This window comes from Periophthalmus magnuspinnatus, chromosome 16 (assembly GCF_009829125.3).
Source record: "Periophthalmus magnuspinnatus isolate fPerMag1 chromosome 16, fPerMag1.2.pri, whole genome shotgun sequence".
Taxonomy (NCBI): Eukaryota; Metazoa; Chordata; class Actinopteri; order Gobiiformes; family Gobiidae; genus Periophthalmus; species Periophthalmus magnuspinnatus.
Window position 1 is genome coordinate 2,577,877 of NC_047141.1, and position 71,503 is coordinate 2,649,379.

The 71,503-nt window shown below is 41.4% G+C and overlaps 5 protein-coding genes across 6 annotated transcripts in view; 2 read left to right on the top strand and 3 right to left on the bottom strand.

Moving 5' to 3' along the window:
* Positions 1-5,378: 5,378 nt before the first annotated feature.
* LOC129456933 (zinc finger protein 501-like) lies at positions 5,379-10,505 on the bottom strand. The gene is made up of 2 exons (XM_055227998.1): positions 10,204-10,505; positions 5,379-7,748 (listed from the first exon to the last, which is right to left on the bottom strand). Exons 1-2 carry the CDS (start codon positions 10,426-10,428, stop codon positions 6,699-6,701), a joined length of 1,275 nt encoding a protein of 424 aa, XP_055083973.1. The 5' UTR covers positions 10,429-10,505; the 3' UTR covers positions 5,379-6,698.
* A 9,749-nt stretch (positions 10,506-20,254) lies between these two features.
* Positions 20,255-30,738, bottom strand: LOC117383589 (zinc finger protein 135-like). Of its 2 annotated transcripts, XR_008649003.1 has the most exons (4): positions 30,375-30,738; positions 25,974-26,444; positions 20,834-22,582; positions 20,436-20,669 (listed from the first exon to the last, which is right to left on the bottom strand). XR_008649003.1 is itself a non-coding variant. In XM_055227939.1 (3 exons), the coding sequence occupies exons 1-3, from the start codon at positions 30,597-30,599 to the stop codon at positions 21,023-21,025; spliced, it is 2,256 nt and encodes a 751-aa protein (XP_055083914.1). In that variant the 5' UTR covers positions 30,600-30,738; the 3' UTR covers positions 20,255-21,022. The 2 variants fall into 2 exon arrangements, 1 of the variants encoding a protein (XP_055083914.1); XM_055227939.1 differs by having other exon boundaries at positions 20,255-22,582.
* Positions 30,739-38,851: 8,113 nt separating this feature from the next.
* Positions 38,852-47,998, bottom strand: LOC129456930 (zinc finger protein Xfin-like). Its single transcript, XM_055227991.1, has 3 exons — positions 47,706-47,998; positions 46,226-46,705; positions 38,852-41,732 (listed from the first exon to the last, which is right to left on the bottom strand). The coding sequence occupies exons 1-3, from the start codon at positions 47,928-47,930 to the stop codon at positions 41,058-41,060; spliced, it is 1,380 nt and encodes a 459-aa protein (XP_055083966.1). The 5' UTR covers positions 47,931-47,998; the 3' UTR covers positions 38,852-41,057.
* A 7,697-nt stretch (positions 47,999-55,695) lies between these two features.
* Positions 55,696-65,814, top strand: LOC129456931 (gastrula zinc finger protein XlCGF57.1-like). Its single transcript, XM_055227992.1, has 2 exons — positions 55,696-55,978; positions 64,117-65,814. The coding sequence occupies exons 1-2, from the start codon at positions 55,754-55,756 to the stop codon at positions 65,257-65,259; spliced, it is 1,368 nt and encodes a 455-aa protein (XP_055083967.1). The 5' UTR covers positions 55,696-55,753; the 3' UTR covers positions 65,260-65,814.
* A 1,587-nt stretch (positions 65,815-67,401) lies between these two features.
* Positions 67,402-71,503, top strand: part of LOC129456916 (zinc finger protein 250-like) — a 7,261-nt gene continuing 3,159 nt past the window's right edge. Inside the window, exons 1-2 of the mRNA XM_055227954.1 lie at positions 67,402-67,684; positions 70,324-70,803. Of these exons, the coding sequence (XP_055083929.1) occupies positions 67,460-67,684; positions 70,324-70,803 (705 nt within the window). The 5' untranslated portion in view covers positions 67,402-67,459. The remainder of the gene's footprint in view (positions 67,685-70,323; positions 70,804-71,503) is intronic.

Consider the following 71,503-nt stretch of genomic DNA (forward strand, 5'->3'; position numbering starts at 1 on the left):
TGTGGACTCTCTTTTTTGTTCCCTATCTGTCCAGCCCTGGTAGTGACACCATAGTGAGGACAGAACAGTGATATTATGAAATCACACGTTACTATGTTGAAATGACGTGATGATAAAAACGTGATGGGAGGGAGCACTGAAATGACCGTGTCAGTGCGGTGGGCTGTGGTCCTCCACATCCAAACTCGAGGCTGAGTGAACTCGACTCGGAGCTAGATTTGAATGTGCCAAACCAACATGACCTTTCTCTTCTCCAGCGTTGGGACGCACCTTGTGTGTCTGCAGCCGTGTGCACTGCATTTATTACCCTTGACTTTCCACTGTATCTCTGTCCAGCCAGAACCACACGCTCTGACAAAACTTTACAAAAACGAATGGACCTGGAAGCATATCCTGTCACCCCAACCGCAGCTGCGATTACCAGGCAGATAAACTAATCAGACCTTTAGAAGCTAGAAGCTCCAATGTTCTAACGTTGTTCCCTCATCAAAAACATGCCTCAAGACACATTTTGAAATACGATATAAGAAACAATAAAGTTGAAACTAATTTACGCAACTCACGCAAAAACCCTACAGTAGGAAGATGGAATCAGCTTGATAGGTTGAGTTTTTGCTCTCTTCCTGCCTGTCTCCTGGAATCATATCTATGCTACATTCAATCACATTTTTTCCTGCACAGTATACAAACGCAACTTGCACAATGTGTAAAGGTACAAAACAAATGAACTTTCCACTGAGGCCTTGCTAAAGTACATTTCCAATACAATTGTGTTGGAAACAACACACACTCAGACATGAATCAGTCTATTGCTAAGTTGGACTTGTCATTACATGGCAAAATTAATGTCATTCAACATATTGATGAGATTGCTGCATCTTGTGACTCCATTGTGACTCCGACTCGAAGGTACACATCTCGGCGCTGGGGGACGAGGTGACACTGAGAGTGAGAGTGGTTGAGTTAGCTAAATCCAGTGCAGAATTGGCGGCCAAAGTTATAGATCTTGAAAGCCATTCGAGACGAGATATTATTCACCTGTTGAACCTGAGGGAGACTGTGGAAGGGGCAAACCCTACTGCAGTTTTTGAAAAGTTCATCCAGACACTTCTGCAGCTTGGTCTGCACTGATCTCAATAAGTGGAATTTTTGGTTTAGCATTCCCTGCAGTTTTGTCCTTTAAAATGAATAATGTCGCACATATGTGCGGTGGTGGTGAGTGTTTAACTGACTTTTATACTCTTTGATGTTCCTTCTTGTAAAATTTTAATGTATTTATCATTTAAATCGCCTTAAAACATAATTAAACAGGGAAGTTGTACTTAATGTGGTGGTTATTGTGTTTTGTTGTAATGCCCTTCATACAGATGTAGTTTTAAACACTCTTTGTGTGATGACCAGGGAGGAGTGATGTGTGTAGGTTTGGTATACCACTCATTTGAAAATATTAACTTTTAATGTAGGGGGTCTAAATAATCCAGTAAAACGAGTATTTTAAATGACCTTGATAGTCCATGTGTCCGATTACTTCATGAGATTCAATTAGTTAAACGTGGTATAAACACAGGTTGGCAAGACACAAATCATTCTCTAGAGTTTATTATTTGTTTACTTCTAAGAATTTCTTTCCAAACATTTCCAAAGTTACTCGCAAACCATCCTCTCTTTCTGATCACATGGCTTTAATTGCTTATGCCTCTTTAACATCGTGCCCTCCATGCACTCTTCATTGACGCTTCAATACTACTTTTCTGTGTAATGACAGTTTTAAAGAGCAGTTTGTGTCTGAGCTAAAAGAATTTGTTAGTTTTAATTTAAGCTCTGAGGACGATCCCTGAATTTTGTGGGATGTGGTTACAGTACAGTACAGTACAATACAACTCGCTATGCTTCCTGTGTAAAGAACTCCAGAATGTCCAGACTGCATGTGTTACAGAGGAAACTTAATGTTTTTGACAACCTATTGCAGCAATGTTATGATGATGTTATGATGATGACATCGCTCTTCAACTTGATCAAAAAAGAGATTAACAATATTCTTAAACACCGTGCTGAATTTTAAATTCATAAAACTAGACAGTATTACTACTTTAATGGAGCCAAACCAAGCCATCTACCTGCTCTTAGGCTTAGAGCTGATGTGTTATTCTTGGATATTTCCTGTTAGGGATACCTGTGGACAGATTTTAGTGGAGCCATTAGATGTAAATGCAGTTTTTTACTCATTTTATTCTAAATTATATACCTCCGAGCTGCCACATGATGAACAAACATGTAATAACTTTCTTAAATTTGCACATTTACTTAAGTTGGCTGAGGATGAGCTGCATAAACTAAACTGCCCTATTACTTTGACTGAGCTTAAAGATGCTCTTTCAGATATGTGCAAAGGTAAATCTCCTGATCTTGATGGGATACCTCATGAGTTTTATGCAACTTTTTGGGACCAAATTGGACCTTTAATGTTGGCCATTGTTCAAACCGCTGTAGAGGCCACATCTCTTTTGAGAGATGTTAAAATTGCAATGGTTTCATTATTGCCTTAAAAAGATAAGGATCCCCCAGAATGTCCCAGTTACAGGCCCCTATCCCTTCTTAATGCCGACATAAAGATTTGGTATTGCAGTCTGGCTTTCTGCAGAAAAAGTGTGTGGTGTTGTAGTAAAATGTAACTTGTATTACACTATCTTTAATAATGAAGGAATACTCTGCTCTGTGGAACAATCTCAATGTACACATTGGTATGACTGAGGTGTACATTCCTTTGGTGATATTTTTGGTGATAAGGGGCTTCTTTCATTTGAAGATCTGTCCATTCAGTTTAATTTGCAGCATTTTAGTTTTTTTCTTTTTTACCTCAAGTTGAGAACAGCCATGAAAACATATGGGGTACCATGGCAGACTCCACTCCAGGTTCATTCTTTGCTGAAATTTGTGGATGGTGGTGTTTTCAAAGGGTAATTTCTAAACTCTATAATCATATTCTAGAAAAGACTTATGTTCCATTCCAAATGGATCTTGGACACTTCAACATGAAGTGCAGAACGCACCCAAATTGTACATTATGTCATACAAACTCATTAGCATTAACTACTTCTACATGATTTGGGAATGTTCAGGTGTTTTTAACTTTTGGAAGGTGATGAGCAACAGCCTATCTCTTTTACAATGGTAAGGCAATGCAAGGCAAATTTATTTGTATAGCACAATTTGTACACCAAATAATTCAAAGTGCTTTATAGAATAAGAAAGACATTAAAATCACACAGATCAAAGCATAAATAATCACAAATAATCATCATAAAATTAAATTTAACATTAAAACAGAAGAGTGCAGAATATAGACCTTTCAGTCATATGCACAGCTAAACAGAACAGTTTTGAGCCTGGATTTAAACATTGTCAGAGTAGAGGCCTGTCTCACATCTTCATGGCACTAACATTTTGGAGATGTACTTTGGTGCTAGGCCATGGAGAGACTTATACACAAGCAGAGCTGCTTTAAAGTCTATTCTTTGAGCTACAGGAGCCAGAGACCTGAGCACAGGATGTACATGCTCATACTTCCTGGTTCTAGCCAGGACCCGAGCAGCAGTGTTCTGGATGTACTGTTCTGTCTTAAGGCTCGTTTGGAGAGGCCAGTGAGCAGGACGTTACAGTCGTCTAACCTACTGGAGACAAATGCATGGATAAGTCTCTCTCTAAGTCTGGCTTTGACAGTTTACCTTTGATTTTTGCAATGTTTTTAGGTGGTAAAAAGCTGCAGGTGTTATTGATTTGATGTGGCTGTTAAAGTTCAAGTCTGAGTCCATTATTACCCCTAGATTTCTAGCCTGATTTGAAGGTTTTGGGGAGAGAGACTGGAGTTGACTGCTGACACTTTCTCTATGTTTCTCTGGCCAAAGATGATGACTTCAGTCTTGCCAGCGTTTAGATGGAGAAAGATGTTTTGCATCCACACACTGATCTGTTGGATGCAGTGGCAGAGGGAATCCACTGGTCCATATTCACCTGCTGCAGTGAGACATAGATCTGAGTGTCATCTGCAGAGTTGTGGTAGGACACATTATTGCTGTGTATTAACTGGCCACAGCAGCATGTAGCGATTGAACAACAGGGGTCCCAGGATTGAACTTTGGGGCACCCAACAGGTCAGGGACATTTTATCTGAGATACATTTTTCAATTTACACAAAGTACTCCCTGTCTTCTACATAGGACCTGAACCAGTTTAGTGCCGTATCAGAGATGCCCTCCCAGTCCTCTAGTCTCTGTAAGAGGATTCCATGATCCACAGTGTCAAAGGCAGCACTCAGATCTAACAGGATCAAGACTGAGACTTTGCCTGAATCAGTGTTCAAGCGGATGTCATTTGTCACCTTGATAAGAGCAGTCTCAGTGCTGTGGTGGGGTCTAAAACCAGACTGGAAAACATCAAAGGAGTTGTTCATTTCGAGAAACTTAATAAGCTGTTGGTAAGCAACTTTTTCAAGGACTTTCCCTAGAAATGGCAGATTTGAGATTGGCCGGTAATTGTTCAATATCGTGGCATCAAGACTGCTCTTCTTTAGGAGAGGCTTGATAACCGCAGATAACTATCTTGTAATGTTCCTTGCTCACCTGTGGTTTTGATTCTTAATGACATGTCTCTGCTTGGCTTGAGCAGAGAGCAAGAAAAGGTTTTTCAGACTTGGCCTAACAGCTGCAAAAAAATAAAATAAAAAGGTTGCAGTCAGATGGAAACCCCCTCATTCCTTATTTCATCGCCAGTGGGTACTGTCATTTATTGATATTGCTTATTTTGCTCTTTCGCATGCTTAATGCGAAAGAGAAAACAATATACAAAAAGCCACAGAGTGGGTAAGTCATATTGTAACAGTCCTTCATATTTATGTATATAACTTAGTGTTTGTTCATGTGACACATGAGCAAACAATTTTAATAATGTTCCACTTGACCCTAATAGGTTGCACACTCAGCCATCAGCGCTCTGCCACAGCCACGTTTTCAAGATCTCCAGTAAGATAAGAAATGAACTAAAATACAGAAATGAAAAGCAACATTTGACATCTTTATTAATGTATTAGAATAAGAAGAGTCCCAGATGAGCAATTAGCCCCTTGTGGATGTCAGTTCACTTTGTGTACTTTTTATTTTATGTAATTTAAATTTTATGCAATGTATTGTAAGAATTTCATTTTAATATTTATTTTATTGTATTTCCTTTTGTGACAGTTATCACGGGTTGTCAAAGAAAGAATAAACTCTGTTTTGTCTACCTTGTGCTCACATGAAATCCTTGAGGGTGCTACACATATTGCTATCAAAGTTTGTAAGTGTAATGCAGTATGTACTGATGTGCACAAATCCTTTTATTTTAAAGCAAGTTTATTTGTATAGCACAATTCGTACGCAAGGAAATTCAAAGTACTTTACAGAATAAAAAAGACATTAAAATCACAATACAACAAATCCAAACACAAATAATAATCACAAATAATCATCATAAAATGAAAATTACAGGAGAAAAGTGTAGAATAAAACCCTTTCAGTCATATGCACAGCTAAAAAAAATGTTTTGAGCCTGGATTTAAACATTGTCAAAGTAGATGCCTGTCTCACATCTTCAGGAAGACTGTTCCAGGTTTTATATGCAGAAAACTGCTGATTCCCCTGGTTTAGTCCTGGCTCTGGAGGAGGAGGCCAGTCCCTGAAGTCCTCAGAGTGTGAGACGGTTCATGTGGTGCTAACCTGTGGCAGATGTACTTTGGTGCTGGTCCATGGAAAGACTTGTACACAAACAAAGCAGCTTTAAAGTCAGGGACATTTTATCTGAGACACATTTTACAATTTCAACAAAAAAACTCCCTGTTTCCTAGATAGGACTTGAACCAGTTTAAAGCAGTACTACAGATGCCCTCCCAGTGCTCTAGTCTCTGTAAGAGGATCCCATGATCAACAGTGTCAAAAGCAGCACTCAGATCTAACAGGATCAAGACTGAGACTTTACTTGCATCAGTGTTCAGGCAGATGTCATTTGTCACCTTAAGAAGGGCAGTCTCAGTGCTGTGGTGGGGTCTAAAACCTGACTGGAAAACATCAAAGGAGTTGTCTGTGTAATCCTTCAGCCATCCACATCTGCTCTATAGTAAAAGCTGAAATTAAATCTGTCAACTGGACAAAACGTTTTAGGAATGAAGATATTTTGCTGCTCATCCAAGCTGCTTCTTCAGTTCTCGTCACATTGCTGCTGGACATTGCCTTACATCTATCTGAAGGGAGGACTACACTAAAACTGTAAACATCTACTTAGCCTGGGACCTATTTAGCATAATCATTTAGCCTAAATGAGTTGATTCTGTGTCTTTCTAGACTAGCAAGCTCCATTGTTCACTTTGTTTCCCTTGCTTGCTTTGGGTCAGAGGAAGGAGCTATAAATAGGAAATAAATGATGTCTGGGGCCCCCATTCCTGTTCAAGGAAGGATTCTCCTTCCTTACAAAAATTGCTTCTTTAACTCCCCTCTCAAACCATTTCTTTTCTCTGGCTAATCTTTGTATCTCACTATCTTCAGTACTGATATTAGCCAGAGAAAAGCTGACTCGCCCTCCTTGCACATTCGTGCTGGGGCCTTTATGAAGCAGCAGACTCCAAAACAGAATTCTCTTTAAAACATCTCATGAACACAACCAACTGGCCTTCAGTCACTTTCTGTTCTGTGAGTTTTCATGTGCATCTTCAAATTAGAGCTTTGTGAAAACCCTTTATCACAAATGGAACAACTGTAAGGTCGTTCACCGGTGTGCGTTCTCTCATGTTCACGTAGATGAGACTTTGTAGCAAATGTCTTCTCACATGTTGTGCAGTTGTAAGGTCGTTCACCAGTGTGTATCTTTAAATGTTCATGTAGATTGGCCTTTTGAGAAAATGTTTTCTCACATATTGAACAACTGAATGGTTTATCTCCTGTGTGCACTCTCATATGTGCATCTAGATTACACTTCATGGTAAATGTTTTCTCACATCTTGAACAACTGTAAGGTCGTTCACCGGTGTGTATCTTTAAATGTTCATGTAGATTGGCCTTTTGAGAAAATGTTTTCTCACATATTGAACAGTTGTAAGGTCGTTCACCGGTGTGTATCTTTACATGTTTATGTAGATTGGCCTTGTGATGAAATGTTTTCTCACATGTTGAACAGCTGTAAGGTCGTACACCAGCGTGTACCTTTGCATGTACATCTCGATTGGCCTTTGTTGTAAATGTTTTCTCACATGTTGAACAGCTGAATGGTTTCTCTCCTGTGTGCACTCGAATGTGTCTTTGTAATTTCCACACAGTCTGAAACCTCTTCTGACACGCATAACACTGGTGTTTTTTCTTGTCAGCTCCTTGGACTGTTCCTGACATGTCTCCATAGTTCACAGTGGCACTGGTCTCAGGTCTATTCCCCAAATACATGTCTGCACCAGAGTTTGGTGCAGCAGTGCTTCTGGCTCTGATCTGGACTTGGTTGCAGTGGTCTCCATCAGCCTCTGTCTCCATCTGTGCAGCTGAAAAGCTGATTGGAGCTCTCCAGTCTTCATCATTGTCAGAGGAGTGCTCCGTGTGTCCCTCAGTCTCCGAGTGTAAATGTGGCTCTGTGCTGATGTCCTCTCCCTGTGTTTCCCCTCTGTGTCTATGTTGAAGCAGTGAGGACTCTTCTGTCTTCACACAGACAGCACTGGACTCTGGGACGCCCACTGGGAGCTGGGGTGGAGATCAAACACACAAATATTAATATTCATATTTTGACTCAAAACAATGATCAGAACATTTCTTGATTTCAATCAGAAAAGTGCTAAATGTGTCTGTCATTTTCTTGGTTGAGGTTTGTTAGAAAAATTGTTATACATTTATCAATTTCAAGATGAGAACAAACATCCTCCAGATGAAGGATCGCTCCGACCAGAGGATATCAAGTCACTAACTGGCCCTTAACACATATTCTGTGTATTAGATAATGCTCACTCTCCCTCGCTGAATAAAAGATAACAGCTTCATTCGAATATTTTCTTTTCTTGCCAAATTGTACGGTGTTTAGTTGGCCAGCAAGTGGTGCTGTTGTATTGTACCCATGGGGGCTCTCGTCTATCAACACTGTGGTGAGAAGGGGGTGTATATTTATATATTTGTTTATATTTGCTCGCAACAAGACCATTGTGAACAAGACAAAGACTGCTTTAGCTTTGTAGATCAGTGACTGCAGGAAAACGAATATTACTACAGCGGAGTGACGTCAGGATGAAGAGGCGTGGTCAGAGGAACTGTGAAATATGAGTGAGTCACTGTTAATCATTTCTTATGTGTCCAACCTCATAGGCTGATCATTAAAATTTAATTTGTTACAGTATTTCTAAAGGTTGTCATTTTTATTTACAGCACAGTATGGTATTTGGTTTTGTTCTATAATACTGTACTTATATATTTATAAAGTGTGGGCTGAGGGATTTTACAGTCTTAAAACAAATATAATTGTCAAAAATAAAACCGACTACTTTGTGGATTTCGGCTGTTGCAAATTATTTTTGGAACGTAACCCCCGCAATAAACCAGGGACCAGTGTAGTCTACTTTTCCTCCTCACATAAACAATCATGTGTCTTTGATGTGACCTAAGCCTGACTTGGCTCATTGGATTAATACATGCGGTGCCTTCAGGGCCCGTGTGGAGTGTGAACAACTTCAATTTCCCTACTGAATGCAAATGTATCTCTTGCTTCTGCCCGCCACGTTTAAGCTCCTAAGACCTGAGCTCTTCCATGGCTGCTTTATTAATTTCTCTTTATTTTTACACTCATCAGGTCCCAATCTGCCCAAATAACTAATAATTATCTTTTTACATTATGTAGTTTCTGAGAAAAATTATGTCCACATATGAAGACATTCGTTCTATGTTTTAATCATTTTGATAGAACAAAATAAAATCACATTTGAATAACGAATAGCAAAAACTATTAAGTGCCTGAACGCAGCAAGATTTGTCCTGAATAAACAGAAAATGAGAAACAACAATTTTGGTTCATTTGAAGAGCTGCTGACAGTAGCAGGAAGACATATGCCTTTACAAAAAAAAAAAAAAAAATCTATTCTGTACTTTCTAAACCAGGGTGAGCAAACTTTTTGATACACAATGGTTTCTAAAATTTGATAACTTTCAGTTAAATAAACAGAGAAGAAAAACTTTGAACAAGGTTTACCCTTACCTATTTTAATATGTGGCAACGTTAAGCGGGCCGGATTAATAAACTCAAAGAGACCTGTGTGGCCCCCCGGCCATAGTTTGCCCATGTCTGATCTAAACTCTGATCTTAAAATTATCATCTAAATTGAACATTTTTGCATTGTTGCTGTTCTTGTATGCTGTTCTTCTTCTTCAAAAAATTTGCATTGTGGTCTAGAAAACCCAAAATGTGTTGTCCACATATGTGGACGCCAGGTCCAAGAAGCTTAAGCATGGAGCACCCATTCTCCCTGCGCCACCCACCTGGTCGGACCTCAAGGCATTCCCAGGCCAGCCGAGAGACAGTCCCTCCAGCGTCCTGGGTCTCAGCCTAAATATGTTTGTGATGAGGAAACCACATTATAACATAGATGAGAGAATAGCCTAATACGGCCCTTTAACTATTCTCCAGACTCACCATCAGCTGCAGCCTCTGCTCTCTCACAAATACTGCACCTAACCCTGTCCTTTAGTCCGTTTGCAGAGCACAAAGCGGCGGCTTCATCAACCGAGTTTATACAAATGATCCATGTGAGTTTAGGTTTGTTTCTATGAACGTAAAAGACGTGCCCAGATCTTTCCTTACGTCATTATGCATCTACAGATGAAGCGCGTGACGCTGTGATGGCCCTAAAGCTTTTATTTTCACTGTTATATAAAGTTTGCTTTGTCCAGACACATGTTTTTTTACAATGTCGGGGCCAATTCAACTTTTACAGTGTTACAGACTCTTCGTGCAGAGATCAGCCGTGTTCGGAAACCTGCGGGAGAAAAGCGCACTGTATTGTGGGATGCCTCATAGCTCCCATGCTAAAGGAGCTAAGAAAGGAAGCATACAGGCTCCTTTTACAAATGAAATATTGAAACAGAAGCTGTGCTCTCCAACCTTATGTGGTCCGTTTCACGCAACTTCATCCTAGACAACACTGTGGATAAAGCTCACCTGTGCTGGGAGCGTGTCTTCCTCCTGTTTGACGCTCTGCTCCTCTGGCTCCTCTTTAATCCGTGGAGTCTGTGGAGTGTCCTGGTTCCTCTGGTTGTCCTCTTTGGAGCGACACAGTTCCTCCTCATACTCCGCTATCGTTCTTTCAAACAGCGCAAAGATCTCTTCAGCAGCCGCAGTCAGCCGCTCATTCACCAAAGCTCTCAGCGTTTGGCCTTTGGACATTTTAACAAAGTGTTTTTAGCTTTAGCTCCGAGCTAACCGCACACGGGGCTCTGTCTGCTTCCTGCTTTTTGTGCAGCAGGTAGACACGGTTAGTGTACTGCTGCCCCCACTGGTCAGGCTGTTACACTCCGAAAATACTCATTGAGCTCGTGCACACACGTGACTAGGTGTAAGTACGGCGGCGTAGAGCTGTCAAATCTGTACTTAAATAAAATCATCAGTATCTCGTTTTAACATGACTGTAACATATTTAATGTTCACTCTGAAAATCTTTGTTTATGTTAAAGTCAATTACTGCCCTCTAGTGGACGCCTTGGGTACCGCTGCTGTGGAATTTAAAACACTAAAAACAAAAAAAAGAACAAAATAAACTGAGAAGTCATCTTGAATTAAATCTGATTTATTGTGGCACAGTTGTAAAGAGTTCCTCATCCCTGACAGAGCGTCAGCCCTGAGCTGTGTCAGTGTCAGCACATTTATACCACACCAGTAAGAATTAAAACTGCAAGCAGTGATAAAGGCCCTCGCCACCCCTTGCGACCGCGGGGTACAGGCCACAGTGAAGATCCTGCCTTTCGTTCCCGCTTACATCGCTCCTCCCCCCAAAATCAGCAACTGAGTAATACTACTCCATTCATTCCATAGAGACAATTTATCACATTGTCACGCCTGAACGGTTGGAAATAGAGGTATGTGTTCTTTGGCTTTTTTTGTTCAGTATGATGAGAGGAATATGTGTACCAAATTTCAATGGTCTATGACAAAGTAATAATTTCTCATCTCAGTTAACCAAAACCTATGTATTTCAATGAGAAATGTCAGTCGTTGCCATGGCAACACCTTTGAAATTAGAGGTATGTTCTAATTGGCTTTTTGTTCAGTATGGCAATTGGGATGTCTATGCCAAATTTCAAATGTTTGTGATGAAGTAATCTTTTTCGTACCATTAAAACATTCAAGGGGGCGCTGTGGAGCAATATAATGTCTGACATGTGTAAATTGTATATCTATGCGTTCAGATCAACGTTTTGACCAAAAAAGTATATTCCTGCCGGGACATAGGACACTAAATGTGTGAGTTACACGCATTTAAAATCTTTTAAAAATTGCTTTTTAATTTGTGGGCTGGCCACACCCACATTTTATAACTTAGAAAGTTCCAAAAGAGTTCCCTATAATCCCACATGGGACTAGTTCATTTTGACCAATTTGCAAGTTTCTTGAATGAAAATCCGAGGCACAAAAAATTCAAATGCGAGAGGTAAAATTCTGAAAAAATGGGGTTCCGCCCACAATGGCCAACTTCCTGTAGGGTTTAGGGTGGGGTCATAATATAATTTTTTACTTGTCTTGACATGTTCTATGTTTGTACCAAATTTCATTTGTCTACGATGAAAAAGGTCTCTCATTGCTGCAATGTATTTCAAATTTTGTGGTGGCGCTATTGAGTCATTTTGAAACATTATTTTTTTTGAATATCAAAATAATAAATTTTTCATCAAACTTGAATTTTGGGTCCAATAAAATTGACTTTTCGTTAACGTTCAGGGGGTCAAAAGTGGATTCAAAGTCGCGACCAAAATAAGAATAATAATGGAAATGCATTTTCCACCCATTATTTTTCTCCTAAACCATAACAGCTACAGTCATGTGACTTTCTCACATTGTGCCCCATCACAAATAAGGCCCCTGTGAATTTTTCCACACGTCCACGACAAATCGATTGTCTTCTATGAATTTTTGAAAATGAAATTTGAAGAGGGCGCTAGAGAGCCATTTTGTAAGAGAGTGCCTTAATTTGCATATCATTGCGTTCAGCTCACAAATGTGCATAAACGCTGTATTAGCGTTTTCCCAACAAAAAATGTGTGAAAAAGAAATATTTTTTTGAAATATTCCAAAATTTGCGATTTTGTTGAAAATTCACCCTGACCACACCCAAAGTCATAATCAAAATGTAATTGATAATCTTTAATCACACATGTCTTTAGTGGGATTTGGCAAAATTTGAAGTGTTTGTGATTAAAACTGGGCGAGATAATGTCCTGAATGCGAGGGTGTGCACTTTTGTCGTTCACGGGTTTGATCCAATATGGCCGACTTCCTGTACATTTTAGGGCGGGGCTATAATATCATTTTTGTCATGTCCCGACATGTACTATTTTTTGATTGAGTTTTGGATTTTTACGTCGACTTTTTTCCGAGTCGGGCTCCCATTGGCCCCATGAAAATCAAAGTTTGAGGTGGCGCTACCGAGTTGTCTTTCGTTATTTTTTCTCATGGTCTTTTGTGACAGTTAGAGCTCGTCGAGTTCTAATTTTTGACACCACTCACTGCCATGTCGGGGTGTGTTTACTACTTGATTTTTGGCATTTTCCACGCTCCGGACACGGTTTTAATGAGTCCCTCGCCGGGACGGAGTCCCAGGCTCGGGCCTAATTGCATGAACTACAAAACCAATTTAGACCTGTTAAAGGAGTACAAGGCCAAAATACTTCTTGACAGCAGGTGAATATGGACGAGTGGATTCACTCTGCCACTGCATCCAACAGATTTAAAACCTTCAAATCAGGCTAGAAATCTAGGGGTAATAATGGACTCAGACTTGAACTTTAACAGCCACATCAAATAGCAAACAACAAAGTTAAATCTGTCAACTGGACAAATCTTGTAGGAGTGAAGACGTTTGGCTGCTCATCCAAGTCGCTTATTCAGTTTTGGTCAGAATGAAAAATCTACCTGAGGGGAGGGGCTAACTACACTGAAACTGTAAGCAGCTATTGTTCCCAGTTTCAACTGAGACTAACCTATTCAGCCCTTAACGACCCTGCTATTGTTCTCATTGTTCTGGGTCTGAGGATAGAGTTGTAAATGGGGGAGAGATTATGTCTCAGGCCTCCATTTCTGTTTAAGGAAGGATTCTCTTTCCTAACAAAAATAGTTTCTTTAACTCCTGTCTCAAACCATTTATTTTCTCTGGCTCAGATCTGAACTTCACTATCTTCAAAGGAGTGGTTAGTGGCTTTGAGATGGAGATGTACAGCAGACTGAGATCCAGAGGAACTCTCACGCCGGTGTTGGTACATCCTTTAATGGAGTAGCTGTTTAGTTTCTCCAGTGTAACGCTCACTGCACTCTTCACTACACTGAATGGAGTAGACTACATTACTTGGTTTATGGCTCAGGGTTTTGTCCTTAGGGTGAACCAATTTTTGCCTTAAAGTGTTTGTGGGTTTGAAAAAGACAGGAATCTCATACTGTCTGAAGATTCTCTGAAGTTTTTCAGATACACCCGCAGTGTAAGGAATGGTAAAACCTCTCCTTCTAGGTCCTGATTCTCCTTGGCTTCTTCCCGTGTGAACTTGATGTTTGGATCCACAGCATTAATACGTGCAGTAAAAGGCTCCAGATCCTGAATTTTGATTTTGGTCCAGTTGTCATCCGCATATCGAAACCAATGTGTGGGTGGGACTACCTGGAAATGAGGCCAATGCCTCCTGTTCAAATTGTTCCATGTATAAATTAGCCATGATAGGAGAGACCGGTGAGCCCATGGCACAGCCGTGGATTTGCCTGTAGAAGTTTCCTCTAAACTGGAAATATGTGCTATTTAGACAAATTTCCATCAGTTTACAGATTTGGTCTGGTGTCAGTTTCATTCTCTTTTAGCTTAGTATCCTGCAGTAGTCTCCTCTTTGCAGCCTCCACTGCCACAGCTGTGAGGATACAAGTGAAAAGAGAGGTCACAGCAAAGGAAACCATGGTCTCTTCTGAATCAAATTAGCCCCTCCCCTCATTAGCCCCTCCCCTCAGATAGATTTAAAGGCAGTGTCCAGCAGCCAAATGTCTTCACTCCTACAAGATTTGTCCAGTTGACAGATTTAACTTTGTTGTTTGCTATGGATCGGACCTGGACAACTGTCGTAACGGTGGGTGTAGCGGACCAAAGAGTGCAGACTCGGGGCAGATTTATGGTGTTTATTTACAATAGTGCAGAGTTAATAGTCAATAGTTCGTAAATCACCAACGGGGACAGGGAGCGGGAGGCAGGCCAGATGGGCGTAGTCCAGAGCAGGCAGGAGACATCCAGGGCCGGATCACAACAGGACAAGGCGCGGTAACAGGAAGGACCGAGCAGGAGTAATCCAGCAAGCGGGAGCCAGGGCAGGTGACGGGAAACAAGCCGGAGACCACGACAGGACAGGAGGCGAAGACACACGTAGGATCCCGCAGACAACAACAGGACAGACAGGGTGAGGAAACACAGACGATCTCGCGCCAAGTGTCAAGTCCCAGCTCCTCATACGCTCCGCAGCCGGTGGAGGTAATTGCGCTGATGCGCTCCAGGTGCGCGCGGGAGGAGCCGGGAACTCCGCCCAGCTCCAGGCTCAGACAGGAGAGGGAGGGGAAGGCACACAGGGAGACAGATACTAGAGGCATCATGACAACGACTGAGGGTCTGCACAGACAGCCACATCAAATCAATAACATCTGCAGGTTTTTACCACCTAAAAAATATTGCAAAAGTAAACTGTCAAAGCCAGACTTAGAGAGACTTATCCTGCATTTGTCTCCAGTAGGTTAGACTACTGTAACGTCCTGCTCACTGGCCTCTCCACACGAGCCTGTGTCCTGTGCTCAGGTCTCTGGCCCCTGTGGCTCAGAGAATAGACTTTAAAACAGCTCTGCTTATGAACAAGTCTCTCCATGGACGAGCACCAAAGAACATCTCTGTAATGAATGTAATTTTAATCTTATGCCCATTATTTGTGATTATTATTTGTGTTTCAATTTGCTGTATTGTAATTTTAATATATTTTAATTCATATGACTGAAATGTTTTTATACTGCACTCTTCTATTTTAATGTTAATTTTATGATGATTATTTGTGATTATTTGTTTTGATTTGTGTGATTTTAATGTCTTTCTTATTCTGTAAAGCTCTTTGAATTACTTTGTGTATGAATTGTGCTATACAAATAAACTTGCCTTTGGACATAGGATAATCATTTCATCTAATGTGCATCAGACAGTGGACACAGAGCACATTGTACTTGGTCAAAGATCAAATGGATAAAATATAATTAAACTAAGAATTAAGAAACTGGGACTAAGAGGTCTGTATAACAGTAAAGTACATTTAAAATGTTATCTACTGCAAGCTCTTGTTATTAGCTCGGTCCTTTTTTAAACTAGGTAATGTGTGCAGACTTTTATTTGATGGTACAATATATTTTTTGTTGTAAAACATGTACAGAAGTACATTTAATAAGGCCACAGTAATAATTCATGAATATCTATGTAACAAGGTACAGGTTTATGCACAACTGTTGTATTTCTCTGTAGTTACATGTACATCTCCTGTACAGTTTGTTAATGCACATTTCTGTGTGTTTTGTTTTACAATTTTACAAAGACGTGGAGAAGGTAAAAGACAAGTCTTCTGTTTATGGTCGTGTGGACTCTCTTTTGTCCAGCCTGGTAATGACACCATAGTGAGGACATAATAGTAAAAGGACAGTTGCACAATGGGATAACACAAGAACAACTTTCACCGATGCACTATGAACAAACACAAGATGGAGCAGCAAGACAAGATGGACTAAACACAAAAAGTGTATGAGACCATTTCACAAATCTCCTGCTCAAGCTCAAGTACATCACCAAAGCCAAAGCTAAAGCTCAAGCAGCCAAAGCACAAATGTTGAAAGAAAAGCTAGAACAGAAGCAAGTCAAATGAGGTACGTGGTAAAGACAGAGAGGCACGCCACCGCCTCCTCAGCTGAAGCAGCGAGGACGAACTACCTTCAGGACACTGCTCACTGCACCAGCAAGTATATGCAGGCCACTGTGCACTGAAGCCTCCAACACATAATGAGCCCCATCACCACCTCTGCCAGGCCCAGTTCAGTGGTACCTGAGTGGCTTTCTAACAGGTAAGGTAAAGTTTAGCACTCCAAACAGAGCCCAAACACATTATCCTCTCGCTCCATGGTCTCACACATCCAGTCATAGAAACTATGATTGTGAAGAAGCAATGACTGATCTGGAAAGTTTCTTTGCAGAATGTGACCAGGGAACTCAATCTAACAGTCAGAGAGGAGCTTGACCTGCAGATAAAGTGGCTTGACGCAGATTCAGGTCAAGCCAGGCAAGAGGAGCATGGCTCAAATGCAAAACAGTTTATCAGCCTATGTCCACTATGCCACAGCAGATGTTTGGTTTGGCAAAGATTACATGACACTTACTATTGGAGAGCTTTAAAAAAATAAATAAATAAAAAAAATAAAAATAAAACACAAAGACAATCAGCGTCTCAAAGAGGAGACATTCTAATGGAGACGGAACTAAGTCAAGAGGATGTTTACCAGGTTTAGCATAATGTGACACAGCCAGGTAAATTGTAAAAAAGCTTCCTTATGGACTGCAGGAACGCTGGATCACAAATGGCTCTGGGCTGGGTTATTGTAGGTGAGGTATGTCTAGATCTGGGCTGGGTTATTGTAGGTGAGGTATGTCTAGATCTGGGCTGGGTTATTGTAGGTGAGGTATGTCTAGATCTGGGCTGGGTTATTGTAGGTGAGGTATGTCTTGGGGGTAGCTCTAAAACAGACTAAAGTGAATTTTTACAAAACCAATGTGACGAAACGATCTTAGGTTCCTATGGTTGAAAGACAATGACCTGAGAAAACAAATAACACAGTTCCACATGAAAGTCACAGTTTTGGGAACAGTTCATTGACAGCTATTGGTATCTATGGATTGGGATGAGCAGCAAGAGGAGCATGGATCAAACACAAAACTGTTTGTCTCCCACAATTTCTATGCAGATGATGGACTGACATCTGTGTACAATAAGAAGTCAGGAACAAGAAACATGCAAGCAGAATCAAATATACGGCTCCATAAAACCGCCTCAAGTGTCACTGAGGTCATGGATGTGTGTCCACCAGAGGAGCGAGCAGCAGATCTTAAGGATTTAAACTTGCACGTGAACTCTCTGCCTCTCCAACAAAGTCTTGGGGTTGGTTGGAACTTAGAAAATGACTCTTTTACATTCCAAGCAGGACAAGACACAAAACCATTTACCAGCAAAGGCATACTTTTGATTGTAAATATCCTCTGTGACCCTCTAGGTTTTGCTGTTCCAGTGAGAATTCAGGGAAAAGCACTGTACAGGGAGCTAACTCTGGAACATCAGGACTGGGATAACCCTTTACCAGCATAGAGATTGGACAAAATGGACTGACTCGTTTACTGCCCTTGAACATGTCCACATCCGCAGGCCCTTTGTACCCATTTAATTGTCACACACAAACAAAAGAAACATGCATCTTCTCAGATGCAAGTTTGTGGAGCTCTCCAGTCTTCATCATTGTCAGTGTCAGAGGAGTGCTCCATGTGTCCCTCAGTCTCTGAGTGTAAATGTGGCTCTGTGCTGATGTCCTTTCCCTGTGTTTCCTCTCTGTGCTCAGTTTGTCTATGTTGAAGCAGTGAGGACTCTTCTGTCTTAACACAGACAGCACTGGACTCTGGGACGCCCACTGGGAGCTGGGAACAAACACACAAATATTAATATTCATATTTTATTTTCCTGAAAACAATAATAATATCCATGCATCTCTTCTGCTTATCCGGGGCCGTGTCATGGGGCAGCAGTCAAAACAGGGGCACTCAGACTTCCCTCATCCCAGACACTTCCTCCAGCTCCATTGGGACTCCCAAGTGGTTCTGAGGCCAGCCGAGTGATATAGTCACTCCAGTCCCTGTGAAGGCATCCGGGAGGCATCTGGAACAGATGTCTGAGTGTCAGCTGGCTCCTCTCGACGTGGAGGAGGGATTGAGGAGATCCTCAAAGTTTTCCTTCGACCATCCGAAAACATCCCCAGTTGAGGTCAGCAGCTCTCCCTCCTGAGGCACTGCTCTTCCTCCTGAGGTGTCAGACGGTTTGCCAGAATTTCTTTGAGGCCAATGGCTAGTCTGTTGAAGTTATCTCATCTGCACACGGTCACATGGTCTCACAGTCAGATGGTCACAGCAGCGGCTAAAACAGACAAACTCCTCTGGCTGAGAACTGAAATACAACTACAGCAGATCCTCACATTGTCTGAACCAGTCAGCCCCTGAGTCCAGCCACAGAGCCTCTGCATCCAGCTCCAGACACTATGCGTCCAGCCTCAGGGCCTCTGTGCCCAGCTCCAGCACTAAAGCTTGGACTTCACAGTCTCAGCTGCCTCATGTTTGCACTCAGCATTGAGGTGAAAACTTTTACAAGAACAGTTAGATCTAAAGCAGCAGCCTGTGTCCCTGCTCTCATGTTGTGGGACTCTTACAAAGCAGTTTGGCTGAAATATATTTCCTGAAAATGTAAAAGAAGCTTGTATACACTGCCTAGCAAAAAAAAAAAAAAAAAATGTCGGCACCAAAATAAAAGGTCACACACTCTAATATTTGTTTTTTCCGCCTTTAGTTTTGATTACGTCACACATTTGCTGTAGCATTGTTTCGATTTTGCTTCTGCAATGTCACACGATGTATTTCCATCCAGTGTTGCATGAATTTTTCACCAAGATGTTGCATTGATGCTGGTCGAGTCTGACGCTGCACAAAGCTTCTCCAGCACATCTCAAAGATTCTCAATGGGGTTAAGGTCTGGACTCTGTGGTGGACAATCCATGTGTGAAAATGATGTCTCATGCTCCTGAACCACTCTGTCACAATTTGAACCCAATGAATCCTGGCATTGTCATCTTGGAATATGCCCATAACATAAGGGAAGAAAAAATCCATTGATTGAATAACCTGGTCATTCAGTATATTCAGGTGTCAGCTGACCTCATTCTTCAAGCACAGACTGTTGCTGAACCTAGACCTGACCAACTGCAGCAACTCCAACCTATTTGTTTAGTTAAATCCAGGTGGCAACTTTTTTGTTGGCCAGGCAGTGTATCTAAACATGTGTTTTCTTCTCTCTGCCTGACCCGAATCTTCTCCGTCTGTGCGGCTGAAGCAGGAGGCGGAACCGGGGTCAGAGTGAGTGCTCTAAGGGAGAAAACCTCAGAGGAAAAGTGTCTGAATTTGTGTATTTTGGGCTTCTAATTATTGGTGAAAATGTTTATTATCTAAATTATCTTGTGATGTCGTAAGTGTCATTATCGGAGACCGATATTTCGGTGCATCCCTCACTGTTCCAATCTGGTGGTATACGCCTCTGTTTCATGCTTCATCTAACTGTAGATAGTACTGCTAAATAAATGTATGAAATTAAATATTGAAACAGAAGCTGTGCCCTTAAGTAGTTCGTTTCACTTAACTTCATCCTAAACAATCATGTGGATAAAGCTCACCTGTGCTGGGAGCGTGTCTTCCTCCTGTTTGACGCTCTGCTCCTCTGGCTCCTCTTTAATCCGTGGAGTCTGTGGAGTGTCCTGGTTCCTCTGGTTCTCCTCTTTGGAGCGACACAGTTCCTCCTCATACTCCGCTATCGTTCTTTCAAACAGCGCAAAGATCTCTTCAGCAGCCGCAGTCAGCCGCTCATTCGCCAAAGCTCTCAGCGTTTGGCCTTTGGACATTTTAACAAAGTGTTTTTAGCTTTAGCTCCGAGCTAACCGCACACAAGGCTCTTCTTCCTTTTGTTGTTTTACGGTGGTTAGCAATGATCTTAAAGGAGCGTTACCCCCACCTACTGTTCCGGAGTATGGGTCTAAAGGTAAAGTCACTCAAAATAATTGTAAAAATGAACTAAAATAAAAGACAGAAAATCTATCCATCTATAGCCTGTGAAAAACACTTGCCTGCTTTAACTTCTTAAGACCCAAGCTGCATAGCTTTATTAATTTCTCTTTATTATTTGGGTGATTGGGACCTGATGAATGAATATCTTTTAAATGAATATCATTTTACATTGTGAGAAAAATGATGTCCACATAGAACAAAATAAAGTCACAGTTGAACAATGATTTGCAAAAACTATTAAATAAAACTTCAGCAACTGACAGGTTGGAAGAAACAGGAGTAATTGTAATTTGCTGGATTTATCTATAACTAAATACAAAAGAAACAGCAGAATGTGTCTTTAAACTCAAAAACTTGGTAATTAAGAATCACCATCCCAATGATTTATTTGGGTCATAGTTGAAATTACAATGAAAATACAATCTTTAATGTACCTTCAAAAGTGAACCTGCAGAGGAGCCGTTTCTTCCCCTTGTCTGCTGTTCATACTGTCTATTTTATTCTACTGTTTATTTATTATCAGATTTCTTCAAAGTTCAACATTCTATCTTATTTTAATGGCCTTATTTTTTTCTATCACAGTTTTCATCATTATTCTTTGTTTAATTTATGTTTTGAAAGCCTCTGTAGATTTGAGTTCTTCTTGTTGTTCAGGAAAAGGGCCTTCACAGCATGTCGTAAAAGTGTAGAAGCAGCTGCTGTGGCTCAGAGGGCTGTTTTTGTTGTCATTCAAAATCAGGTCTAGGAGGTTTAATCAGATGACAGGTCCAAACATCTGCATTTTGAGTCGTTAGCAGCAAACTCCAACACACAGTTCTAGGCTCATTAAAACATCTCATGAACACAACCAATTAGCCTTCAGTCAGTTTCTGTTCTGTGAGTTCTCATGTGCATTTTCAATTTAGCACTTTGTTTAAACCCTTTACTACAGATAGAACAGCTGTAAGGTCTCTCACCTGTGTGAGTTCTCAGATGTTGAACAAGAGTACTCTTATCACAAAATGTCTTCTCACATGTTGAACAACTGAATGGCTTTTCCCCTGTGTGAGTTCTCACATGTGCATCTAGATTACACTTTTGGGTAAATGTTTTCTCACATGTTGAACAGCTGTAAGGTCGTTCACCAGTGTGAATTCTCTCGTGTTTACATAGGCTAGACTTTAAGGCAAATGTCTTCTCACATGCTGAACAACTGAAAGGTTTCTCACCAGTGTGTGTTCTTGCATGTTTATCTAGATTACCCTTTGTGGCAAAAGACTTCTCACATGTTGAACAGCTGTAAGGTCGTTCACCGGTGTGTATCTTTACATGTTCATGTAAATTGGCCTTTTGAGAAAATGTCTTCTCACATACTGAACAGCTGTAAGGTCGTTCACCGGTGTGTATCTTTATGTGTTCATTTAGATAGGCCTTTTGAGAAAATGTTTTCTCACATATTGCACAACTGAATGGTTTATCTCCTGTGTGTACTCTCATATGTTTCTCTAGATTACCCTTTATAGTAAATGTCTTCCCACATGTTAAACAGCTGTAAGGTCGTTCACCAGTGTGTATCTTTACATGTTCACGTAGATTGGCCTTTTGAGAAAATGTCTTCTCACATGTTAAACAGCTGTAAGGTCGTTCACCGGTGTGTATCTTTACATGTTCACGCAGATGGGGCTTTTGAGAAAATGTCTTCTCACATATTGAACAGCTGAATGGTTTATCTCCTGTGTGTACTCTCATATGTTTCCCTAGATTACCATAAAGTGTAAATGTCTTCTCACATGTTGAACAGCTGTAAGATCGTTCACTGGTGTGTACCTTTACACGTTCATGTTCATTGGCCTTGTGACAAAAAGTCTTCTCACACGTTAAATAGCTGTAACGCTGTACACCGACGTGTAACTTTGCATGTTTATCTCGATTGGCCTTTGTAGTAAATGTTTTCTCACATGTTGAACAGCTGAATGGTCTCTCTCCGGTGTGAACTCTAATGTGTCTTTGTAATTTCCACACAGTCTTAAACCTCTTCTTACACACAAAGCAATGGTGTTGTTTCTTGTCAGCTCCTTGGGCTGTTCCTGACATATCTCCATAGTTCACAGTGGCACTGGTCTCTGGTGAAGACTTGTACTTGAGAGATAGACCTGAGTTTGGTGCAGCGATGCTTCTGGCTCCGATCTGGACTTGGTTGCAGTGGTCTCCATCAGCATCCGTCTCCATCTGTGCAGCTGAACAGCTGAATGGAGCTCTCAAGTCTTCATCATTGTCAGAGGAGTGCTCCGTGTGTCCCTGAGTCTCTGAGTGTAAATGTGGCTCTGTGCTGATATCCTCTCCCTGTGTTTTCTCTCTGTGCTCAGTTTGTCTATGATGACGCAGTGAGGACTCTTCTGTCTTCACACAGACACTGGACTCTGGGACGCCCACTGGGTGCTGGGGTGGGGAACAAACACACAAATATTAATATTCATATTTTGACACATTTATAAGTACCTTTCAAAAGATCCAAAGACACTGTACAGAACAAGTTAAAAACAGAAGCAGGTGGATAAACAATAGAACTGGAGAGCGTATGAATGGTTATGTGCTTATTGTCTCTTCAAATCATGACTGAAAATATTTTCTAATTTGAGGTTGTGGAGGTCAGTTGAGAGGGAGTTCCAGAGCTGGGGGCAGAGCCTTGGTGATGAGATGGGCAGAGGGAAAAGAGAACTGCAGAGAGGAGGAGCAGCAGAGAGAGGGGCAGAGAGGAGGAGAAGAGGAGGAGAGAGGAGCAGCAGAGAGGAGTGAGGAGAATTTTGAAGTCAATTCTTTGTTCTATGTGAAGCCAGTGAAGTTGTTGAAGGATGGAGGTGATTTGGTGAATGGTGGTCTCCTGATGATGATCTGAACTGCACAATTTTGAAGGAGCTGTAGTGTCTGGAGAGATTTGTCGGAGACCAAAGAGGAGAGTAACAATAGTCAATCCAGGAGGTAACAAGACTATGGACAAAAACAGGAGCAGCGTGAGGAGTGAGAGAAGGGGGGAGAGAAGAGATAGACCTAAGATCTAAAGCAGCAGCCTGTGTCCCCCTCACGTGTCGTGGGGCTTGTACAAAGCAGTTTGGCTGAAATATATTTCCTCCAAACATAAAGAAGATTGTATATGTAAACATGTGTCCTCTTCATTCTGTTTCTGATCCGGGGCTGTGTGTGTGTGTGTGTCCTCTGCCGCTGGCCCGGGGCTGCTCTATCTGTGTGGCTGAAGCAGGGGGCGCTCTGAGGGAGAAAACCTCAGAAAAAGTGTCTGCCTTGCGGGCCATAAAAGATTCTTTAAGAGGCTCCATGGAAAATCTTTAAGATGTAAGGGAAGAAATAAAAATGATGGATGGTAGGATGGACAAAGCAGAAAAACAGTGGAGCAAAGAAGTATTCAGTCAGCCACTAATTGTGCAATTTCTCTCACTTAAAAAGACGATGTCTGTAATTTTCATCATAGGTTCACTTCAACTATGAGAGCATCTAGGAAATTACATTGTAGGATTTTAATGACTTAATAAATTCCTCGTTAAAATAAGTATTTGGTCACCTACAAACAAGCTAAATTTCTGTCTCTCACAGACCTGTAACTTCTTCTTTCAGAGGCTTCTCTGTCCTCCACTCGTTACCTGTATTAATGGCACCTGTTTGAACTCGTTATCAGTATAAAAGACACCTGTCCACAACCTCAAACAGTCAGACTCCAAACTCCACTATGGCCAAGACCAAAGAGCTGTCAAAAGACACCAGAGACAAAACTGTAGAACTGCCCCAAGCTGGGAAGACTGAATCTGCAATAGGTAAGCACCTTGGTGTGAAGAAATCATACATACAAGACCACTGATAATCTCCCTCGATCTGGGGCTCCACACAAGATCTCACCCCGTGGGGTCAAAATGATCACAAGAACGATGAGAAAAAATCCCAGAACCACACGGGGTGACCTAGTGGATGACCTGCAGAGAGCTGGGAGCAAAGTAACAAAGGCCACCCTACGCCATCAGTGCCAGACGTGTCCCCCTGCTTAAGCCAGTACATGTCCAGGCCCGTGTGAAGTTTGCTAGAGAGCATTTGGATGATCCAGAAGAGGATTGGGAGGATGCCATATGGTCAGATGAAACCAAAGTAGAACTTTTTGATAAAACTTAAACTTGTCATGTTTGGATGAGAAAGAAAGCTGAGTTGCATCTAAAGAACACCATACCTACTGTGAAGAATGGGGGTGGAAACATCATGCTTATGGATGTTTTTCTGCAAAGGGACCAGAACGCCTGATTAGTGTAAAGGAAAGAATAAATGGGGCCATGTATCGTGAGATTTTGAGAGAAAACCTCCTTCCATCAGCAAGGGTATTAAAGATGAAACATGGCTGGGTCTTTCAGCATGACAGTGATCCCAAACACACCGCCCGGTCAACGAAGGAGTGGCTTCGTAAGAAGCATTTCACAGTCCTGGAGTGGCCTAGCCAGTCTCCAGATCTCAACTCCCTTTGGAGGGAGTTGAAAGTCCGTGCCCAAATTGCAAATAAATTATTTAAAAATCAGACAATGTGATTTTCTGGATTTTTTTGTAGTTTTGTCTCTCATAGTTGAAGTGAACCTATGTTGAAAATTACAGGCCTCTCTCATCTTTTTAAGTGGGAGAACCTGCACAGTTGGTGGCTGACTAAATACTTTTTTTGCCCCAGTATATGTTATATTATGATGTGAATTATTAACCTTTTAATAAGTTGTATGCCAGGGTAAATTGTAGATAAAGCCAGAGTGGCAACAAAAGGGTTAAGAAGTTTTTCAGAAAACAACATGTTATCATTAGTTAGCAACTTATACTACCGGACTTTTCTTTGACTTTTTCCTGCTAATAAGGCTAGTGTGGCATTACGAGTAGTTACAAACATTTGATGTCCAGTTTTGGCAACAATGCCACTTCAGTTAACTTGGAGAAAGGATTTCTAAAAGGTACTTATTAGAGAACAGAGCACATTATCTGAGAAGCACGTCCCAATTTAGGTGCTCACACGGTCCTAGGGCTTCTTAGGCCAGTGAGTTGATGCCCGACGGTGTGACTCTATGTGAACCAGGGAACCATGAGGGAAAACCCAATCAGCCGCTTTGCTTACAAATCGTTTTGAGACAAAGTTGGCGCAGCAAATGTCTCGAAACTTGTGAAAGGACAATTTTCAGATTTGTACTTATCAAATAAGTGTAAAAAATAAATATTTGTATTTACCAGTGTACAAATCAACATTTACACATTCAAATGTTTGGAACAATTGTAGCTTTATATTTTTCTTTTCTTTGTATGTGTGCAAAGTTCAATAAAACGTGGAGCGCCCCGGTGGCAGAGGAGCCTTTACACCCTGGTTCGATGCTGCAATGCTTTTTGTTCTGTTTGTTTTTTAACTACATGGTATAAACTCTGTATGAATACGACTGCTGTGTTGAAGATGGATATTCTGGAACCAAAGGAGTTATAAATGTTGCCGTGTTCTGTAAAAGTGTGCCCTTTGAAATATGAATAAAACACAAATTAAAAAAAAAGAAAAGAAAATGTTTATTATCTGAATTATCATGTGATGTCATAATTGACATTATTGGACAATACTTATCAGTAATCGATATTACGGTGCATCCCTCATTGTTCTAGTCTGTTGGTACAAGTGTCTGTTTCATGTTTCATCTAAATATACGTGGTCCTGATAAATAAATATATGAAATGAAATATTGACACAGAAGCTGTGGCCTCCAACCTTATGTGGTCTGTTTCACCTAACTTCATCTTAGACAATCATGTGGATAAAGCTCACCTGTGCTGGGAGCGTGTCTTCCTCCTGTTTGACGCTCTGCTCCTCTGGCTCCTCTTTAGTCTGTGGAGTGTCCTGGTTCCTCTGGTTCTCCTCTTTGGAGCGACACAGTTCCTCCTCATACTCCACTGTCGTTCTTTCAAACAGCGCAAAGATCTCTTCAGCAGCTGCAGTCAGACGCTCATTCACCAAAGCTCTCAGCGTTTGGCCTTTCTGGACTTGGTTGCAGTGGTCTCCATCAGCCTCTGTCTCCATCTGTGCAGCTGAACAGCTGAATGGAGCTCTCCAGTCTTCATCATTGTCAGTGTCAGAGGAGTGCTCCATGTGTTCCTCAGTCTCTGAGTGTAAATGTGGCTCTGTGCTGATGTCCTCTCCCTGTGTTTCCTCTCTGTGGTCAGTTTGTCTATGTTGAAGCAGTGAGGATTCTTCTGTCTTCACACAGACAGCACTGGCCTCTGGGACGTCCACTGGGAGCTGGGGTGGAGAACAAAAACACAAATATTAATATTCATATTTTGACTGAAAACAATCAGAATATTTCTTGATTTCAATCAGAAACGTCTGTGTAATCTCTCAGTCGTCCAGGTCTGATCCATAGCAAAAGAAGCTATTTTTCTTAGGAAAGGTGATCCTTTCTTAAACAGGAATGGGGGCTTTAGACATTATCTATCCCCCATCTATAACTCCATCCTCAGACCCAAGCAAAGAGAAGAATAGCAGGGTCATTAAAGGTTGAATAGGGTGGTTTTAGCTGAAACTGGAGACAATAGCCGTTTACAGTTTCAGTGTAGTTAGCTCCTGCCTTCAGATAGATATAAGGCAGTGTCCAGCCGTAATCTCACCAGAACTGAAGAAGTGGCTTGGATAAGCAGCCGAACGTCTTCACGTCTACAATGATTTGTCCAGTTGACAGATTTAAACTTCGTCTTTTGCTTTCAATCAGAAATGTGCTAAATGTTTCTGTCATTTTCTTGGTTACGGTTTGTTAGAAATATTGTTATATATTTATCAATCTTAAGATGAGGATCGCCCTGACCAGAGGACCTCAGGTCACCAACTGGCCTTTAACACATATTCTGGTTATTAGATAATGCTCCCTCTCCCTCACTGAATAAAAAGACATCAGCGCCATTTGAGCGAGGCAGCCACTGATCTGAAAGATAAGATCATGGCCCGAATAAACACAAGGTAACCTCGATGCCAGTTACAGTAAGTGTAGTGCCATCTGAAAGTCTCCTAGAAGATGTGAATGCAGCATTCCTACCTCAACCATCACAGAAACCAGTGAGCTAATAAACAATTCAGCAGCAGTGATCCTAGAGATGCTTGGCTATAAGAGCAACCATGGGAGCCATGAGAAACAATACCCACCAGGGAAATGACAGATGCTAAAAACAAGGCAGGAGGTGAAATGAAAAAACAAGTACCCAAGAGTACAACCATATGCCTATACCTGAAGCACTGGAAACTGCCAAACATAGGCCAAGTCAGTGGCAGAGCAGACCCTGACCTGATGTACACCAGCTCCTAGACCGAACAGTTGCCTGAGACTGCAGAGCCTGTCATACCAACCTGTGCACTGCCTGGATTGATTACAAAAAAGTGCCTGGAGCTGACTATGTGATACAGCAGTCAAATCTGGAGACATGGGTAATAGACGACACTCTCGAGACAAGAAGAAGAAAACACAGGGAAAAGATGACACTCTGGAGATGAGCAGAAGTGAAGAAAGTTTGAGGAAATGTTTGATCAGGAAATGGTCAGAAAATAATGACATTCAGATTTGTGCAGCAGGTATACAAAACACAGAGGGCTGTTTATAACACTTATTATTCTGCATGAGCCTACTGTCGGCCCTAGCCTTCAGGGGGCCCTAAGCAAGATCAGCCTTTGAGGCCCTTGCCACTTCTGTACCAAGTATACATATTTGACAAAAATTAAGACAACGCTGTCATCATCTTAACCAGTTGTAAAAAGACTGAAAATTCTGGAGGCTCACAAGAGCAATAGCCACAAGATAACAGCATAAACACATGTAATAAAGGGGGGTCTGGGGGTCGTCCCCAAGAGAAATGTTTAAATTCTAGACAGCTATTTCCTTATTTCTGATGCATTTTAATGTGTTGCAGTTCCTCTCAGTTCTTTGTTATAAAATTCAGAATTGGATAGAGCAGCCAAAAGATGTAGTTACGCAAGAGGACACTTCAGAATCATAACTCTCAAGTGCAGAGTAACAGTTACATGGCTCCACCTCTTACAGTTTATGTCTCAGAGAATTCCACAAATAAAACAGAGGCAGAAACAATCTACAGATGACATGAGCTAAAATACCCATGTGAAGACGTTTGAGCTTCTTGTGTTCACTGTTCAGTCATATAAATAAATAAAATTCAATTGCTAAACTACATTGCATGTAGTGTGCGCGTAGTGTGCGCTATTGAAGCATCTCTGCTGTAGCACAGTAAGCACACTCTATAATGCACATTGTATTGTGTGGGCAATCTGGCAACCAACTGAATGACGCTCCACTTGATCTTGCGATGATTGGCCAACTTCATTGTAAGTGAGCACGAGCACTGTGGAATAAACAAATGCATAATGTAATGGTCGTCTTCATTTTCTTCACATGTTGAAACGTAAAAAGAAGAAAACTGCAATCTCGAGGTAAATGGTCTTTTCTACCTTCAAGGCACTCAAAGAGCTTTACAACAAGGAACCACTCAACCATTCACACACACATTCACACACCAGTGTACGGAGACACTGAGGGCAAGGTTAAGTGTCTTGCCCAAGGACACAACGACAGCATTCATCTGTGTGAGTTAGAATGGCACCGCCAACCTATGGATCAGTGGCTCTGACTGCTCAACCAATGATGTTTATGTCAAGAGTGGGATTTGAACCGCCAACCTTCGGATCAGTGGACAAACACTCTACCAACTGAGCTACTGTTACCCATTGTACTGTTGAGTGAATCTTGACAAGTTACGACAAGATTCGAGTCTGTCAAAACTGATGTGGCTAACAGGAGGCTGGTGTTTCGCATTTGTAGGACAGCCAAGTCCACGGTTAGTGACAGTCTTATTCAGTGCACTATTACATTTATAAACTATATATAACTATTAAATAGCTATAATCCCTATCCTTTAACATTTCACATTTTACTTCAAAACTAATGCAGAGATTCATAGATACAATACTCATCAAAATTACATTTTACATGTTCCAAACTGTCACATCAAGAGCTCAATTTTGCTTTATAATGCAGAGGCTGTAAAGTGTGGAGCCAATGTTCACATCTGGCTCATGATGCAGATCTTAAATGTCTTTTTTTTTTAAAGTTTAAGGAAATGTTTGATATTTCATTGTAATGTTTAATATCCTTTAATTTGTTGGATGCTTTATTGAATTTTAATCCATGTTTGAATTCACTTTTAGGTTGCATAAATGCATTTTTTTAATCCAATACAATGCACCAATGTTCAATTATATGTATTCATAAGGTGGAGGGTTTAATATGAGCCCATCTGGCCTTTTTGTCTCTTCCTGCACCTGCTTATTATATACGATGTCCTATTGATTGTTGTATGAATGCAAAATAAATTTAAAAAATAATGTAATAGTACGCAAGTATATTGTCACTTTAGCCAACAGGGACAAATTATAATGCATCACCTGTTTTGATACCGTTTTAATGCTGTGTCTGACTTAAGATTCTTGATATCTATACAAAAGCTTGTGGATCTTTCTGCATGGAGAGTTATTTATACAGCCTGTAATCTGTAGAGATCTGTAGAGCATACACAGCATCAGGATGCATTGTGGGATTTGTGCCATCAGTTATTGAGTTTGGTTGGAGGTGAGGGCCCCCGAGGCAAATACTGCTTAGGGCCCAGTAAAGGCTAGGGCCCTATCTGTCTATCCGTTAATCGAGACATTTAGATGATTTCCGACTCAACACTTTTCAACTATGTACGTTTAAAAAAAATAATAAAAAAAATTGAGATGTAAATTAACTGTTCCAGTCTGTTGGTACAAGCGTCTGTTTCTTGCTTCATCTAATTGTACAGGATCCTGATAAATAAATATATTGAATGAAATATTGAAACAGAAGCTGTGCCCTTATGTGGTCTGTTTCACGTAACTTCATCCTATTATCTAAATTATGGTGTGATGTCATAATTGACATTATAGGACGATACTGATCAGTAATCGATATTACGGTGCATCCCTCATTGTTCCAGTCTGTTGGTACAAGCGTCTGTTTCATGTTTCATCTAATTGTACGTGGTCCTGATAAATAAATATATGAAATGAAATATTGACACAGAAGCTGTGCTCTCCAACCTTATGTGGTCCGTTTCACGCAACTTCATCCTAGACAATCATGTGGATAAAGCTCACCTGTGCTGGGAGCGTGTCTTCCTCCTGTTTGATGATCTGCTCCTCTGGCTCCTCTTTAATCCGTGGAGTCTGTGGAGTGTCCTGATTCCTCTGGTTCTCCTCTTTGGAGCGACACAGTTCCTCCTCATACTCCGCTATCGTTCTTTCAAACAGCGCAAAGATCTCTTCAGCAGCCGCAGTCAGCCGCTCATTCACCAAAGCTCTCAGCGTTTGGCCTTTGGACATTTTAACAAAGTGTTTTTAGCTTTAGCTCCGAGCTAACCGCACACGGGGCTCTGTCTGCTTCCTGCTTTTTGTGCAGCAGAGTAGACACGGTTAGTGCACTGCTGTAGCCACTGGTCAGGCTGTTCCACTCCGAAAATACTCACCATAGTCGCTCCGCCTCAAACTTTGGACCACACCTCTGCATTTGTCTGATCACTTCACTTTTTTGGGGAAGCTCCTCATGTTTGTCATTTATCTACAGCAGCCATGATGCTTCCAGATAAGAACACAGTGGCCCAGGCTAAGGGATCGTTTTGGGAGACACAAAGCTAAAAAAAAACGGCCTTAGATTAGATTTTAATCTTAGAATTACATGTTAACTGTATGTGCGTGTGTTGGTTGTACCAGGGCTCCCCCTTCTGGACATCTGAGACTTTGCACGTGAAATTATTTTCATACAGTTAGTCACTGTTGAATGTTTTTCATGGTTTTAAGTTTGGATTTTATTGAAAAGCGCTTTGTGAGTGTTGTAAAGGGCTTTTTAAATAAAGATAGACTGAAACTAAATGTCATACTCAGTCGTCCAGGTCTGATCCAGAGCAAAAGAAAAGTATAAAATCTGTCAACTGGACAAATTGTTGTAGATGTGGTCAGATTACTGGTGGACACGGCCTTATATCGGACTAAAGTGAGGAGCTAACTACACTGACACCAAAAACAGATATTTACAGTTTATGTTTGTAGGCTAGTGTGCACTGTGCCCGAGTCCTACTTAGCATAGTCATTCAAGCCCATAATGCATCCTGACCAGCCCTATTGTTTTCTTTGTTTTTCTTTGGCTCTGAGGGTGGAGTTATAAATAGGGGATGGATGTCTGAAGCCCCCATTCATGTTCAAGGAAGGATTGTCTTTCTTAACAAAAACTGCCTTCAGACAGATACAGGGCAGTGTCCTGCAGTAATCTGACCAGAACTGAAGAAGTGGCTTAAATGAGCAGCCAAACGTCTTCACTCCTATAATGATTTGTCCAGCTGACAGAATTTTCTTTTGCTATAGAAATACATCTAATACCAAAGCCTGTCTAATTTAGTATATTTAGTATATTAAATACAACTTCAGCAACTGACTTTTTTATACTCAAAAAACCTTTATTAAAAACTGGCAGAAACAGGAATAATTGTTTCATATTTTTACATAAATAAAGAAGAATATGAAGGAGACGTGTTATGCAAAAAATTGACGTAAGAGCTTCTAAGTGTCTTAAATGTTCTACGTTTGAGGCCTCAGAGCTCAGAAAATGTAGCTTTTTATCAGTCTTCAAAAAAAAAAACACACACACACACACACAAAAAAGTATGTTAAAAAAGTTGCCACAAAAACAAAAATTTAAAAACATGAAAATCTGCCACTGCGGTGAAAAAACACTCTGAAGAGGGGCCAACAGCAAAGAATAGGTCCCATGTATCTATTGAAAGAACTAATATCAAAGGCAAGGCAACTTTATTTGTACAGCACAAATCGTACACAAGGTAATTCAAAGTGCTTTACAGAATAAGAAAGACATTAAAATCACAATACAACAAATCAAAACATAAATAATCTCAAATAATCATCATAGGATTAACATTAAAGGAGAAAAGTGCAGTATAAAACTCTTTCAGTCATATCCACAGCTAAACAGAACTGTTTTGAGCCTGGATTTAAACATTGTCAAAGTAGAGGCCTGTCTCACATCTTCAGGAAGATTGTTCCAGGTTGTAGCCGCAGTAAACTAAAACACTGATTGCCCATGTTTAATCCTGACTCTGGGCACCAGCAGGAGGCTGATCCCTGAAGTCCTCAGAGTGTAAGATGGTTCATGTGGCTCTAACATGTGGGAGATGTATTTTGGTGCTGGTTCATGGAGAGACTTGTTCACAAACAGAGCTGCTTTAAAATCTATTCTCTGAGCCACAGGAGCCAGAGACCTGAGCACAGGACACAGGGTCATTTGGAGAGGCCAGTGAGCAGGACGTTACAGTAGTCTAACCTACTGGAGACAAATGCATGGATCTCTCCTGTCTCTCCAGGTCTGGTTTAGACAATATATCTTTGAAGGTTTTATTAATTAATTTGTATTATGTGTTTAAATATATCGTTGGTACCCTTCGGTTAATGAATGACAAACTCACAATGGTTACAGAAATAACTTGAATCTGACAAAAGTAATAATAAATTCAAATTCTATGAAATTTTACCAGTGAAAGTCAGACATTGCTTTTCAACCATGCTTCAATAGAATTATAAAAAAAAAATAAACTCCTGAAACAGGCCTGGACAAAAAAGATGGTACCCCTAGAAAAGACTGAAAGTAATGGCTGTGTCTCAATTCACCCAAATGGCCCTAGATTCACCACTGGAAGTGTGTGTCGAAGGGCAGATACGTAATTTCCGGCCCGACAAGGGCTGTCCCATTTCAATGCACCCAACGAATGAGCAAGACAAAATGTGCCCTACGTTTCCAGCGTTTCCATGGAGATCGGCCATAACCAAAGCGTGCATCCATGCACACTTCACGCACTTCTATATCCCATCATGCACCGCGACTACGCAAAAAAGGGAAGAAAATGGAGTCTGCTGCACAATACACATTCAAATGTTCGTACTGGTTTACCTCATCTACAACAGTGTGACATGAAACTGTTAAATCTGAATAAAGATCTGTACAGTGTGTTTGATTATTAAAAAGGAGGGGAGTTATATGGAATAAAGGAATGTGCAGTTGTCAGACTCAGGAAAGGATAGAAGAGAGTCCTGAGACGTGCACAAAATCTTCATGAGTTCCGGTACATTCCATACGTCTGCGCCCCCTGGTGGCACGTGTCATTTATCTTCGTGTTAGTAAATCAAGACACTAGCTTGATGTAGCGCTGCACTGCTAGAAAATACCTTATAATAATCAGATGAAAAGAACTGGCACGGCATAGAAGGGAAACAGCACCCTCTACTGTTATTAAAGCGATGTAGCCACTGGCCAAAATACCGAACCATTAAAGTGAAATATCCCACTATATGTACAACTAATCAGTGTTCTCTGGTTTATAGACTATGAATGTCAAAATGATACAGTTTCCTCTGTCTCTGTTATTACGTTTTCACAAGGTATATTTTGTTAAAGTTATGAAGTAGCTACAATTGAGAAAAAAAATCACCTTGAACATTATATTTGCCTATTGATATTCAATCTAAACAAGAAGAAATGGCTGTGATGATGACATCTTGACTTTTCTTCTATTAAATATGTACATGTAATGTACATATCGTACGCTCAAAGACAGTGGTGGAAGTGCGGTCCGTGGTGTGGGCCTGTCCCACTTCAGCAAGATGGAGGCTACACTGAGGAGGACACACTCTCGTCCGGAAGGTTCAAACTATACTTTGAGGAGTACTTCGAAGGGACCCTTCAGAAGGTGCATTTGGCGAATTGAGACACGGCCAATGTGACCAAAGGGGCATATTAATCCAAGGTGTGTCCACTATAATTAGCATCACAGGTGTCTACAATCTTCAGTGGGCCTATATATAGAGCTACAGGTCATCACTGTGCTGTTTGACATGGTGTGTACCACACTCAACATGGACCAGAAGAAGCAAAGGAAAGAGTTGTCTCAGGAGATTAGAAAGAAAATTATAGACAAGCGTGTTAAAGGTAAAGGCTATAAGACCATCTCCAAGCAGCTTGATGTTCCTGTGACTACAGTTGCACATGTTATTCAGAAATTTAAAGCCAATGGGACTAAAGTCAATTTCCCTGGACGTGGCTGCAGGAGGAAAATTGATGACAAATCAAATAGACGGACAATACAAATGGAAACAAAAGAGCCCAGAAAAACTTCTAAAGAGATTGAACGTCAAGCTCAAGGAACATCAGTGTCAGATCGCACCATCAGTCATTGTTTGAGCCAAAGTCGACTTAATGGGAGACGACCAAGGGGGACACCAATGTTGAAAACAAATAATTAAAAGTCAGATTAGAATTTGCCAAACCACATGTTGACAAGCCATAAAGCTTCTGGGAGAATGTCCTATGGACAGACTAGACAAAAATGGAGCTTTTTTGCCAAGGCACATCAGCTCTATGTTCACAGACAGAAAAATGAAGCACATCAAGAAAAGAACACTGTCTCTGCTGTGAAACATGGAGGAGGCTCTGTTATGTTCTGGAGCTGCTTTGCTGCATCTGGCACAGGGCGTCTTGAATCTGTGCAGGGTACAATGAAATCTCAACATTGTCAAGGGATTCTAGAGAGAAATATGCTGGCCAGTGTCAGAAGGCTTGGTCTCACGTCTTGTAACAGGACAATGACCCAAAACACACAGCTAAAAACACCCAAGAATGGCTAAGAGGAAAACATTGGACTATTCTAAAGTGGCCTTCTATGAACCCTGACCTAAATCCTATTGAGCATCTTTGGAACGAGCTGAAACATGCAATCTGGAAAAGGCACCCTTCAAACCTGAGACAACTGGAGCAGTTTGGTCGTGAAGAGTGGGCCAAAATACTTGCTGAGAGGTGCAGAAGTCTCATTGACAGTTACAGGAATCATTTGATTGCAGTGATTTGCCTCAAAAGGTTGTGCAACAAAATATTAAGTTAAGGGTACCATCATTTTTGTCCAGACCTGTTTATTGCACATGGGTCTTGTGACTTTTGGTCAAGATTGAAGTGTTTTTTTTAATGAAAACTGTTGAAGGATAAAATTATGATGAGTGATTTTGTCAAACCTGAGTTTGATCCAATATGGCTGACTTCCTGTAAAGTTTAGACATTTTTCTGGGCCTGGTTCCCATTGGTGCAATGTAAATCAATTTTTGAGGTGGCGCTTCTGAGCCATCATCCATTATTTTTCTTACTTGTTTATACATTATTGTTTACTGATTGATATTTGCCATTTTCCTCAAAATTGTACAATTACAACAGGGCTCTCACACATTTGTGCTCAGGTACTAATGAAGCAGCAGACTCCAACACAGAATTCTAGGCTCTTTAAAATATCTCATGAACACAACCAATTAGTCACTTTCTGTTCTGTGAGTTCTCATGTGTTTCTTCAAATTAGAGCTTTGTGAAAAACCTTTATCACAAATAGAACAGCTGTAAGGTCTCTCTCCAGTGTGTGTTCTCTTGTGTTTACATAGACTAGACTTTGTGACAAATGTCTTCTCACATGTTGAGCAGGTGTAAGGGCGTTCACCAGTGTGTATCTTTACATGTTCGTGTAGATTGGCCTTTTGAGAAAATGTCTTCTCACATGTTGAACAGCTGAATGGTTTAACTCCTGTGTGTACTCTCATATGTGCATCTAGATTACACTTTAGGGCAAATGTTTTCTCACATGTTGAACAGCTGTAAGGACGTTCACCGGTGTGTATCTTTACATGTTTATCTCGAGTGGACTTTATAGTAAATGTTTTCTTACAAATTAAACAGCTAAATGGTCTTTCTCCTGTGTGAATTCTAATGTGTCTTTGTAAATTCTGCTTAGTCCCAAGCCTTTTCTGACACACAGAGCACTGGTGTTTTTTCTTGTCAGCTCCTTGGGCTGTTCCTGACATGTCTCCATAGTTCACAGAGGCACTGGTCTCTGGTGCAGACTTGTACTTGGGGGACAAACCTGAGTTTGGTGCAGCAGTGTTTCTGGCTCTGATCTGGACTTGGTTGCAGTGGTCTCCATCAGCCTCTGTCTCCATCTGACCAGATGAACAGCTGAATGGAGCTCTCCAGTCTTCATCATTGTCAGTGTCAGAGGAGTGCTCCATGTGTCCCTCAGTCTCTGAGTGTAAATGTGGCTCTGTGCTGATGTCCTCTCCCTGTGTTTCCTCTCTGTGCTCAGTTTGTCTATGATGAAGCAGTGAGGACTCTTCTGTCTTCACACAGACAGCACTGGACTCTGGGACACCCACTGGGAGCTGGGGTGGGGAACAAACACACAAATATTAATATTCATATTTTGACTGAAAACAATCAGAATATTTCTTGATTTCAATCAGAAATGTGCTAAATGTTACTGTAATTTTCTTGGTTCAAGTTTGTTAGAAATATTGTTATACATTTATCAATCTCAAGATGAGAACAAATGCACAGCCTCCAGATGAAGGATCTCCCTGACCAGAGGACATCAAGTCAACAACTGGCCCTTAACACATGTTCTGTGTATTAGATAATGCTCCCTCTCCCTCACTGAATAAAAGATAACAGCTGCATTTGAATATTTCCTGTTAGAGCCAAATTGTACGATGTTTGGTTGGCCAGCAGATAGCGCAGTTGCATTGTGCCTGTGGGGGCCCTCATTTATCAACATTGTGGCGAGATGGGTGAGTATATTTGTGTGTATATTTGTGCAGCAGAGGGGGTATAACATTTAAGACCTTGTAGCACAGCTCCTCCTGCTGTAGACGCCACAAACACCAGCCTCATTTGAAAGGAACGCCCCAAAATATTCAGGTGTATATGTATATGTATATATATATATATATATATATATATATATATATATATATATATATATATATATATATATATATATATATATATATATATATATATATATATATATATATATATATATATATATATCTGTCTGTGTGTGTGTTCAAACTTAAACATGGTTCTGCTTTACTCTCTTTACAGGTGTTAGAGCGAGCAGGTCTGTGAAGAGACTGCAGTGACATTATTAGAGGAAATTAGTCTGTTTAGAGTTAAGGATGTGACAGGCCTTGGGGCCTGTTTGAGCTCTACACTGCTGTGTGCCTCTTTGTGTCATCCCTCTACAATTTAAACATTAGTTTCCATTAGTTTCCTGTGGATGACACAGTGCACAGGCAGTGACTAGATCAAATCCAGATGGACAACTTTACTCCCACCAAAAGGTACAAGAGTGTGCAGCCAGCATTTCATAGAAGGGAATATAGTGGCAAAGAGAGGATCTTTAACGTTCTCAGCCCTGATGTAGTAGTGTGTATGTACATTATATAGATTTATATATTTTATATTGTATACATATTAATTACAGGCCAAGTTGCGTCTTTACATCTCATATAGGACACTTTCATGTAGTCTACTTTTCCTCCTCACATAAACAATCATGTGTTTTTGATGTGACCTAAGCCTGACTTGGCTCATTGGTTTAATTGATGTGATGCCTTTTTATTTTCACTCTTATATAAAGTTTGCATTGTCCAGACACATGTTTTTTTACAATGTCGGAGCCAATTCAACTTTTACAGTGTTACAGACAGTGTTGGGAGTAACGGCGTTAAACTATAACGGCGTTACTAACTGCGTTACTTTTTCAGTAACGGAGTAATGTAACTAATTACTTTTCCTAGCGTCCTAACGCCAGCACCGTTACTGACAATAAAATGTAGCGCGTTACTTTTAATTGAGTTCACTCTGCTCTTCATCAGAGTCTCTCAGCCGAGGAGCTGCTGTTGTGTTTCTTTGGTTCTTTGGCTCACCTGTGCTGGGAGCGTGTCTTCCTCCTGTTTGACGCTCTGCTCCTCTGGCTCCTCTTTAATCCGTGGAGTCTGTGGAGTGTCCTGGTTCCTCTGGTTCTCCTCTTTGGAGCGACACAGTTCCTCCTCATACTCCGCTATCGTTCTTTCAAACAGCGCAAAGATCTCTTCAGCAGCCGCAGTCAGCCGCTCATTCACCAAAGCTCTCAGCGTTTGGCCTTTGGACATTTTAACAAAGTGTTTTTAGCTTTAGCTCCGAGCTAACCGCACACGGGGCTCTGTCTGCTTCCTGCTTTTTGTGCAGCAGAGTAGACACGGTTAGTGCACTGCTGCCCCCACTGGTCAGGCTGTTACACTCCTAAAATGCTCATGGATCACATGACCTTTCTCTTCTCCAGTGTTACCAGGCAGATTAACCAATCAGACCTTTAGAAGCTTTCTACAACGTTCTAACGTTATTCCCTCATCAAAAACTTGCCTGAAGAGTCGGCCGGTCATGATGACACATTTTGAAGTACGATATAAGAAAATATACACAATAAACTGTTCAAACTAATTTATGCAACTCACACAAAAGCCCTGAACCACAATTATCTCCAAACATAATCTACATGTTTGATTTGGTAAAAAAAAAAACAAAAAAACACAAACTACAGTTGTAAGGAGGACTGTGATATGTAATAGCTTGAATCGTGGCTAGTGATCACTGCAGGGTGTTGGGTCAGGACAGTAATAACTTATGTTCAGGTGTGAGTTTGAACAATGAGGAGTCCACATTCAGGTAGAACATTCTTTTAATGTCCAGAGTTGGTGTTTGTGTTTGTTTCTACACAAGAAAGAATAAACAAATACACATAATATATTCATTATAAATCAAAATGGTGGTTACACAACAAGTGGCCGCAAGTTTATTTACATAATGTTGTTAAGTTTACAGAGTGGCAGATAGGGGCCAGTCTGGTCTGTACAGTTATGACAGAAATGGACATAAATAAATGACCCAGGTTTAATGAAGTGCAGAATAATATGTGACATATGACAGATATGGCTGATGGAGAGATGTGTAATAAGGGAAACACCCCAACAAAGGTGTTCTGGATAAAGTTTCCACTTAACGGAGCGTAGTCGGATCACGTAGTCGCATCACGTAGTCACGAGACTGGCGTGTATAAAAACAAAAGTTGCACAAAGTCTAAAGCTGCACAAACCACTGTCAAACTATAGCTATAAGTTCTAAAGATAATATCAAATACACACAAAAATACTTAGATCTAAGGGACACTATGATTCAGACATTAAATAACTCTGAGACAGAGTCGATGCACGTAACGTCATGCAGTCACGTTGATAGTGGTGCAACAAGGGAACAACAACTGAACTAAACCAGTAATCAAGACAAAACTAAATGGGCTCTCTGGATAATCTTTTATACAACAGTAAATAAAAATCCTAATGAAACACTTAAGTGCAGAGTTTGTTTCTATAATGAGTTATTGAAGCGTGTTAGTGTTATTCAACCCTCCACAGCTCAAGTCTTATTGTAGTACAGAAAAGTAACAAAACATTCCGCACTAGTACAAAGAAAAAGTTCCCTCACCCCAGACAATTCCTCCAGCTCCTCTGGTGGGGCTCCAAGGAATTCTCAGCCGAGAGACATAGTCCCTCCAACTTGTCCTGGGTCTTTCCCCGGGCCTCCTCCTGGTGGGACATGCCCAGAACACCTCCCTAGGGAGGCGTCCAGGAGGCATCCTGAACGAGCCACCTCAGCTGCTCCTCTCAACGTGCAGGAGTAGCGGCTCTACTCTGAGCTCCTCCCATGTGACCGAACTCCTCACCCTATCTCTAAGGGACCGCCCAGCCCCCTCTGCAGAGGGAACCCATTTCAGCCACTTGTATCCTACCCTTTCGGTCATTACCCAAAGCTCATGACCATTGGTGAGGGTGGGAATGTAGATTGACCAGTAAATCGAGAGCTTTGCCTTTCAACACAGGTCCTTCACCACGACAGTTCGATACAGCAACTGCATCACTGTAGACGCCGCACTGATCTGCCTGTCAATCTCACGCTCCATTCTTCCCTCACTCGTGAACAAGACCCCAAGATACTTGAACTCCTCGACTTGAGGCAGAGACTTTCCACCCACCCGGAGAGGGCAAACCACCTTTATCCAGACAAGAACCACAGCCTTGGATTTGGAGGAACTGATTATTACTCCAGCTGCTTCAAGTTCGGGCTGCCAGTCCAGCCCCTCTCAAGTAGTTTGGTTCCACAGCCCAAGCTGGGTGTGGAGGTGAGGCCGACTATATCTACTCAGTAACACTCAGCCTCCCACACAGATCCCTCTGCATCAGCCCCATTACGGATCTTCCTGCAGGTGCTGGGTCCACGGGCCCATGTCACTCCTTCAGGCTGTGCCTGGCCACCAGATGTTCTCTGCAGAGCACCCATCCCAGACCTGGTTCCAGTGTGGGGCCCCGGTTACCCCAATTCGGGCGATGTAACTGGCCTTATTTGTGAACACATAATGAAAAGCTTCTGAACCACTCTTAGTGTGACCCGTCCCCAGGACCTGTTTGCAATGTGTGACCCTACCAGGGACACGAAGCCCCCGACACCATGGCTTCCAGGATTCTTCAGGTGCTCAAACCCCTCCACCTGGTTTTTAGGCCTTTATGGAAAACACAATTATTTTAAAGGACTATATTAAGCAATTGTTTTTATCTGTCTTACAATGTTGTTTCCTCATCACAAACAGACCTGGAGTTATGTTTTGTTTCATTCACACATATTTAACACACAGCCCCTGTATATTTAAGATGAGCTCTTATCTCAGATGTCCGCAGACTGAAAACACTCCATTCCACCTTATAGTCTTATGTGGTAATACAGGAAGTGCTTGTGACAGGATTTTCATTCAAAATGAAGCAGCAGACTCCAAAACAGAATTCTCTTCAAAACACCTCATGAAAACAACCAACTATTTTTCAGTCACTTTCTGTTCTGTGAGTTCTCATGTGTCTCTTCAAATGCTGCCTAAGTTTAAACCCTTTATTACAAATGGAACAGCTGTAAGGTCTTTCACCAGTGTGTGTTCTCTCATGTTTCTCTAGATTACCCTTTATGGCAAATGTCTTCTCGCATGTTGAACAGCTGAATGGTTTATCCCCTGTGTGAGTTCTCACATGTGCATCTAGATTACACTTTTGGGTAAATGTTTTCTCACATGTTGAACAGCTGTAAGGTCGTTCACCAGTATGTATCTTTACATGTTTATCTAGACTGGCCTTTGCAGAAAATGTTTTCTTACAAATTAAACAGCTGAATGGTCGCTCTCCTCTGTGAACTCTAATGTGTCTTTGTAAAATCTGCTTAGTTCCAAACCTCTTCTTACACACATAACACTGGTGTTTCCTCTTATCAGCTCCTTGGACTGAAACCATCTGTGCAGCTGAACAGCTGATTGGAGCTCTCCAGTCTTCATCATTGTCAGTGTCAGAGGAGTGTTCCGTGTGTCCCTCAGTCTCTGAGTGTAAATGTGGCTCTGTGCTGATGTCCTCTCCCTGTGTTTCCTCTCTGTGCTCAGTTTGTCTATCTTGAAGCAGTGAGGACTCTTCTGTCTTCACACGGACAACACTGAACTCTGCGACACCCACTGGGAGCTGGGGTAGAAAACAAACACACAAAAATTAATATTAATATTTTGACTCTCCTGAAAACAATAATAATACATTTTATTTGCCTTTCAAAACATCCAAGGACACTGTACAGAACAGATTAAAAACAGAAACAGGTGGGAAAAAACCAAACAATACAAAACTGTATTGCTGCTCTAAAAAGTCTTGGACCTCATATTTTTTTAAAGTTCTGACTGTATTTGTAGCACAGGGGGTGGAGCAAATTCAAATTGCACAAAATGGCGTCACTGAGCAATCAACTTAAAGTAGCTTCTTATAATGTAAACAGTCTGCTCAATCCGATTAAGAGGAGTAAGTACTGAGTAAGATAAATAAAGATGAAAAAAGAGGGGTAGAGGTTCTGTTCATTCAGGAGACACATGACAAACAGCATGAACAAGCGGAACAGTCATAACAGGAATGTTCATCCTTCAATAAGGCAGGTGTGTATGTTGATGTCCAATGGAATGTTTTGAAATTCTAAAAACAATAAAGGATGGGTCCAGATCTACATCAAACAAAGACATTATGAAGCTAGGAGTAAATCTGCAAATTGATTGTTGTTTTCTGAGTCTATACAGTATGTCAGAGACCAAGACATGTTTAAAACACACTGTGAACAAAACAGAACAGATTCATAAGTGTTTTGTTGAGTACTATACCAAGTTGTGTGTCCAAATAAAAAATGACAGTGAATCCCAAATAGACACATTTCTAGAGCTGTTACGTTTATCACAAATAACATAGGGACAGGGTCAAATGCATTGTGACTCACACTACACTTGGGCCTGCCTGGTCTGTCCGGCTTCCTCCTCTGCCAGCGGATCCAACTCACCACCAGGTGGTGATCGGTTGACAGCTCTACCCCCTCTTCACCCAAGTGTCCAAGACACGCGGCCGGAGGTCAGATGACACGACAACAAAGTCGATCATCGACCTCCACGTGCACCGATGGACACCCTTGTGCTCCAACATGGTGTTCGTTATGGACAAACTGCATAGAAGTCCAATAACAGAACACCACTCGGGATCAGATCAGAGCTTCCCAATGATCCCCCCAGTGTTACTGTCAGTGCCCATGTGGGCACTGAAGTCCCCCAGTACAACAAGGGGACATAGTCCCATTATTACATAAAGCAATTAAAAAATAAAATAATTCCTGATAATTGGAAGGAAGTCATCATTTCTGTGATTGCAATGGAGAGTAAGGATGGAACTAATGGCTCAATTTACAGACCAATAAGTGAATAAGTGTTTAGCCCAAAAAATGGAGAACATTTTACCAGAAATGATTAGTTTAGATCAGACCGGACTTAAAAAAAACAAAGCCAAATGCATGACAACAATCCCTCGTGCTTTACATATAATGCAACATGTCAAGGAAAGGAAACTGAAGGCCGCAATTTTAGGAATGGATGCGGAAAGGCGTTCGACTCTGTGAAATGGGAATTTCTGTTTAGAATAATGAAGTTTAACTTTCATGTGGATTAGGACTGTGCGGCTCTGTATATGCATCCTACAGCAAGAACCAAGGTCAATGGTTTGTTTGAGTGCCGTAGTTTATCTGTCTGTCACTATTATTTGCCATCTTCCTAGAGATGTTAAGCCAATGAACAAAGCAGTGTACTAATATTAAAAAGGTATGAAATATGTCGGGAAAAGAGCCTTGTCTTAATTTACCTGGAGAAACCAAATTTTTCATTGCCCATTTTGATGCCAGCAATGAGTGTTTGGAGGCTGTCAGGTTACAAAATTAATTTGCAAAATCCAAGCTATATCTTTCAACTAGAAGCCAAATATAAAGCAAAATTACATGATTAATTGGGACCAGCAGTCAATGAAGTATTTGGGTATTTGTTTGACAGAAGACTTAAGAAACTTTAAAGTTTCTAATTATGATCACAGAATATCTAACATAAAAACATCTAAATTGAATTTAATCCCTTTTCCAAGTTTAGCATCAATAGTGGAAGTGATAAAGGTGAAAATTCTACCTCGGTTACTATACATATTTCAAAATCTTCCACTTGAGGTGACAGATAAAGACTTTAAAGAGTGGGACAAAATTATCTAGAAACATATGGCAGAGTCCAAGGTTGCGTTTTAAATATAGAACTTCACAACTGCAAAAAAGTAAAGGTAGCACCGCCTGAAGAGTTACTATCAAACTGCTCAAGTCTTGGTGGGTTTGTGTGGTCCAGGGGTCACAAATGGAAAGACATCAAAGAAATAATGATACCACCAACACAAGTTGAAGATACAAACTGGAAACAAAAGGCTGGAAGAAGCATCATTTAATAGAACAGCAGTTGATTAAAAGAGGTGATGAGATCTCAGCAGTTTAAAGATTTGTATGGTCTCGGTGATCGGGACTTTCACTGATACCTGCAGCTAAGGCATCATTTAAGGCAAGAAATAAACGTGAATCTTGATTTATCTCAGACAAATTCTGAAAATTGTCCTCGATGCTTCTAAATCAGAGTTAAGTTAGGAGAGGATTGGGAAAAAATAAGTGAATATCAATGGAAAGCCAAGCTCTTTGTTTTGGAGGCACTATGGATGGAAGAACGATTTTCCCAAACCCCTGCACAGAGAAAGTACATAGATAAAAAGTGTTGGAGGTCTTGTGGTGCCCATAAAGCAGATCATTTCCACCTGTTTTGGAATTGCCCCTCAATAATCCACTATTGGACTGACATAAAAATGTTATAGATAAAGTACTAAAGATTAAAATTTGTATCTGGGAACATTGATATATTGAATTCGAGAAGAAATGAAGATCATAAAATACTGAGAATTCTGCTCTTGATGAGCAAAAAGGCAATCATCAGAAGATGGCGAACAGATCTGGTGCCTAAGAAGGACAAACGGGTAGATGTTCTGCTTATTATCTATAATATGGAGAGAGTGACTGCATCTGTGGCTGGAAGTGGACACATTAGTACAATTTAGAAAGGGAGGCTACAGTACAGTACAGTACAGAGACTGTGGATCAGACTAAGGGCTGTTTGGAGATGTCCTCGCAGTCTGAATTTTTTCTATGAAGCTACAATTGTTCCAAAACATTTGAATGTGTAAATGTTGATTTGTACACTGGTAAATACAAATTATATATATATATATATATATATATATATATATATATATATATATATATATATATATATATATATATATATATACATATTTGCTTTTGAAAATTCCGCTTTCACTAGTTTTGAGACATTTCTTGCGCCATTGTCTTGAAACAATTTGTGCCACGGCTGATTTGAACCTGAAGACAGCAGGGGGCGGGGCTAGAGGCACCGGGGTTGCTGTGGTAACGACTAAACTGGTTTATATACAGTAAAGGAGTAGCTAACCCTTATTCAAACAGTACGTGATATTATGAGGTGCATTATTAACCTTTCAATAAGTTTTATACCGGGTTGAATTGCATAGATAAAGCCTGTGTGACAACAAAAGTGTTAACATGTTAGCATTAGTTAGCATCCTATGCTAGCGGACCCTGACTTTTTTAATTAGGTCATGAGGTTCTGTAGCATCTAATGTTTGTAACCACTCGTAAAGCGACACTGCCTTATTAGCAGGGAAAACGTCAGAGAACAGTCCGCTAGATTAAGGCACTACCTAATGCTAACATGTTGTTTTCTGAAAAACTTGTTAAAGTTACAAGTGTCATCTATGCAGTTCACCCTAGTATACAGCTTATTAAAAGTTTAATAATGCACATCATAATATCACATAAAGGTGACATACTGTCTGAATTCGGGTTAGCTACTCCTTTACTGTATATAAACCAGTTTAGCTGTTGCCACAGCAACCCCACTGCCTCTAGACCCGCCCTCTGCTGACTTCAGGTTCAAATCAGCCGTTTTGCTTACAAATCGTTTTGAGATAAACTTTGTGCAGCAAATGTCTCAAAACTTGTGAAAGTATAATTTTCAGATTTGTACTGTAATTGTAGCTTTATATTTTTCTTTTCTTTGTATGAATGCAAAGTTGAATAAAACCTGTGCGACGTTGGCAGAGGAGCGCCCCGGTGGCAGAGGAGCCTTTACACCCTGGTTCGATGCTGCAATGCTTTTTGTTCTGTTTGTTTTTTAACTACATGGTATAAACCCTGTATGAATACGACTGCTGTGTTGAAGATGGATATTCTGGAACCAAAGGAGTTATAAATGTTACTGTGTTCTGTAAAAGTGTGCCCTTTGAAATATGAATAAAACACAAATAAAAAAAATAAAAAAAGAAAATGAGTATTATCTGAATTATCATGTCACATCGATGTCATAATTGCAATTATCGGCTGATACTTATCTGGGATCGATATTACATCACTGTTCCAGTCTGTTGGTACAAGCCTCTGTTTCATGCTTCATCTAATTGTACATGGTCCTGATAAACTGTGCTGCTCCAACCTTATGTGGTCTGTTTCACCTAACTTCATCCTAGACAATCATGTGGATAAAGCTCACCTGTGCTGGGAGCGTGTCCTCCTCCTGTTTGACACTCTGCTCCTCTGGCTCCTCTTTAATCTGTGGAATCTGTGGAGTGTCCTGGTTCCTCTGGTTCTCCTCTTTGGAGCGACACAGTTCCTCCTCATATTCCACTGTCGTTCTTTCAAACAGCGCAAAGATCTCTTCAGCAGCTGCAGTCAGCCGCTCATTCACCAAAGCTCTCAGCGTTTGGCCTTTCTGGACTTGGTTGCAGTGGTCTCCATCAGCCTCTGTCTCCATCTGTGCAGCTGAACAGCAGATTGGAGTTCTCCAGTCTTCACCCTTGTCAGTGTCAGAGGAGTGCTCCATGTATCCCTCAGTCTCTGAGTGTAAATGTGGCTCTGTGCTGTTGTCCTCTCCCTGTGTTTCCTCTCTGTGCTCAGTTTGTCTATGATGAAGCAGTGAGGACTCTTCTGTCTTCACACAGACAGCACTGGACTCTGGGACGCCCACTGGGAGCTGGGGTGGGGAACAAACACACAAATATTAATATTCATATTTTCACTGAAAACAATCATCTCAATCTCAAGATGAGAACAAATGCACAGCCTCCAGATGAAGTATCGCCGTGACCAGAGGACATCAAGTCAACAACTGGCCCTTAACACATATTCTGTGTATTAGATAATGCTCCCTCTCCCTCGTTGAATAAAAGCAGCTCCATTTGGATATTTTCCTTGTACAGTTGCAAAGTTTAGGGTTTTAAGGCCTTCAGTTTAGTTTAATGTGACTATAAATATTTACGTGAGGAGCAGCAGATAGATCCTTCTTTGATGCATTAGTTTCACATATAATTTGTCCCATATTTCGTGACACCATCATGATAAAACACGACAATGCTGATTTTCTTTATTCAGTACAGAACGCTGCTGTCAGTTCTACGCTGGCGTACATTTTGGCTCTAGTGACTCCTGCTCTAATTCACTTTCTATTGAAAAGTCATCGCCCCCTCTCTCTGTAACTGCTGCTGTCAGGCTCATCATTAATCTGCTCTACATGAGCATGGTGTTTTAGTTTTGCCTTTCAATGAAGATATGAACATTACGTGACATGTGAATAACAGCAACAGAAAACACTGTGCTGAGCAGAAGATCCTCCTTCACACACAATAAAAACTGTAACTAGACACCTTAGGACTGTCCAGTCCTTTCTGGAGGGCCCGTAGCTCCGCCTTTCACTCTTGCCTAACTTAGCTGTACCTTTGCCTAAGTGCGTCTAAATAAACCAAGTGCTCACTGGCTCAAAAAAGTGTATGATCTGAAAATAGGTCAAAATCGGTCAAAAAGCCTTGAGACTTTCCATTTCAGATTCATGTTGATCTTTGACGCTTACACCATAAACGAACATCCGTGGCCCCTACCCCCCTCCCGGACAGTTACTCAAAATGAGTATTCTGAAAAGACCTACGTATTTTCAGTCCGTGTATTTAGTGACTTCCAACACTGTGGATAAAGCTCACCTGTGCTGGGAGCGTGTCTTTCTCCTGTTTGACGCTCTGCTCCTCTGGCTCCTCTTTAATCCGTGGAGTCTGTGGAGTGTCCTGGTTCCTCTGGTTCTCCTCTTTGGAGCGACACAGTTCCTCCTCATACTCCGCTATCGTTCTTTCAAACAGCGCAAAGATCTCTTCAGCAGCCGCAGTCAGCCGCTCATTCACCAAAGCTCTCAGCGTTTGGCCTTTGGACATTTTAACAAAGTGTTTTTAGCTTTAGCTCCGAGCTAACCGCACACGGGGCTCTTGTTCTTCTTTTTGTTGTTTAACGGTGGTTAGCAATGATCTTAAAGGAGCGTTACCGCCACCTACTGTTCCGGAGTATGGATCTAAGGGTAGGCTCACTCAAAATAATAATAAAAATGAACTAAAATAAAAGGTAGAAAATCTGTTTATCTATATCCTGTGAAAAAAACATATCTCTGCTTTAACCTCCAAAGACCTGAACTCTTGCATAGGTGCTTTAGCAATTTCTCTTTGTTATTTGTACTGATTAGGACCTGGGGAGTGTAAAAAGAAAGAATTATCTTTTTTACCTGTGGCGGGCCATGCATTTGGCCCATTTGGCCTTCAGTGACTTCCCACTTACACATTACAAAATCACCTCAATGCAGGTTAGTCAAACAGCACTTAATTTCAGGAACATTTAAAACCAATAAACATGCACTGCATTCACAATTAAGCGAATGAAACTAAGTTCAGAAATACTATCAAAAAAAAAATACAAAATAAAAATGCGATTTAAAGATGCCAAACAAAATGCCACCAAAATGACGCAATGTGAGCGTAAACAAGTCTGTCCAATAAACTGCGCAATGTCGCCATTTCATATAGGACACCAACCCCACAATAACAAAATAAAGTAAACAGATCATTTGCATCATTTGTTTTTGACAATAGGCTATACAACAGCAAATACACTGTCCGGCCAAAAAAAAAAAAAAATTATCGCCACCAAAAAAAGAAAAAAACAAAACGTCACACACTAATATTTGGTTGGACTTTTGATTACGGCACACATTCACTGTAGCATTGTTTTGATGAGCTCTTGCAACGTCACAAGATTTAATTCCATCCAGTGTTGCATTTATTTTTCATCAAGATCTTGCATTGATGATGGTAGAGTCTGACTGCTGCAATGGGATTAAGGTCTGGACTCGGTGGTGGCCAATCCATGCATGTAAATGATATCTCAAGTTCCCCGAACCACTCTTTCACAATTTGAGCCTGATGAATCCTAGCATCCTCACGTGGACCCATCACCTGTGCGAGGATCCGTAAGAGGCCGGTGCAGAGAGATCTGGGCCGCAGTCAAAGGCAGAGGCTTCCACGACCGGATCTCCAAACATGGAGACTAGCTCTGGGGACATGGAATGTCACCTCGCTGGGGGAAAAGGAGCCTGAGCTTGTGTGGGAGGTTGAGCGCTACCGACTAGATATAGTCGGCCTCACCTCCACGCATAGCTTGGGCTCTGGAACCCAACTCCTTAAGAGAGGCTGGGCTCTCCATTTCTCTGGCTTTCCTCGCAGGGAGTGGCAGCGAACTGCTGCTGGCTTGCTCACTGACCCACACCTCAGCCTCCATGTGTTGGAGTTCACCCCGGTGAACGAGAGGGTCGCATCCCAGCGCCTTCGGGTCGGGGACAGGTCTCTCACTATTGTGTTTGCCTACGGGCCGAACAGCAGTGCAGCGTACCTGGCCTCCTTAGAGTCCCTGGGAGGGGTACTAGACAGTGCACTGACCGGGGACTCCGTTGTTCTCCTTGGGGACTTCAATGCACATGTGGATAACGACAGTGACACCTGGAGGGGCATGATCGGGAAGAACGGCCTCCCTGATCTGAACCTGAGCGGTGTTTTGTAATTGGACTTCTGTGCTAGCCAGTTTGTCCATATCGAACACCATGTTCCAGCACAAAGGTGTCCCATCAGTGCACGTGGCACCAGGACACCCTAGGTTGGAGGTCAATGATTGACTGTTGTCGTGTCATCTGATCTCCGGCCACATGTCTTGGACACTCGGGTGAAGAGAGGGGCAGAGCTGTCAACGGATCACCACCTGGTGGTGAGTTGGATCCACTGGTCGGGGAGGAATCCGGATAGTCCTGGCAGGGCCAACAGTATCGTGAGGGTCTGCTGGGAATGTCTGGTGGAGCCCTCTGTCAGGAAGGTCTTCAACTAACGCCTCTGGGAGAGCTTGTCCCTGATCCCGGGAGAGGTTGGGGATATGGACTCCGAGTGGGCCATGCTCTCCAACTCTATTGTCAGTGCAGATGCTCGTAGCTGTGGTTGTAAGGTCAGCGATGCTTGTCGCGACAGCAACCCCCAAACCCAGTGGTGGACACCCAAAGTAAGGCATGCCGTCAGGCTATGGGGTGGATGAGATCCATCCCGAGTAACTTAAGTCTCTGGATGTTGTGGGGCTATCTTGGCTGACACGTCTCTACAAAATGGCGTGGCGGTCGGGGACAGTACCACTGGACTGGGTGGTCGTCCCTCTGTATAAGAAGGGGGCCCGGAGGGTCTGTTCCAGTTACAGGGGAATCACACTCCTCAGCTTCCCGGTAAGGTCTACTCCAGGGTACTGGAGAGAAGAAACCGACCGATAGTCAAACTTCAGATTCAGGAGGAGCAGTGTGGTTTTTGTCCCAGTCGTCGAACACTGGACCAGCTCTATACTCTCAATCGATTCCTCGAGGGTTCATGGGAGTTTGCCCAACCAGTCCACATGTGTTTTGTGGTTTGCAGCCGAGTGTGAAGCAACTGGAATGAGAATCAGCTCCTCGAAATCTGAGGCTATGGTTCTCGACCGGAAAAAGGTGGCTTGCCCTCTCTGGGTGGGTGGTGAGCCTCAAGTGGAGGAGTTTAAGTATCTTGGGGTTTTGTTCACGAGTGAGGGAAGGATGGAGCGTGAGATTCACAGGAAGATTGGTGCAGCGTTGTGATAAAGAAGGAGCAAAGCTCTCGATTTACTGGTTAATCTACGTTCCTACCTTCACCTATGGTCATGAGCTCTGGGTAATGACCGAAAGGATGAGATGGCGGATACAAGCGGCCAAACTGGTTTTCCTCTGTCTCTGGTGGCTTGGCGCAGCCTTAGAGATAGGGTGAGGAGCTCACATGGGAGGAGCTTAGAGTAGAGCCGCTGCTCCCACACGTCGAGAGGAGCCAGCTGAGGTGGCTCAGGCATCTGCTCAGGATGCCTACTGGACGCCTCCCCAGGGAGGTATTCCGGGAATGTCCCACCGGGAGGAGGCCCTGGGGAAGACCCAGGACACGCTGGAGAGATTATGTCTCTCGGCTGGCCTGGGAATGCCTTGGGGTCCCACTGGAGGAGCTAGAGGACGTGTCTGGGGTGATGGAAGTCTGGGAGTCCCTGCTTAGACTGCTGCCCCCACGACCCAGCCCCGGATAAGAGGAAGAAAATGGATGGATTCCTGGTATTGTCATCTTGGAATATGCCCGTGTCATCAGGGAAGAAAAAATCCATTGATGGAATAACCTGGTCATTCAGTATATTCAGGTAGTCAGCTGACCTCATCCGTTGAGCACATACTGTTGCTCAACCTAGACCTGACCAACTGCAGCAACCCCAGATCATGGCTCTGCCCCGATCCAGGTGGTGACTTTTTTTTTTTTTTGGTCAGGCAGTGTATGTGATACTTTTAATAGGCATTTTGTCTCTGCATGGATATTTTGGGTCATAATGGTGATCCTTCTCTTCCTAATTATGTTGAGTCTGAACTTTGGGCATATAACAGTCAAATTTTTTCTCTAAGTCCTTTCACTTATATTGAGGTCTTAAATGCTCTCCACTCCATAGACTCAAACAGGTTCACAGGAGCTGATGACCTTGATTGAAAACTTATATTATCAGCTGCCCCATATTTAACTCATCATTCGCAACTCATCAATTCAAATGGCAGTTATGCCAGAATTATGGCTCATGTTCTGTCTTTACATAAAGGTGGGACAACTACAAATGTAAGTAATTTCTTGACAATATCTAAATTACCTTGTCTTGCAAAAGATTTAGGAAAGTTAGTTGCGAATCAAATTACAGTTTATTTATATAAATGCTCCAATTTTAATCTTATCAATCAGGTTTCAGAAAAGGGTAGAGTCCTGTCACTGCAAACACAAACGTTTTAAGTTATATTTTCTCAGCCCTTGATACAAACAAGATAGTGTATCTCTGTTTATTGATTTAACTAAAGCTTTTGACTCAGTGAATCATGGAGTCGTCTTGAAGTGTCTGAAGCAGATTGGATTTGACAATGTTACAAATGATCTTTCAAACGTAACCCAGACAGTAGTAGCCAATGGTTTTAAATCAGATTTCCTAACTTTAAGTAAAGGAGTGCCCCAAGGCTCAATTTTGGGCCCTTTACTTTTTATTATTTTTATTAATACTATTGGTCACAATTTAAAAGCATGTTTACCACTTTGTTACATCACCTTTCCTTTTAACAACTATCAATAAGCGTTTGGGATCTGAGGACACTAATTGTTGAAGCTTTGCAGGAGGAAAACTTTCCCATTCTTACTGAATGTACAGTAAGAATGGGAAAGTTGCTCAGCGGTCCAGGGTCTCCGTTGTCATATTTGTGCTTCATAATGTGCCACACATTTTCAATGGGAGACAGGTCTGGACTGCAGGCAGGCCAGTCTAGTACCTGCACTCTTTTAGTACAAAGCCACACTATTGTAACACGTGCAGAATGTGGCTTGGCATTGCCTTGCTGAAATAAGTCCCTGAATAAGACGTTGCTTGGATGTCAGGATATATTGCTCCAAAACCTCTATGTACCATTCATCATTAATAGTGCTTACACAGATCTGCAATTTCCCCATGGGCACTAACACACTCCCAGACCATCACAGAGGCTTTTGAACTTTGTGCTCAGAACAATTCGGATGGTCCTTTTCCTCTTTGGCCCACAGGACACGATGTCCATGATTTCCAAAAACAATTTGAAATGTGGACTTGTTAGACCACAGCACACTTTTCCACTTTGTGTCAGTCCATCTCAGGTGAGCTCGGGCCCAGAAAAGTTGGCGGTGTTTCTGGGTGTTGTTGATATATGGCTTTTGCCTTGCATGGTACAGTTTTAACTTGCACTTGGAGATGTAGCAATGAACTGTGTTAACTGACAATGGTTTCTTGAAGTATTCTTGAGCCCATGTGGTAACAGCCTTTACACATTCATGTCTGTTTTTAATACAGTACCGCCTGAGGTACCAAAGGTCACGGGCATTCAATGTTGGTTTTCGGCCTTGCCGCTTACGTGTAGAGATTTCTCCGGATTCTCTCAATCTTTTGATGATATTATTTAGTGTAGATGATGAAATCCCTAAATTCCTTGCAATTGTACGTTGAGAAATGTTGTTCTTAGACTGTTGGACTATTTGCTCATGCAGTTATTCACAAAGTGGTGAAACTCGCCCAATCCTTGCTTGTGAATGACTGAGCCCTTCAGAGATACTCCTTTTATACCCAATCATGACACTCACCTGTTTCCAATTAACCTCTTCGCCTGTGGAATGTTCCAAACAGGTGTATTTTAAGCATTTCTCAACTTTCCCATTCTTTTGTTGCCCCTGTCCCAGCTTTATTGGAATCTGTTGCAGACATCAAATTGAAAATGAGTGAATATTTGCATAAAAACAATAAAGTTTATCAGTTTGAACATTAAATATCATGTCTTTGTAGTTTATGCAGTTCAATTTAGGTTGAAAAGGATTTGCAAACCATTGTATTTTTTTAAGTTTTACATATAGTATGGCATTCTTTATCCTAAATCTTTACTTGAATTGTTATGGATCTTTTTGACCTAACCTTTGTGATACTATCTCTTATTACATATGAGTGTATCTCTTGTCTGTTAGCCTACGGGACGATGTGTCCAGCGGCCTTGAGTCACTTAGATTACACTAAACTGTTACGATTGTTTAGATGCCATAAAACACAGTATGGATGTTTATTTGTCAGCTAAGGGTGAGACAACACTATTAGGGACAACAACTCTTAGACAATTGTGTGCACAATTGATTCACTAAATCTGAATTTTGGTTTTAAGAAAAAGGTTTTTATTATTAGAAATTGCACAACATACAGCATCCCAACTTCATTGGAATTGGGGTTGTATAAATATCTTGGATTTTGGCCTGATGAAAGTTTATCCTTTAAAAAAACAGAATTATGTAACAGTTTAAAATCTAAATTATAATTTTTATTACAGAAACAAATATTGTATCTCAATAAATTACAGAAAAGAAAATGTGCAAGCAATCTTCCTCTCCGTACTGGATTATGTGGATGTGGTGTACACTTCTGTACTGGATTATGTAGATGTGGTGTACACTTCGGTACTGGATTATATGGATGTGGTGTACACTTCTGTAGTGGATTATGGGGATGTGATGTACACGTCTGTACTGGATAATGTGGATGTGGTGTACATGCAGATTTCTGTACTGGATTATGTGGATGTGGTGTACATGTAGATTTCTTTACTGGATTATGGGGATGTGATGTACACGTCTGTACTGGATTATGTGGATGTGGTGTACATGCAGATTTCTGTACTGGATTATGTGGATGTGGTGTACATGTAGATTTCTGTACTGGATTATGTGGATGTGGTGTACACGTCTGTACTGGATTATGTGGATGTGGTGTACATGCAGATTTCTGTACTGGATTATGTGGATGTGGTGTACATGCAGATTTCTGTACTGGATTATGTGGATGTGGTGTACACGTCTGTACTGGATTATGTGGATGTGGTGTACATGTAGATTTCTGTACTGGATTATGTGGATGTGGTGTACATGCAGATTTCTGTACTGGATTATGTGGATGTGGAGTACATGTAGATTTCTGTACTGGATTATGTGGATGTGGAGTACATCCAGGCTTCAGCCTCTACTTTAAAACCATGAGATCCTCTCTTTCACTCCACCCTTCATTTTATGACAGGTGATGGCTTTGAAATCCATCACTGTGTTCTCTACGAAAAAGTGGGTTGTCCATCACTGTCTGTTAGAAGAGCACACATTGTATGAAATGTATCTGTAAGGGATTACTTCAAAATCTGCCAGAATACCTCACGTGCTTGTTAATCATTGACATCAGAACATTTAATGCCAGATCACAGCTGTTAGCTGTTTTGCTTCAAAAAAATGGAACACAGTCCAACGAAAAGCAAAACTGGATGCATGGGTGTCACAATTTAATAATCTGATAACAAACTTTTCTACACACACCTGCTCCTATTTTTAGTGTTTTATATGGACTTGTTTGTTTTGTTTGTTTTTCAGTTTGTATTGTATTTTAAACAGGCCACCCATGAAAAAGAGAGCTCAAGTGCTCTCACTGGGTTCCGCTGTATAAATACAGATAAATATAGAAATGTTTTTTTCCACAGTTGTCTCTTTGTAAAAATGTAAAACAGAACACACAGAACTGTGCATTAGCAAACCGTACAGGAGATGTACAATAACAGGAGCTTGCAGTATCTAACATTGTAAATGTACCAAAATATTCATTCAAATTGGACCAAAAGTATTATGCAAATAAAAAAGCAAAACTAAAAAAACATTACAACATAAAACAAAGTTTCACTTTCAAGGCTGACAAAGGGGACGCGACTGTGAACCGACCATCCTTAAAACGACCGCATGAGGCAGAAAACAAACCCAAAAGCATCCACTAGACTCTAGTCTAGTGACTAGAGGGCAGGAACCGACTTTAACGCACACAAAGATTTTCAGAGTGAACATTAAATGTGTTACAGTACAATCATGTTAAAACGAGATACTGATGATTTTATTTAAGTACAGGTTTGACAGTTCTACGCCGCCGTACTTAACAAATACATTTTCGGAGTGTAACAGCCTGACCAGTGGGGGCAGCAGTGCACTAACCGTGTCTACTCTGCTGCACAAAAAGCAGGAAGCAGACAGAGCCCCGTGTGCGGTTAGCTCGGAGCTAAAGCTAAAAACACTTTGTTAAAATGTCCAAAGGCCAAACGCTGAGAGCTTTGGTGAATGAGCGGCTGACTGCGGCTGCTGAAGAGATCTTTGCGCTGTTTGAAAGAACGATAGCGGAGTATGAGGAGGAACTGTGTCGCTCCAAAGAGGAGAACCAGAGGAACCAGGACACTCCACAGACTCCACGGATTAAAGAGGAGCCAGAGGAGCAGAGCGTCAAACAGGAGGAAGACACGCTCCCAGCACAGGTGAGCTTTATCCACAGTGTTGGAAGTCACTAAATACACGGACTGAAAATACGTAGGTCTTTTCAGAATACTCATTTTGAGTAACTGTCCGGGAGGGGGGTAGGGGCCACGGCTCGTCACACTTTGGGAACGACTGGTGTCCATTTATTTTCTGTCTATAATTTGAATAACAAAGATGTTCGTTTGTGGTGTAAGTGTCAAAGAGCAACATGAATCTGAAATGTCATTAACTTTAGCATTAGTACATTGAAATACAGGTTTATACAAAATTTTAAGGCCAGAATGACGATCTTGATAGAAGTTTGGCTTCCTATGATCATCCACATCCAAGTCTGTGGCTGAGTGAACTCAACTTGGAACTATGGGGGACGGATGACTCGATATATATACTCCTCGAAACTCATTGACTCAATGTTGACAAAGGCAGCGTGAAGCGCTCATGTCCTCAAACACACTCCTGGCATTAAGCCCTATACAAGCACCCATGCCGCAGGTGCGGGCCATATTTATTACTGCTAAAATGAATGGAAGTCAATGGGCGACCCCGATGTTATGATGAATGATGACCCCACATCATTGACCCCATGGTGACATGGGGAATGTGGAGAGCTTTCAAAAATGTATAACATTGTAATCTTAATGGATGTATTAATTTTGCTAAAAAATATTTGCAAAATGCACTCATTGTCAAACGCACATCTTGGTCCTCTCCTTCGCACCCTGACTTTACATTATCCAAGCAACCTCTGCTGTAGGCATGGCATGTGCATATTTCTCCTTGCTAACATGTCATCGTCAACATCGCCCATTGACTCATTGGGTTTTCCAATTTTCAAATAACTCAAATGGACTTTACAACTTTACAACTTCAAAATTTGCTCATGTTTGCGTATACAAAGTCCAATTGGGCTCAAATTTGAATCAGTTGTAAAACTTTCTTGCTTAAACCTTGTCATTGTGAAAGAAACTACACTCTTGCAATAGTGCCCCCTACAGAGTAACAAATAAATTTGAATGGAGGGCCGAAAATGTTGTTTTGTTTTCCATTGCACCTATCAGAAAACTGTACCGTGTTGCCATGGCAATGCACACAATTGCCAATGTTATCCTAATGGGACTGATCCCGAAATTTCCCATTCATGACAAAAATATTAGATCATAGAATAATGGGAAATTGGGTACAGTAATCTCGATCCCGATCAAAAAAGTCAATGGGACACATGTTGTCTTTTCAATGGTGTTGCCATGGCAATGCATGAAGGAGCCTACGTTATCCTTATGGGAAGTTTTCAGAATTTTCTTGAATTCAAAGTCTTATAACAACTTATTAGCTTCAATGAGGAACGTGAAATTTGGCACAGTGACTCTTCAGGTTGTCCCCGTCAAAAATTACCGTCGGGGCTAAAGTTGTATGTGGCACGGTGTTGCCTTGGTGATGCCTGGAAAAAAAACATCTTATTTCATTTTAGTCCATCAGTGCTTCCAATGTGTAGTGACTTTGTTTAGTGACAAGTACAGCCAAAAACTGCATTAAAAGAGAGAAGTAGCATCCCAGCGCCATCTCTGCCAGGTCAGCCGAGTGCGAAGTGCAGCCCCTGATAACCGTTTGGCTTTAATTGTATCATTGTGTATGCTAATATCGTTGTTATAAATTTTTAATATTCCTGTTTATTCACCTTATTAGCAGAACCACACACACATAGTTAACATCCATACAGGGAAATCTTTGCTGTCTGACTGATGCACACTCTATGACCACAAGTCTACTGAGCCAGACAGCAGTAGTAAAACCTCCAAAACATTATTATTTCACAGCGAATCCTACATAATGCTCGATGATGTCACGATAACACATTTTGAAGTGTGATATACAGGGTGTCTATAAAGTCTCCTTACAATTAAAAACATTATTACAAAGGCAATTGATCAGATATCTTAATCAGTCTTGTACTATTGTATTCAGTGGTGTCCAAAGTGTTTGGCCTCATTTAATACACCTCTGTATGGGCTCCATTAGGGGCACAAAGCACATCAAGACGGGACTGGATTTCTTGCCCTGTCAGTGTAGCAGAGCCTCATAGATGGTTGCAGACGCATCTGTATCTTTTTTTTTTTTATTTCAGTAATTTCCCGTATATTTGCTTGATACATGATATCTTTAACAAAGCCCCACAGAGGCAAATCGAGAGGTGTGATGTCTGATGAATGTGGTGCGAACAGGATTGGTCCATCCCTTCAATCCAAAGATCTGGAAATATTTGAGGAACTTACGAACATGCAGATCCCAGTGTGATTACAAACTTTTATAACCACTGAGTTCAATAGAATACATGTAATTAATCTAACTTATCACTTGCTTTTCTAATTAAATTTTAAAAAGAAACTTTATGGACACCCTGTAATGCTGAAGTAAATATAAACGATAAATGAAACCAACTGAAACCAAACCATAAAGCAGAATTATCCCCCAAAAGTATTCTAAATGTACAATATTGTTAAAAACCCTGAGCTGCATTAAATGAGACAATGCAGCATTTTAGGAGTTTGTTTCTATAATGAGTCAAAAGTTCATGATCCAACTTTCTACAGCCCAGATCTCATCGTAGAACATAAAAATAATCTAAATTTTCCAATTAGTTCAAAGAAAAGAGTATTTTTCCGTCTGTCATGTACTGAATGAGAAGTCGATATAGTGATTATTGTGACAGGCCTATTTAATGCACGTTTAACCTGATTATGAAAAAAATATATTGACAAAAATTAACGTTTGTGAGCCTAACCACTGACACGCTGTTTGGAATAGCTGCGTTTGGGAGGCGTGTGGCCTTCCCGGTAAGGTCTATTCCAGGGTACTGGAGAGGAGAATCCAACTATTGAGTTGCCATGTTCCCTCAATAGACTATCCGACTACTGAGGGAATTTGGGGGTGAGAGAAGGCAGGCGTTGATTGATTGCCACTTCTCCTCATCTGATCGTAGTACTTGCTAGCTGTATGCTGTCTGTTACCATCACTTTGGATGCCTAGCTGATCGTTTTTTCCTGCTGGTCTGCATGCGGACAGTTTGGTGTCTGTTTTGGTGAAGTGATTGCTTCTGCCCGTCTGCAAACTTGACAATCCGGGGCTGAAGACAAACGCTGGCTGAGTAGCCATAGCTAGTACCAGGCTAACTACAATGGCGCCTGGTAATTGGCTCAAATACTCCATCTCTCAGCTGCTCATTCTTAATTGGTGGCTAGCTCCACCCTGCATACTAGCCATTAGACAACTCTGACTCCTCTGGCGACCCCGATATATCCACAGAAGCTCTTGCAAAAAGGTTCTTTGCCTCCTCCATGGTGCCGCTACAATTCACCCCATGTGTCCAAGTAAGTCCAGGCTTCTCCCTGTCACATGTGGTTTTCCGCAGGGGTCGGTTCTTGGACCCATCCTTTTTCCCATCTGCATGCTACCCCTCGATCATGTCATTAGCAGACATGGATTGTCCTTCCACTCTTATGCTGATGACACACAGCTGTATATCAGAACTGTCCCAAGCCCCTCTGAAGCTCTGACATGACTCACTGTATGCCTTGAGGAAGTAAAGGCATGGATGAACAGCAGCTCCCTTCAGCTAAACAGTAGTAAAACCGAGACACTCCTTGTTGGCATCCCCCATCAGATCCGCTCCTTTCCTATATCACCGTTCACCTTTGATGGCCAAGTCATCACTCTTTCCTCCTCAGTCACTAATCTGGGGGTTCGGTTGGACCCACAGTTGACTTTCAGTAACCACATAAACCACCTGTGCAAGACATCATTTCACCATCTACGAAACATCTCCAAACTCCGCCCCCTTCTAAACCTCCCAGATGCAGAGAAACTTGTCCATGCTTTTATCTCCTCTAGGTTGGATTATTGCAATGGACTTTTTGTTGGGATTCCCGACAAGGACATTCAAAAACTACATTACATTCAAAACAGCGCTGCCAGAATCCTAATGAAAGTCAGAAAATTTGAACATATCATTCCTATCCTCAAATCACTGCACTGGCTCTCTGTTTCATCCTGGATTGAGTCCAAAACCAGTCCACTAGACTCCATACAATGGGGACCGAGCCTTCTGTTCAGCTGCACCATGACTCTGGAATTGCCTCCCTGCCCAGCTGAGCTAATCTAAAGACCTTTTTATTTACAAAAGCTTATCGTTAATGTTTTTAGCATTTAGAAATTTAGTATTGGTTCTTATTTTATTGTAGCACTCTGAGATTCTATGGAATGAAGAGTGTGTTTATAAATAAAATAGATTTATTATTAACTGATAGTCTAACCTCGGATTCAGGAGGAGCAGTGCGGTTTTCGTCCCAGTCACGGAACACTGGACCAGCTCTATACTCTCCATCGGGTGTTCAAGAGTTCATGGGAGTTTGCCCAACCAGTCCACATGAGTTTTGTGGTTCTGACGAAGGCATTCGACCGTGTCTCTCATGGTGTACTTTGGGGGGTGCTCCAGGAGTATAGGGTCTGAGGCCCTTTGCTAAGGGCTGTCCGGTTCCTGTATGACTGGAGCAGGAGCTGTGTTCGCATTGCCGGCAGTAAGTCAGACCTGTTCCTGGTGCATGTTGGACTCCACCAGGGCTGCCCTTGGTCACCGGTTCTGTTCAGTGTTTTTATGGACAGAATTTCTAGGTGCAACCAGGGGCTGGAGGAGATCCGGTTTGGGAACCACAGGATCTCATCGCTGCTGTTTGCAAATGATGTTGTCCTGATGGCTTCTTTGAGCCAGGACCTGCAGCAGGCACTGGGGCATTTTGCAGCCGAATGTGGAGTGGCTGGAATGAGAATCTGCTCCAAATCCTAGGCCATGGTTCTTGACCGAAAAAAGGTGTCTTGCCCTCTCCAGGTGGGTGATTGCTGTATCAGACAACCACAAACCCCCCCCCCACGATTATTATTAAATAATTATTATTATTATTATGTTTTATTTTATTCTTATTTGAACTATACATATTTTTGGAACAACTGATTGAACCACTTGATACTCAAAAAATCATGAAATTTAATGAAATATCAAATAAAAAAATAAATAAATAAACATCAAATAAATACATTTAAATTAAATAAATATCAAAATAATACATTCAAATTAAATAAATATCAAATTAAAACAAGTAATTTAGGAATTTGGTACGCCACCTTATACGATGCTAACAGTGCTTGCCGGTTTAAGTGACATTCACAAAGTGGGATGATTGTTGTTATTATTGTTGAATATTTGGCACGTTTACGCTGAAAAAACTCCAGCGTCTTATCAGCGTGACTGAGGTGTAATGAGGTGGCACCTTAACTTATTTGGCTTCATTCTGTCTGCTGCCACAGCAGACACCGGACTGTCCTCGTGTCCCACCGGAGTCACGGTGAAGCCAAGTGCTAAATACTCTTCATCAGACTTCCTCGTCTTATTTTTCGTGTGACTTTCGTGTGTCTCATTACCTCTGTCTAGCTCCGCCTTTCTTTTCATCCCTATTAAAATGTTTTCCGTAGTGTTTCTTTAGCAAAAGTGTTTCTTGTTCACTGTCCTGTGTCACGATCTGTTCGCTCTCTCCTGCTCTTTGCTGTGCGCGCTGTGTACTCGCTGTCTACACTATCTACAGTGTCATACGTGGAGTCATACGCGCCCCCCCTGGCATCTCACCATGCCCCCCAGGGGGGCGCACCCCAGTATTTGAGAACCACTGCACTAGAAGAAGGCCCTGGGGAAGACCCAGGACACAATGGAGGGACTCTGTTTCTCGGATGGCCTGGGAAAGCCTTGGGGTCCCACTGGAGGAGCTGGAGGACGTGTCTGGGGTGAGGGAAGTCTCGTAGTCCCCTGCTTAGACTGCTGCCCTCGTGACCCAGCCCCGGATAAGGGGAAGAAAATATATATTCAGATACCAATACCACACTAATCTTGTGACCAAGTGGGCCTTTGTCCCTTTTAATATTACCATAATTTTAGTTTATTCATATGTTTGTTTATTTCCAATAATTTTTCAATATACAACTAAGCAGAACTATCCCGGGTTTGTTTTGTTTAGTTTTTCAGTTAGTTTACCTTTTAATTTAATCACCACACATACTTGTAACTTTAAAGATATTTGATTTGGTTAAATGTAGTTAATTCAGTTATTTTGTCAATTCAGTTGAATAAATTCATCAACTCTATGTTGACAGTGTTTATAGGCTTGGGTGTGGTCATGTGCCGGGCCATGTAGAGGGGAGAACTGGTTTAAGTTTGTTTCTTTTGTTTCAATGTCTTATGTATTTTGTTTCAATGTTTTAAGTGTTTATAGTTTATTTGAAAAAAAAAAAAACACTTCTTAGTTAAGGGACTTGGGCCCAGAGAGCTAGTTAAGTAAGAAATACAGCTAAAGTTATATCCACAGAACCTGTGAAAAATATGGTGTATACAGGGGGTCCTTCCTGTGCAGGGGGCTATATAAGTGGTGCCAATCAGACCTTCTGGGAGACATCCGTGTAGCCAGGGGTGGGTTTTTCTCCTTAGTTTCTTCATTTCTGTTGCTTTAAATTGAGCATTTTTTATTTTTTTGAGTTAATTTTTTTGTAAATGCGTATTATTTTTGGACCATGGTTTACCACAGTGCTTGAAATTTTGTCAGTTGGGACCTTTCTGAATCTGCCTCCTACTTTGACCACTTCGGGTCAGCTTCCCCACAGATCTCAGATTATGTATTTCCATGGTGAATTTGGCTCCATCTGAATAAAAGTATTACCAGATATAGTAAAAGAAATATTCAAATCTGTCAACTGGACAAAAAGTTGTTGGAATGAAGACTTTGGCTGCCCATCCAAGCTTATTCTTGAGTTCTGGTCAGATTGCTGGTGAGCACTCCCTTATATCTGAAGGGAGGAGCTAACTACACTGAAACTAACACACCAGTTTGTTTACAGTTTGTGGGCTAGGTCTAATGAGCTAGACCAGGGGTGACACACTGGCCACAATAGTTTCTAAAATTTGACAGAGGGGCCGGGCCAGGATATATATGTATATATATATGTAGATATAACATTAGCGATGTGGCCTGTAACATGTAGCAAAGTTGACAATGCAAGGCTCATTGTACAAATTGTTTTCCAAATGCATTCATTAAATTAATATTTGATTTATTAACTTTCAGTTAAATAAACACAGCAGAAAAACTTTGAACAAGGTTTACCCTTACCTACCTATCTATCTATTTTAATATAATTTGGACACGTTCGGTGGGCCAGATTAATAAGCCCAAAGGGGTGTTTGTGGCCCCTGGGTCGTAGTTTGCGCATGTCTGAGCTAGACAAACAAAGTGTGAACTGTACCTGGGTCATACTTAGCATAATCATTCAGGCCCTAATGGGTGCCCTTACATCATACCGTCTATTAGTATAACGTCTATTAGCATAACGTCTATTAGCATACTGGCTAGCCCTATTGTTTTTCTTGTTTAGATTTAGGTCTGAGGATGGAGTTATAATATGTGATAGATGATGTCTAAGGCTCCATTCCAGTTCAAATATGGATTGTCTTTCCTAACAAAAATGGCCTCTTTAACTTCCCTCTCAGACCATTTTCTTTTCTTTGACTAAGATCTGTACCTCTAATTACAACATTAAAAACAAGAGCAAGTTCATCACCAGATTATGAAATTGCGATTGTGTCGTCAATGTAACCGGTTTTGCTTTTCCTTGGAGTGTGTTCCATTTTTGTGAAGCAAAACAACTAAAAACCTCTTTCCCCTCTCAGTTTTGGTGCAGTTAGTTCTTAACCATATGTTTTCATGTCCACACAAACTGCTTTTTTCTATAGAAATATTGTTCCTTTGATTAAAATATTCCACAGTATGACATAAAATGCATCTATCTCCATGGAGAATGACCTGAAGTATGGTTTTAACTTCCTATTTCCATGGAAACATGCAGATGATGTGCTGCCTCCAGAAAGTTACATCTGGAGGATGTGCATTTGTTCTCACCTTGAGATTGATAAATGTGTAACAATATTTCTAACAAACCTCAACAAGAAAATGACAGAAACATTTAGCACATTTCTGATTGAAATCAAGAAATATTCTGATTGTTTACAGTCAAAATATTAATATTTGTGTGTTTTTCCCCACCCCAGCTCCAAGTGGGCATCCCAGAGTCCAGTGCTGTCCGTGTGAAGACAGAAGAGTCCTCACTGCTTCAACATAGACAAACTGGGGAGGAAACACAGGGAGAGGACATCAGCACATTGCCACATTTACACTCAGAGACTGAGGGACACATGGAGCACTCCTCTGACACTGACAATGATGAAAACTGGAGAGCTCCATTCAACTGTCCAGCTACACAGATGGAGACGGAGGCTGATGGAGACCACTGCAACCAAGTCCAGATCAGAGCCAGAATCATCGCTGCACCAAACTCAGGTCTATCCCCCAAATACAAGTCTGCACCAGAGACCAGTGCCACTGTGAACTATGGAGACATGTCAGGAACAGACCAAGAAGCTGACAAGAAGAAACACCAGTGCTGTCTGTGTAAGAAGAGGTTTGGGACTAACCAGATTTTACAAAGACACATTAGACTTCACACAGGAGAGAGACCGTTCAGCTGTTTAATTTGTTTGAAAACATTTACTGCAAAGACTAGTCTAGATAACCATATAAAGATACACACCGGCGAACGACCTTACAGCTGTTTAACCTGTAAGAAAACATTTATCCAAAAATCCAGTCTAGATTACCATGTAAAGACACACACAGGACATAAACCATTCCACTGTTCAATCTGTGAGAAGACATTTTGTGATAAGAGTACTCTTGTTCAACATCTGAGAACACACACAGATGAGAGTCCCTACAGCTGTGCAACATGTGAGAAAACATTTACCAAAAAGAGTCATCTCGATACACATATAAAAATACATACAGGAGAAAAACCGTACAGTTGTTTAATCTGTAAGAAAACATTTACCCAAAAATCCAGTCTAGATTCGCATATCAAGATACACACAGGAGAGAAGCCATTCAGCTGTTCAACCTGTGAGAAAACATTTTCTTATAAGGCCAATCTACGTGAACATGTAAGGATACACACAGGTGAACGACCTTTCAGCTGTTCAACATGTGAGAAGACATTTATCACAAAGGGTAATCTTGAAAAACATGAGAGAATACACACTGGTGAGAGACCTTACAGCTGTTCCATTTGTAATAATGGGTTTAAACTTAAACAGCATTTGAAGAAACACATGAGAACTCACAAAACAGAAAGTGACTGAAAGCTAATTGGTTGTGTTCATGAGATGTTTTAAAGAGAAATCTGTGTTGGAGCCTGCTGCTTCATTTTGAGCGAAAATCCTGTCACAATAAAAAAAACTGTTTTTATCACAGTAAAATTTGAGCACCAGTGATGATCTAATGACTTTATTTATGTAATGACAGAAGGAGCACAGAGACACGTGATAAAGTCCCTTCTGAGCTTTGGAGCTGGAGACAGAATAATGCAAATTGGTCTGTTCCACCTTGTGATGTCATTTAGTGGTAGTTTTAAGGTCAGCTATTTTTAACCATTTGAACTGTTTTATTCTACAATAGACTAGAAAAAACATAAATTTTCAGCCTTCCTAAAACATATTTTAGTTTTCCCTTTTGTTCAGTTGAGATTGCCACAGAAAGTCTACCATATCTCCTGGTGCACAGAGAAATGATGTTTTGTTTAAACGAGGATAAAACAATAGCTGTATAGCTCCAAAGTTTGGCAAATCCGGGGCTGAAATTATTCAAATTATTCTAGTGAAGTTTAAAACACAGTGGAGCACTTCCTGTATTACCACTAAATGACATCACAAAGTGGAACAGTGATTTCTGTTTGAGAGAAGAACTCCACCTAAATCTGCAGAGTTTGTGTGTTACACACAAAGCACAGCTCCATGTCTGTTTGTGATGAGGAAACTGTGTTAGAACAGATCAGAAAATAGCCTAATATGAGCCCTTTAAAATAACTGTGATTTCAATAAAGGCCTAAAAAGCAGTAGCCTGCAGCTGTCGTCACAGCCACGCACTTTATCACAAATGGATTTCTACAATGGAACCAAAAGGACTATTGTCTAATCAAGCCTTACATTAAAGAGGGGCTGTTACTCTTCTATGGGGTATTAACTGTAACACATAACATATTTACATCACCATGTTAGCTTTATTGATTTGAAATGTTATATTTGCTGTTCACTAGATTACTCAAACATACATGGATGACAAATAAAACTTGTTCAGACATATTTTTGATGAGGTCATCCTGGTAATCGTGGCTGCAGTTGGGGTGACAGGATATGGTTCCAGGTCCATTCGTTTTTGTAAAGTTTTGTCAGAGCGTGTGGTTCTGGCTGGACAGAGATACAGTGGAAAGTCAAGGGTAATAAATGCAGTGCACATGGCTGCAGACACACAAGGTGCGTCCCAACGCTGGAGAAGAGAAAGGTCATGTCGGTTTGGCACATTCAAATCTAGCTCTGAGTCGAGTTCACTCAGCCTCGAGTTTGGATGTGGAGGACCACAGCCCACCGCACTGACATGGTCATTTCAGTGCTCTGTCCCATCACGTTTTTATCATCACGTCATTTCAACATAGTAATGTGTGATTTCATAATATCACTGTTCTGTCCTCACTATGGCGTCACTACCAGGGCTGGACAGATAGGGAACAAAAAAGAGAGTCCACACCACGATAAACAGAAGACTTGTCTTTACTCATGTTTTTCTCCACACTTGTCTCTTTGTTAATGCATATTTATGTGTGTTCTGTTTTACAATCTTACAAACTGTACAGGAAATACAACAGTTTTACAAAAACTTGTACCTTGTTACATAGATATGAATTATTACTGTGGCCTTATTAAATGTACTTCTGGACATGTTTTACAACAAAAAATATATTGTGCCATCAAATAAACACATTACCCAGCATAAAATAGGACCGAGTAAATAACAGGAGCTCGCAGTAGATAACGTAAATGCACCAAAATATTTGTTCAAATTTGATCCTAAGTATTATGCAAATAAAAAGCAAAACAAAACATTACAGCATAAAACAAAGTTGATTTTTCAAGGCTGAAAACGGGGATGTATTTTGTCTGACTGAGCTGACCATGTTTAAAATGTCCACATGCGGCAGAAAACAAAAGCAAAAAGCGTCCACTAGATGGCAGTAATTCACTTTAACATAAACAAAGATTTTCAGAGTGAACATTAAATGTGTTAAATAAAATCATCAGTATCTCTTTTTAACATGATTGTACTGTAAGTACAGACTTGACAGTTCTACACCGCCGTACGTAACGAATACATTTTCGGAGTGTAACAGCCTGACCAGTGGGGGCAGCAGTGCACTAACCGTGTCTACTCTGCTGCACAAAAAGCAGGAAGCAGACAGAGCCCCGTGTGCGGTTAGCTCGGAGCTAAAGCTAAAAACACTTTGTTAAAATGTCCAAAGGCCAAACGCTGAGAGCTTTGGTGAATGAGCGGCTGACTGCGGCTGCTGAAGAGATCTTTGCGCTGTTTGAAAGAACGATAGCGGAGTATGAGGAGGAACTGTGTCGCTCCAAAGAGGAGAACCAGAGGAACCAGGACACTCCACAGACTCCACGGATTAAAGAGGAGCCAGAGGAGCAGAGCGTCAAACAGGAGGAAGACACGCTCCCAGCACAGGTGAGCTTTATCCACAGTGTTGGAAGTCACTAAATACACGGACTGAAAATACGTAGGTCTTTTCAGAATACTCATTTTGAGTAACTGTCCGGGAGGGGGGTAGGGGCCACGGCTCGGCACACTTTGGGAACGACTGGTGTCCATTTATTTTCTGTCTATAATTTGAATAACAAAGAGAGCTCATGGAACATAAAGGAAACTTGTGTTTGAGGGTTTTAAGGTCACAAATATCCACAAGTATCATAGCAACCAAAAAGCCAATGGAGAGCGAGGTTGGTGAAGACTTATTTTCAGATCATGAGGTGTGTGTTTATAGTGTTTATTTGTGTGTGTGTGTGTTTCTGTTACTGTTATTTATTAACAGCAACGGCATTAACTTTAGCATTAGTACATTGTAATAAAGATTTAATAATAAACCACATTGCTAAATGTGGATACTTTATACTGTCAATCAACCTGTTCCTAACGTGAGTGACCTCAGGAAAACAGAGCACCTGATTCTTCTGTTATTAATGTCTTGATGTTGATTTAAGGGTAAAATTGTGAAATAAAAACACCAGGCTCATGTAGAGCAGGTTAATACAAAATTTTAAGGCCAGAATGATGATCTTGATAGAAGTTTGGCTTCCTATGGTCATCCACATCCAAGTCTGTGGCTGAGTGAACTCAACTTGGAACTATGGGGGACGGATGACTCGATATATATATACTCCTCGAAACTCATTGACTCAATGTTGACAAAGGCAGCGTGAAGTGCTCATGTCCTCAAACACACGCCTGGCATCAAGCCCTATCCAAGCACCTATGCCGCAGGTGCGGGCCATATTTATTACTGCTAAAAATTGAATAAATGGGAGTCGCCATGGGGTCACTAGACTGAAGCTAACACACCTGTTTTGTTTACAGTTTGTTTAGGTATGAGGTAATGAGGTACACAAAGTGTTAACTGTGCCTGAGTCATACTTAGCATGAACTTTCAGGCCTGTAATCGGAATCGGAATCAGAATCCTTTTATTGCCATCGTTTGTGAACACAGTTCACAAACTAGGAACTTATTTTGGTGATAAAGTGCAACATAAAACATAAAACACACTGAACAAATACAAATAAGGGCATGCACAAAGTTAAGAAAAAGATATACTTAAAAATCAAATAAAATACTTAAAGGTAGAAAATATATACAACAGCAGCATCAGAATAACAGTGCAAACATGACTTATTAAGGTGACCACTATTATAAAGTGTCCAGTTTAGAGCAGATATTCTAAAGTGTTCATGAGACAAACGGCAGAGGGAAGAAACTGTTCTTATGACGAGAGGTTCTGGTCCCAATGGACCGTAGCCTCCTGCCAGAGGGAAGTGGCTCAAATAGTCCATGTCCAGGGTGAGAAGTGTCAGCTGCTATACGGCCTGCTCGCCCCCGAGTCCTGGAGACGTACAGGTCCTGTAGAGATGGAAGGCTGCAGCCAATCACCTTCTCAGCAGAGGCACAATGCGCTGCAGTCTCTGTCTGTCCCTGGCAGTGGCCCCAGCGAACCACACAGTGATGGAGGAGGTGAGGATGGACTCAATGATGGAAGTGTAAAACTGCACCATCAGCTGGACCGGCAGCTTGCGTTTCCTCAGCTGCCGCAGGTAGAACATCCTGTGCTGGGCTTTCTTGATGAGGGAGCTGATGGTCGGCTCCCACTTGAGATCCTGGGTGATGCAGGTGCCCAGGAAGCGGAAAGAGTCCACAGTGGTGATGGGGGAGTCCGTCAGGGTGAGGGGAGGCAGGGGGGCTGTGACTTTCCTGAAGTCATCATCATCTCCACTGTCTTCTGGGCGTTGAGCTCCAGGTTGTTGCTGCTGCACCAGGACACCAGCCGGTCCACCTCCCTCCTGTAGGCAGACTCATCGCCGTCTGAGATGAGCCATTGGTGCCCTCACACCTATTAGCATACTGTATATTAAGACACTGTCTAGGCCTATTGTTTTCCTTGTTTAGATTTAGGTCTGAGGATGGAGTTATAAATATGTGATAGATGATATCTAAGGCCCCATTCCTGTTCAAAAATGGATTGCCTTTCCTAACAAAAATGGCCTCTCAGACCATTTTCTTTTCTTTGACTAATATCTGTACCCCCAAGTAAAACATTAAAAACAGTTGCAGGTGTGTGCATAAAAGTTCATTATCAGATTATTAAATTGCGCTTGTGTCACCAACGTTGCTTTTCCTTGGAGTGTGTTCCATTTTTGTGAAGCAAAACGGCTAAAAGGCTCTTTCCCGTCTCAGTTTTGATGCAGCTAGTTCTTAGCCATATCGTGGCCACACAAACTGCTTATTTCTATGGAAATATTGTTTCTTTGGTTATAATATTCCACAGTATGACATAAAATGCTTCTATCTCCATGGAGAATGTCCTCATTACTGTCATTTCCATGGAAACAGACAGGTGACATGCCACCTCCAGAAAGGTACATCTGGAGGCTGTGCATTTGTTGTCGTCATGAGAATGATAAATGCATAAAAATATTTCTAACAAAACTCAACCTAGAAAATAAATACATTTAGCACAGTTCTGATTGAAATCAAGAAATATTTTGATTATTGTCTTGAGTCAAAATATGAATATTAATATTTGTGTGTCTGTTCCCAGCTCCTAATGGGCGTCCCAGAGTCCAGTGCTGTCTGTGTGAAGACAGAAGAGTCCTCACTGCTTCAACATAGACAAACTGAGCACAGAGAGGAAACACAGGGAGAGGACATCAGCACAGAGCCACATTTACACTCAGAGACTGAGGGACACATGGAGCACTCCTCTGACACTGACAATGATGAAGACTGGAGAGCTCCATTCAGCTGTTCAGCTACACAGATGGAGACAGAGGCTGATGGAGACCACTGCAAACAAGTCCAGAAAGGCCAAACGCTGAGAGCTTTGGTGAATGAGCGGCTGACTACGGCTGCTGAAGAGATCTTTGCGCTGTTTGAAAGAACGATAGTGGAGTATGAGGAGGAACTGTGTCGCTCCAAAGAGGAGAACCAGAGGAACCAGGACACTCCACAGACTCCACGGATTAAAGAGGAGCCAGAGGAGCAGAGCATCAAACAGGAGGAAGACACGCTCCCAGCACAGGTGAGGTTTATCCAAATGATTGTCTAGGATGAAGTTAGGTGAAACGGACCACATAAGGTTGGAGAACACAGTTTTTGTTTCAATATTTCATTTCATAGATTTATTCAGCAGAACCATAAATTATTAGATGAAGCATGAAACAAACAATGCCCATGTGGGCAATGAAAGTGGGGAGGGTTGTGGTCGGGAGGAACCGCCTCCTTGATCTGAACCCGAGTGATGTTCTGTTATTAGACTTCAGTGCTAGTCACAGCTTGTCCATAACAAACGCCATGTTTGAGCACAAGGGTGTCCATCAGTGCACATGGCACCAGGGCACTCTAGGTTGGAGGTTGATGATTGACTTTATTGTTGTGTCATCTGATCTCCAGCCATGTGTCTTGGACACTCAGGTGAAGAGAGGGGCTGAGCTGTCAACGAATCACCACCTGGTGGTGAGTTGGATCTGCTGGTGGGGGAAGCCAGACAGGCCTGGCAGACCCAAGCGAACTGTGAGGGTCTGTTGGGATTGTCTGGTGGAGCCCTTTGTCGGGGGGGGGCCTCAACTCACACCTCCGGGAGAGCTTCTCCCAGATTTCTCCCCAGGTTGGGGACATGTATTCCGAGTGGGCCATGTTTTCCACCTCTATTGTCGATGTGGCTGCTCGTAGCTGTGGTTGTAAAGTCTGCGGTGCTTGTCACGGCGGCAACCCCCAAACCC

Bases quoted from the DNA above. Each gene is read 5' to 3' on its own strand.
- LOC117383589 (XM_055227939.1), bottom strand. From the start codon at position 30,599: ATGTCCAAAGGCCAAACGCTGAGAGCTTTGGTGAATGAGCGGCTGACT. The intron at 26,445-30,374 runs GTGAGCTTTATC...TCTCCACCCCAG, and splicing joins AAGACACGCTCCCAGCACAG to CTCCCAGTGGACGTCCCAGA. The intron at 22,583-25,973 runs GTGAGCTTTATC...TCCCCACCCCAG, and splicing joins AAGACACGCTCCCAGCACAG to CACCCAGTGGGCGTCCCAGA.
- LOC129456933 (XM_055227998.1), bottom strand. From the start codon at position 10,428: ATGTCCAAAGGCCAAACGCTGAGAGCTTTGGTGAATGAGCGGCTGACT. The intron at 7,749-10,203 runs GTGAGCTTTATC...TCTCCACCCCAG, and splicing joins AAGACACGCTCCCAGCACAG to CTCCCAGTGGGCGTCCCAGA.
- LOC129456930 (XM_055227991.1), bottom strand. From the start codon at position 47,930: ATGTCCAAAGGCCAAACGCTGAGAGCTTTGGTGAATGAGCGGCTGACT. The intron at 46,706-47,705 runs GTGAGCTTTATC...TCCCCACCCCAG, and splicing joins AAGACACGCTCCCAGCACAG to CTCCCAGTGGGCGTCCCAGA. The intron at 41,733-46,225 runs GTGAGCTTTATC...TTTCTACCCCAG, and splicing joins AGGACACGCTCCCAGCACAG to CTCCCAGTGGGTGTCGCAGA.
- LOC129456931 (XM_055227992.1), top strand. From the start codon at position 55,754: ATGTCCAAAGGCCAAACGCTGAGAGCTTTGGTGAATGAGCGGCTGACT. The intron at 55,979-64,116 runs GTGAGCTTTATC...TCCCCACCCCAG, and splicing joins AAGACACGCTCCCAGCACAG to CTCCAAGTGGGCATCCCAGA.